The sequence below is a fragment of the Artemia franciscana genome, chromosome 13 (genome assembly GCF_032884065.1).
Source record: "Artemia franciscana chromosome 13, ASM3288406v1, whole genome shotgun sequence".
In the NCBI taxonomy this organism is placed as follows: domain Eukaryota; kingdom Metazoa; phylum Arthropoda; class Branchiopoda; order Anostraca; family Artemiidae; genus Artemia; species Artemia franciscana.
The window spans coordinates 40093289-40165377 of NC_088875.1; the positions used below are offsets into that span (position 1 = coordinate 40093289).

General features: G+C 34.6%; 1 protein-coding gene across 1 annotated transcript; it reads left to right on the forward strand.

The window, feature by feature from the left end:
* The first annotated feature begins 11191 nt into the window (after positions 1–11191).
* LOC136034924 (omega-amidase NIT2-like) lies at positions 11192–42497 on the forward strand. Its single transcript, XM_065716433.1, has 7 exons — positions 11192–11257; positions 22949–23095; positions 26350–26534; positions 28729–28896; position 31487; positions 36955–37049; positions 42258–42497. Exons 1-7 carry the CDS (start codon positions 11224–11226, stop codon positions 42408–42410), a joined length of 783 nt encoding a protein of 260 aa, XP_065572505.1. The 5' UTR covers positions 11192–11223; the 3' UTR covers positions 42411–42497.
* The last annotated feature ends 29592 nt before the right edge of the window (positions 42498–72089 follow it).

Below are 72089 nucleotides of genomic sequence, written 5' to 3' on the forward strand. Positions count from 1 at the left end.
ATCAAAAATAGAACTAAGTCATTATTTTGAATTAGTTGATGATACGATATAATTATACAGACATCTTCATTCTCTGTTTTACCATGCTCTAGTTGTTCAATTTGTTTTCTTTTTTTGCTATAATTTAACAGGTTCTTTACCAACAATAATATTTTCTACTCGAATTTGGCAATTTTAGTTTTTCTTAAAATGCCCGTTTAATTTTATTTGAAGAGGACATAAATAAATTGTGTATTCAAAAGGCAGCTTTTTTTTACTGATTTCAAATTTATCAAGAAGACACAAGAACGATAATTTTGGATGATATCGGATAGTTGTTTGTAGGATTAATCGATATCGCATCCTTTATTTTTATTTTCTTATTTTTTAATCAAAGTCATCTGTCTTTTATGAAGTAATAGTTTAACATGCTCTCGTTCATTCACTTTTTTATGTGTTACTCACACTTTAAATTTTTTTTATGAATTAAAACAGGTTTTAATTTTTTGTTTTTGAAATTTTGATGGATAAATTATATACTCTTCTATTTATTAGAGAATTATTTTTATAGATAAATTCTAAAATAAAGATTTTGTAATACTCTTTTCAAAAAACTTCATAGGCTTGATGTTTACTTCAACCTTCCATTCATATTTTTTCTAAATGCTTCATTTGGATCTTTTCAAGTATATTTATTACAGCCTTTTCGAAATTGTCTAAATGTTCAGATAACTGCAAAAAGAGCACCAGGTATACCCATAAAGTTGAACTGCATCCGTCCCATTTTTTAGTTTTTCAACATTTTTGTTTCTTCTATTATTGCATTAATATATTATTTTTTACTATTAAGGTATTTTTACTAATTGTCCTTTGTCATCAATTCTAGTCAATATATTTTCAGGTGAATTCCAAAGTTCTGATCACATTTCGAGTGAGTAAATTCACGTATATTATCGGTCATATGGTCATGGTCTAAATGGAAATTCTTATCTACTATTTCATTTTCACAAATATGAACGCTTTTATTAGCTGTATTATTCTAATTGTATCTTACTTGTTCTTATTTGTAACCATGATCGCTCTGTTTAGTTTCATATTCTTTGACTATTTCTGTACACACTTCTGTAATGATAGTTACACAATGCCCACTAGCAGCTTCACAATAATATTCGTAATGTTTATTTTGTGTTGTATCAATACATTTACAAACTCGGAATCCATAAGCAAATGGATTTTTTGGTGCTACTTTAATTGTCTTTTACCTTTCTTTTGATTGAATTCTTCATTATACGATTCTGTTATGCTGAAAATCAGTTATAATACTGTAAGGCAATTTTATTTGTTTAGCTATATTTCTAAATTCAATTTAATATCCTGTTTTTTGCATAATGATGTTAGGATCTTCAAAAAAAAATTTCATCATGTTAAAAAAAAAATTCTCTTCTGTGAAATGTCTTCCACAGTAAGTGCAAAGATACATTTTTTATTTATGTGTAGTGATTTGAGTTCTCAATAATCTGCTTTAAATTTTAAGTCAAAACATAATGATTATCACAATAACGTAAATTAATCACATGTGTAGCTGATTTTCCATTGATATTAGTTTTAGGAATATGAGCCATAGCCACTTCATTTTCACTTATTTCAAATTAGCAAATTTGAATATTATATTTGTCTTCAAATTTATAAATATCTTGAATATCTATTGGGAAATTAGTAATCTATTTAAAGTTGAATTCATTTTCAAGTTTTTGATAGTTTTATAGTCTGTCTAAATGGTTTTGAGTTGATTAAGATAAGCGAGTATTGAACCAAGAAAGCATTGGTTATCATTATTTTTCATATTAATACAACCATTTTAATTTTTACAAAATCAGGCCATTCTTTATAAGCTTCTCCGACAAAATTTGGTAATCAGGTTATTCGAGAATCAATTCCATTGACTTTCAAATTGTAAGCCTGATCTGGGAGGTGTATTCTCTAAGACTAATATATTCCTGTAATTTCTATTAATATGGCTTTGTTTGATGTCACTATTTTTATCAAAAATCTAGGAGTAGCTATGATAATGAATAGTTTCGAATTCTTCACTATGGTCCTGAGAAAAAAAATATTACACGTGCTATAAATTGAAATCTTAACTATTTCTATCATTCATTCTATTTTTAAATATCTAACAACAGAGTCAAAAAGTGGTCCAAAATCAGTTCCAGTTGAATTCATTGAAATATTAACGGTAAGGGAATTTTCTCTAATCCATTGAATATTTGGATTATTATTTTGTTCTCTTCTTCAAACATATACTCGGGGATATCTGGAGTAAGCATCGGCACTGTTTCTGTTTTTGATAAAAACAGAAACAGAATAGAAACAGAAACAGGTCAAACAAAAACAGGTGACCTGTTTCTGTAATCTGTTCTGTTTTTCGAAAAAACAGAAAACAGCTGTTTCAACAGCTGTTTTTCCTGTGTTTCCCTTACTTCTTTTATTTCTAATAGGAAAGAAAACATCTTCTTGTTAAAGCCTTTTAGTTACATACAAAAGATGAGCAACTTCGTGTAATTCAACACACTAGCGCATTTTTAGGGGGGGGGGGAATTTGGCAAAATTTGTTATAAAATGCGTCCAATCGGGTGTAATTTCAAACAACCTTTTTAGGCCTAACGGCCGAATTGCATTTATTCTGAAATTCCTTGTCACTCATTTATTATAAGAGATTGTCGAAAAAAAATCGATTCTGACTCCAGAAGTCGAACGGATCCGTTACTTAGAAGAAAAGCATCACCTTAATTAGTTTAAAAACAAGAGGCAGGACAACGGAATGGAGAGGGGAGAGGAAAAAATAGCAAAACCTCTTACATTAATGAAATATAGTTTTATTTTGAATTTTCCCTTAACTTCTCCAAACATAGAATTCAGAAAACTTCACTGTAAGAGCCAACAGTAAGGCAAAGAAACAAAAAATTCGTCCCCTAAACCCTGCCTAAACCGGGCACGAATGTTTGTACATTTCTTTCGTTTTCTTGAAAGTAAACATAACTCATTGGCATTTTTTGGACCGATGATAATCTTTCCCACCTCCTACTCATCAGTGGAGGCCAAGAATTAACTTGCCCCCTTGGGAGTTGTGATTTCAGTTGGGAGGAAAGGTATGTTATGGGGATGAATGTTTGGTTACTTTACTCTAGTTTAGAATAAGCCAAATAATCATAAAATGAAATAAGTCGAAGGATATTATTCTGACTTTCAAGTGTTTGAACACGGTCTGGATTTTTCATAGCCTACAAAGAAAGCTTTGGAGCCTTTTCTTATCTGGCTGAAGGGATAGGAAGCTTCTTTAAAGTAACAATCGACCAGATTCTAACCCAATATCTAGACAGATTTGGAACTTCATTTGACTTACCGACAGCCCATTTCGCCTCCGCTCTACAAGATAAACGGGAATTCTCTCCTCGTAAGCTTTGACCACACTTTCGATGTTCAGTGCAGAGGTGGAATTTGCTCTTTGCACAGAGGGCATCAGTCCTGCTTTTTTCAAAAATCGGGAAAATTTATCATTGCCATCATTAAGGCTCTCAGGTTCCTGTACACATATCTCAACTGCACTGGGCACAAAGGAATCTTGTAAGCTGCTAAGTAAACATATGAGGGACTGTCTTGCTACCACTCTTTCTTCTAAAGTCATTCGCTCATATGTACAAGGATCAAGATAAGCTGCGCGCTGGTAGAGCTCCAACTTGAATCTAGGATTTGGCACAAAATACTTTTTAACTGCATAAGCAGCTAATCCTTCAGGCGATTCTCAAGCGGCCTCGTCGATCTCGCTTCACAGAAGCTCACCAATCCCTTGATCAGCATGTATGCTTTGCCTGAAATGGTGTAAGTGGACCCACTAGCCAGTTTGGTGGCCTCTTCAAAAGGTCTCAAACAACTTGTTGCACATTCTAAAAGTGACCAGTCTTGCTCAGTAAGTTCAAGTTCTCTAATTTTCGAAATTGCGAACATTTACATCATAAAATTTCTGTAGAGCAGATTTTCTGCGTAACCAGGAGCTAATCATCACGTAAGTGCTATTCCAACGCACTTTCATATTATGAGGGATGTGACCATTAAGTCCTATTTCTTTGCAAAGCCCTTTGCAAAGAGAGAGAGGTCGTGTTGAATATTTGACTTTTTTAGCAGCTTGAGTGTCCGAAGCAACTTTTTGAGTGCACCATTGAGTGAGACTGAGTCTTCAATTTCAGTAAAATCATTTGCACCAGTAGCCCATTCATCCCATTCAGTTTCTGTGTCGGAGTCGTACTCTTCCAAGTCATATACATCTGAAGCAGTGTCAACAATGTCTGAATCTATGATATCAGGAAGGTCATCTTCTGTCAGACCAATCTCTGAGGAACATTGCTCTCTACTAGTGCCTTGTTCGGGTTCGCCTTCATCATCTGAATCACATTCCGGTGTTTGCTCTACGTCAAATTCATTTCTCCCCAAAATTTGAGGCCATTTGTGACACTGAGGTGGAGGCAGTGGCCAAAGCAAGATGAACGTTCAATTCCACCAATTTGACAAGCTTTTACGACGCTCGAGCCAGAATCAGTTACAACACAGAACAATTTGTCTTCAAGTTCAAATTTCTTCAGGGCTACTATGATTGCTGCAAGTATATTTGCTGCTGTATGCCGAACCTTGAGACGCTTAAAGTGCAAGATGCAACTGTGAACTACCCATTTTCCACTGACTAGCTTGGGGTAATGTACTGTAACTGCCAAGTATCCTCCCCCTGTATATGACCAGCAGTCAAATGTTATAGATACCTTTCGTGCCTGATTCATATCCAATTTCAGTTTCAATAGTTTCTTTTTCTTTGCTTGAAACACATGCCTTTTTATGGTACGACCCGATGGAGGCAAAATACCACCTGCCAAGGAGTGTATCAGTCAACACATGGCTTGCACGTCAAAAATGGAAAGTGGTAACTTGTCTGCAAGTACTGTTCTTACACACTGTTTTGTCAATTTAAGTTGACTTGAGCGGTTGCGCAACATCAGAGAACAGATATCTCTAGTTCCTTTTCTAGAGAAAGAAAAATTGCTCTTTTGGTTCTTTGGCTGTTCTTCAGCTATCCCACATCCTGGCAATGAACCCTGTACTGTACGACAAACAACAGCTTCTGGGCCATTGGCAACATTATCCATGTCCTGCCGTGCTGGTGCAGTAGAGGCAGATGACTGTACTTTCACCTTAATCTTATGAACATTTTCCAGGTGATTGACAAAATTAGTTGAAGAACCTCCACTAGCCTTGATAGTCTTTTTGCAAACCTTGCAGGTGATACTGCATTTGTCTTTCACACCATAATTAGCCCAAACTGGCTTTTTCCTTATGATTTTAGCTAAAACTTCTACCTCTTCATCAGAGGAAATATCCATGACAATTTTGCAGTAGTACCTGAAAGTCATTTGAATCAGTTTTTTTTTTAAATTACAGACAGGCATTTGTCCTACAAGAATCCTGATACACCCAGTCAGGGTGACTAATTTTTGCATACAATGTAGTTATCGATAATGTTGTGATGATTCTTTTAAAAAAAAAAAAATTGAAAAAAAAAATCAATGTGATATTTGAATTCTGCATGTCCAACTGTGTGGTACTAGGGATAAAATAAGTCTGAGTTACAGCATAGTACAAAAAAGAAAAAAAGGAAGAAGTTAATTGGGCTTGTGCTGTATCTGGAATGAGCTGACTGATAACAATAGGGATGGAACCCTCACGCCTACAAAAGTTCAAATAGACTAGCATGGCTAGTCTAATTTAACTGTTCATAATTTTCACTTTTAGGATACTTGCTCCAGCGCACAAAATTAGACGAAGGAAGAACTAATTTTTGCATACAATGTAGTTATCGACAATGTTGTGATGATTCTTTTAAAAAAAAAAATTGAAAAAAAAATCAATGTGATATTTGAATTCTGCATGTCCAATTGTGTGGTACTAGGGATAAAATAAGTCTGAGTTACAGCATAGTACAAAAAAGAAAAAAAAGGAAGAGGTTAAATGGGCTTGAGCTGTATCTGGAATGAGCTGACTGATATCAATAAGTCTAGAACCCTCATGCATACAAAAGTTCAAATAGACTAGCATGGCTGGTCTAATTTAACTATTCATAATTTTTACCTTTAGGATGCTTGCTCCAGCACACAAAATTAGACGAAGGTTAGCAATGAAATCGAGCTTCTAGTTTAGATGTCGCTATGATTTCACCTGAATATCAAAGAAATTACTCTTCTTGTTGACAAAGGACGATTTCGGTATCATACCCGCTAGATAGCGCGGCATTAAAAAAAAACAGAAAACAGATAAAAAAAACAGAAACGGAAAAAAACAGATGAAAAAAAAACAGAACAGAAACAGAAACAGGTCAAACAAAAACAGGTAGCCTGTTTCTGTTTTCAGTTCTGTTTTTTGTAAAAACAGAAACGGAAACAGGTAAGAAAAAACAGAAACAGAAACAGAAAACAGAAACAGTGCCGATGCTTACTATTGACCAGATGGACTGTGCCTCACGGATGCTATTAAAAGTGAGGGGGAGATGACTATATATTGTTTAATTCCCTTTCGCACAGGAATTGACTCTTAGAAATAACAAACTGCCACCAGTAACTATCTTATTTCTAACATGAAGCTTTTGGTAAATACTTCTAAAACATACGTTAATCGAATGGTCGAGACCTCGACTGCGAGCTATAGTAATCAATGGAAATCAAAACGTCTAGAGCTAAATCTAGGCCATGTTTCGAGGAGGACCAAAGAACTCTCAAAGGGGCATTTAAATAATGAAGAATTCAGGGGTGCTGAAACGATTATGTAAAATATACTGAAAGGAAATATACTGAATATACTGAAAGGAAATATACAGAATAAAATATACTAAATGAAAGGAAATGTACTGAATATACTGAAATATACTGAAAGTACGGAAAGGAAAATTTAAAAGATATGAAAAGTGCTGTTTATTATGTCTATTGGGGTCTAAAAACTGCAGTTGGCCATGTGAATATGGTTCAAAATGACTTTCAGGGGTCTGTGATAGGTGTGCCGCTAAATTGATTTTGTGATGAATTTGTCCAGCTGTTTTGAAGCTAAGAACATTGCAAATATTTATGGTTCAATCATTGCTTATATTGAATAAAGATAAAGCAAAACATGAGTTCCAGTTTCGTATTTGTTTTGTGAAGCTTTTCAGAGAGTAAGCGATGTCCTATAACAGGCCAAACAAACTTATTTGGAAATTGTTAATGCAGGAATGCAATTCTACCAAGCAGGTAGCAGCCCCTAAGTAAACCATCTTTGTTTGCTACTTTGCCTATGGGACAGTGTAGGACTCCACAGTGAACATATACAGAGTTGAAGGGCCCCAATGACTTGCAAAAAAGACTTCCACAGCTCATTTCATCTATGTAGGTTTTTACTGGCTTTTATGCCGTAATTTGTTGGCATTGAAGATTGTGATGGTGCTGTTCTTCTAATATGATATTATTCGGTACTTATGTATATAATGGTACACACTCAACAAGTGAAGCTAGGTCAATCCTAATGAAATATACCAAAATATGATATATAATACTTTAGAAACATTTGGGCTATATATTTACACATTAGAAGAGGGGCAAAGTATAGCAGGTCTGCATGCAAGATGTGTTAGCTAAAATTATTCTGCGCATTATGAAGTAAGAATTGTTGTTTAAATTCACGCTGTCCAAATAATTTACCCCCACCCCACCCCCTAATTTGTAACCTTTCTTCCACCTTTCACTTTTTTTCCACCGAGCGTAAGCCAATTGGCTCTTTATACAGACGGATGAAACCGGTTTGTTCTCGAGTGTGTACCATTACGTACACAAATGCCATTTTTTTTCTTCTGCTCTTCCATTTTTGAATCGTTGTGATGTCCTTTAAACAGCACAGTTCTTTATTCTTCACTGTCTTTTTTGACACTCTTGATACTTGCTTAGCGTGTCTGCTAATCCTACAATGCTTTGTTCTTCACTTTCATCTTTGACAAGTTCTGATTCCTGCTATTGCTTGTAATTCTTGCTGCTGATTATCTTCTAACTGCATATTTCCATGTTCTCGTGGTCGTATATCTTCTAACTATAAATTTCTCTTTTCTTCATTTTTATTTTGGTTCGTTCTGATCCTGATTGTCGCATGTCTTGTGACCACGTATTTTGTTTTCTTCATTTTTGTTTTTGAGTCGTTGTGATTCTCGCTTCTCGCATTAACTTTATATTTCTATGTTCTTCAATTTCGTTTTTGATTTGTTCTAATTGTCGGTTTCACTAATACTTTAATGGCATATCTCTTTGATCTTTATTGTCGTTTATCATTGCTTCAGACATTTTTTCAGTGCCTTTTGCTTTAGTTGCATGGATTGGTCTTATCACTTTTGATGGTGTAGGTTGTTCATTACCACCCGACGTACATTTAAATTTCTCTGGTCGTTCATTTGATCTTGTCTCACTTATATTTCATAGGTCCTTTAGCTGATCCTGTCTCATTTGGTTCTTCCATTGTTCATTTTGAGCTTACGGTTTTGTCCTCATTTGTTCTTTTTTGTGCTCATTTTGTGCTAATGTTAATTTACATTTGTATTCACTAGATATTATGAAACTACTGAAAATGCATTTGAAATTTACATCACCGAATACGGGCACAAGAATTTACATATTTCTAAATTTTGTTTCTACAAATGCTCCTAAAACGGTTTTAAAATCATCACAACAACACAGAAAGGAGTGAATGATGTATGAGAGCGTGTAAATAAATACAACTGTGTTGTTAGTTTTGTATTCATTAAGCTAAAATGTTTTTGTTGTTGTTTAAATAACAGCTGAAGCAGTATTTATAGAGAAAGGTTGAATATTAAATTAGAATGAATTATATAACTTTCTTAAATGTTTTGTAGCTTTTAGATATACTGTGTATATTATTTGTGTAAAAGAAAGTTATAATGATGGAAAAGTTTTTTTTTTCTTCTTTTATTTTTCTTAAATAATGATGATTACTCTTTTCTTTAATGGTTATTATTATTCGTTATTCTCCTTTTTGGGAATAAAGGGGTTTTCTTTTTTGTCTCAAAGACATGACAGACCACCATTTGGAAAAGATTTGAAATGGTAAGAAATGCCACCATGAAAAGGGTTTCTTGTGCCGGGGCGACGTTTTTTATTGCAGGAAAGGCAAGTTTTTTATGGTATAGGGTAGTTTGAAGTGCGTCCAGTTCGGCAGCTATTTAACCTTTTAAGAAGGAGTGTAGATGACGCCTAAGGTTTAAAGTAATTTTTTTTTAACATTGTCATCACTGAGAGGAGTGGAGGTGAACTTAGAAAAAAAGAACTTAAGGAAACATTCCAATTGTAGCCTACGGAAATGGTTTGAGCTTTAATGTCAATCTTTACAAAACAAACTTATTTAAGATTTAATTTAATTTCATTATTATTTAATTTAAGATTAAGGCATACTGTTTATCACATTCAGAGATTAGCTCTCCAATTGGTAAAACAGCTGAAATATTGTATATTTCGGAATATTTACGGTTCAATTTCACCTTAGAATGTTTAGATAAGAATGTGGAGTTCAATGACTCTCTTCTCGAAACATTTGTGTTTTCTGTCTTTTTCTCAGTCACTGGGGCTTGATGGGGGGGGGGGGAGGATGTACGGTGCCAGAACCCCTTAGCATGTCTCATTCCAGATAGTTCGCCAAATTTCTGATGTTTTGATAATTTTATACCGCCCGGAACATCATTTAATTTTGACCTAGAAATCTAATTTATACTTCGATAGACTTATGGAATGTTAGGATACATTAGGAGGCTATACCAATTCAAAATGAAATTTCTTCTATTGCAGAGATTTAGCAAGTGCTAATTCGGGCCAATTAGGTTTTCGTTGGTTTACAAGTTCCACAATTTCCTGATTGGGTGAAAGGTTCCAAGGAAAAATCTGAATGGCTCAAAATAGCGCTAGGTAAATCTTGGTATTAGTAAAATCTCATTGTGAATGGGCCTTAAATGCATCTTTGCCGAACTCCTCTCTGCTCGCTAGGACCTTCAGCCTTAGCAGATGGCCATATCTTTGCACTGCCCAATTTGGCTATAGTAACGTCTTACTGAAGCATACGAAAAGCATTTAATGCGAATGCTTTTTTTACGATGTCACAGACCCATTGCATGTGAAAAAAAAAATTATATGTATATTGTACTCTCTTAGATAGAGGACAGTTTGCAGAAAATTTCAAGTTTCTAGCTTAAGGAAGCCGAAAACTTTGAGGAAAATCTTCTCCGATTTAAGCTTCCGGCCAACCGTCTAGGGCTAAACGAAAAGCAGGTCGTCCGTGGTCGGGGTGGAGGGATGTCGTAAGCAAAGATTTAAAGGGAATGGGAACTTCCTGGGAGGATGTGAAGAGGCTGACTTTGAGTAGAGTGGGATGAAGGAGGAGAGTGCGTAGATGTGTTGGCCTCAGGCGGGTCGGTTCTGTGGTGAGCTGTTAGTAGTAGTAATAGATGTAAGCTTCCAGGTTCCTGGTTTCTTTTTTTTCAAGAAGTACTTGTCACGCTCCAATAAAAAAAAGAAATGCACATATTTTATGAGCTACGAAAAAATGCGCTTCTTTCATGCATCTTGTTTGCCCCTTTAGGGCAAACAACACCAGAACGAACCCTTCGTACAGAACGAACCCTAGCCAATAGTAAGTGAAAATTTAAAACCGCGTTATCAAAAATTATCAATAAAGGAAGCTGTTCTCTCCTAAAACAAGTAGTGAAACAAAACAGAATTGTAAAATATATTGATACAAAACCGGATTAGAAAAACTTGACCCAAAACGTGATTGTAAAAATTTTCGCAAATTTATCATCATGTTATTGCATCATTAGATTATAGCATGAACAAGTGACGGTAATTCAAGTTTACAATCTGTTTTTATGTATATATATATATATATATATATATATATATATATATATATATATATATATATATATATATATATATATATATATATATATATATGTGTGTAGATTGTTAGGAAAATGTCATAAATTTCCCAATTATTTTGTAAATATTGTAATTTATCTTCAACTTTATTATACCTCTTATCCTTGTAAATCTAAATAAAACTAAACAAGCGCAAAGCTTTTTCACATTCAGTTTCAATTCACCAGAAAGTCGCAAGGTCATTTTGTGAATGTGTGACCAGCCTGGGAAATGCTCCTCAAACAGTAAGTTTTAATACAGCAATAGGAGATTTAAATTGGCCATATTTTTACTCTTTTTGATTAATACAAAGTTTAAGAAATATAACTGAGGGGTCATCTGCTTTCCCAAATAATATATAGGCTACCAGACGGAGTGCGTCACATATGGTGGAAACACTATGTGGGGGTGCTAAGCTTACCTTGCATTGTACGATGAGAGGTAGCGTGTGGGAAAATCCAGCGCTCTGAGATGAACACCTGGTGATGGAGAGGCCGACACCCCTTAGTCTAGTACAAGCCAGAGCCGGATTTAGGTTTTTTTGGGGGGGATGTATATTTTGTCACCCCGTGTCACACTGTCTGTACTGTAAATATCACAATCTGAATGTATTTCCTGGGGGGATAATGGTATGCATTTGTTACATATAAATTATTTGTTAAAAGTTTTATCAACTAACTGTTTATTTCCGCTTCTTAGAAAGATACATAACATCACATATTGGAAAAGGAATGGGCTCTAACAAATATAACCAAAGACCTAAGTCTAGTTAAATGGCTGTGGATTTAGCCTAGGCTAATAGACTGTGATTAAATAAATAAAAAACAAGTTTTTTTAACTGAAAGTAAGGAGTGACATTAAAACCTAAAATGAACAGAAATTACTCCGTATATGAAAGGGGCTGTTCCCTCCTCAACGCCCCGCTCTTTACGCTAAAGTATGACTTTCTCTCAACTCTACTTTTTAAAATGGTAAAAAACTTTAGCGTAAAGAGCGGGTGTTTAGAAGGGAACAGCCCCTTTCATATACGGAGTAATTTCCGTTTATTTTAAGTTTTCATGTCGCTCCTTACTTTCAGTTAAAAAAATTTGTTTATTTTTATTTAATTTGAGAACATTTTGAATTAATGCATGTTTTGATTTTGGCTCTCCGCACATGAATAATTAAGACGAAATTTGTATATTAAATTTTTTTTCGGCTTAATGGCTTTCTCATAGTTTTGATCGGACAATATTAAGAAACAAGGAACGGGGGAGGAGGCTTAATAGCCATCCAGTTTTTCGGTTACTTACAAAGGCAGCTAGAACTTTTTTATTTTTTACGATAATTTTTATTTGTAAAAAATATACATAATTTACGAATTAACTTACGTAACGAAATTTTATATTCGTATGTTTTATTACGTATATGAGGGGGTTCTCCTCCTCGTCAATACCTCGCTCTTTACGCTAAAGCTTGAATTTTGTCCTTCTTCCGTAAGAATGATCCCTGAATCACAAAGATCGTAGAATAAATAGTTGAAATTACTAAAAATACTTTAGCGCAAAGAGCGAGGTATTAGGAGGAGGTAAACCCTATATGTGTAATTATTTCTGTTCTTTTTAACTTTAAATGCTGCTCCTTACTTTTAGCTGAAAAAACTTTTAATATTTATTTTTTCATTGTTTTTTTTTAATTTTTCTAGAAAATCCTCCGCCCCCTTCATGGAAATTCTTTTCCCCATGAAAAATTCCTCCATGAAAAGATACACTCACGTAATTCCCTCATCTCGACCTCTCCTCCCTCCGCCCCCCCCAACAAAAAATCCCTCTGAAAAAGTCTGTACACTTCCCAATAACCATTACCGTACGTAAACACTGGTCAAAGTTTGTAACTTGCAGCCCCTCCCACTGGGACTGTGGGGGAGTAAGTCGTCTTCAAAGGCATAGTTATCAGGTTTTTCACTATGCTGAATAAAATAGCTATCTCAGAATTTTGATCCACGGACTTTGGAGAAAAAGAGTGTTTGAGGAGGCCTAGGGGCCTTCCAATTTTTCGGTCACTTAAGACTGGCACTAGAACATTTAATTTCCGTTAGAATGAACCCTCTCGTGACATTCTAGGACCATTGGGTGACAAGATCACCCCTGGGAAAAAAAAAACAAAAAAACGAATAAATATGTATCCGTGATCTGTCTTATGGCAAAAAATACACGACAGGGGCTCGAAACTTCTACACCATGGTTTTCTGATACGTTGAACCTAATAGTTTGATTTCGTTAAGATTGTGAGACTTTGAAGGGGTTTTCTTCCTATTTTCTAAAATAAGGCAAATTTTAACGGGCTCGTAACTTTTGATGAGTAAAAGTAAACTTGATGAAACTTTTATGTTTAAAATGAGCTTTAAAATTCGATTCTTTTGATGTAACTATTGGCATCAAAATTCCGTTTTTTAGAGTTTGGTTACTATTGAGCCAGGTCACTCCTTATTTACAGTTCGTTACCACGAACTGTTTGAAAACACAAAATTCCACACTTTTGCAGATGGGAGCCTGAATAGGGTTCTCGTATCCACTGAATCTGATAATGTGATTTCAAAGATTTTTAAGATTCCTTGACTTTTGGGGGAGTCAAAACTGTACCAAAAACTCTTTGAAACAGATGAAACATGTGATAGGTGGTGTATGTGCAATGAATGACAACATCTGCAGACCACATCAGTAATTCGGTCAGAAGTTGTGTCCAAAAGTGTTCTTTGTTTTTGTTAAAATGTAGGGTAGCAATTATTTTCGTCAAAATTGTTTCGGGTACATAGTAAACAAAAATATAAAAAAAGGAAAAATAAGGTAAGCCTAAAGTGACCCGGCTCAATAGTAACCGAAACTCTAAAAAATGGGATTTTGATACCAATAGCTACATAAAAAGAATTGCATTTTAATGCTGATTTTAAATATATAAATTTCATAAAGATTAGTCTTATCCATCAAAAGTTACGAGCCTGAGAAAATTTGCCTCATTTTAGAAAATATTGGGAAATAACCCCTAAAAGCCATACGATCTGAACAAAAATCACACCATCAGATTCAACGTATCAGAGAACCTTATTGTAGAAGTTTCAAGCTCCTATGTAAGTGCTCATTGTTTACACGCAGATTTTATCACTGGGAAAAGGGGAAGTTTTTGATTCCGAGTGTGTCCAAAAAGGTTAGGGGTTATAAGGTAAAAATTCAGGGAATATTGACGGACATGTTGAACTTTATCAAAAGACACTAGAATCAAGTCGATATGAAAAGCTTGAAGGCAAGGGCTAATTAGAATAAAATCAAGACAATTTGTGTCTGAGAGGCAAAGCTGGTCTAACTCTTTAAAGTTGAATAAAAACGATCATCTTCCCTTATGGATGATAGTCTCTCATCCTAGAAAATTGAAATAGATAAGTAATGGTAACTCGGGTAGTAAGGTAATTCAATCAGTAAGGGTAATTCAGGTAGTCTATCCTGTAGAGAAATATACACAGTGGGATCATCTCCTGTCTCAACCATTAGACAAAGCCGGACCGGAATGCTGCTCCATCGGAGAATGTATAAACCAAGAGAAATATAAGTGACATTAAACTTTTTCATGGGTAGGCACGCATAAAATTCATGGGTAGGCACGCAAAAAATATTTTTTTTGTGATTAAATTAAAAAGACAAAAGAACTGAAAAATTAAATTTCAGGAAATCCGCAGCTTGACTATTTGTTACGTGATAAATTTAATATTGAATAATATTTCTGCTTTTATGAAAAAGTACTTTTCATTTTATTTCAAAGAAATATAAATATTTTGTGACGGAATGATTATGGCTGTTGATTTTAATATTTTCTCCGTCCCAGGCTTCCTTGTCAATTCGCGACAAAAATTCGAACAGCCTCTTTAAGTATTTATTCCTAGAATTTTTAAGGAGGGGGTACCACATTTTAGATCAGTCATATATTTGTCATAAAATAAATTAAAAGATCATAATATTTTTTTTAATGGCAAGAACTCACTAAAAAGAATCACGAAATAGTTAGAATAGGGGGCGGGTGCATTGGCACATTCCTCGGCATCACTACCGAATCTCAAATGAAGCACCGTGTCACGGAACCTGCGTGTAACTGATTCCCCATGAAACTGAACCATTGTGTAACTGAACCCTCAGGTAACTGAAGGCCTTTGCAACTGAACGCCATTATAACTGAACCCTCGTCTAGCTCAACCCCTGTTTAACTGAACATTCGTGCACCTGAACCGCCGTGCAACTTAACCCATATACAACTCAAAATTCCGCTTAATTGTGCCCTCATGCAACTAAACCCTGTAAAACTTAACCCTCGTGTAACTCAACCCCCATTCGAATCAACCTTCGCTCAACTGAATATCCATACAGCTGAACCAAATTCAGCTCAATCCTAATTCAACTCAACCGCCCTTTAGCCCAAATCTGTTGACACAACCTCCCTTAAAATCAACCACAAGTAGCTCAACCCTCCTCAAAAGAGTAATATAACTACAAAATGCAATTCAGTCGGTTTTGTAAGAGGTGACAATAGTTGAATCGAATGAAATGATCTTCTCATGCCCATTGCCTGCCTGTTCACACTTGAGGGTAATAGTTGCAGAAATCGATGTATCATAGCACAAAGAAAGCCCGTTGTAGACAATTTCTTAACAACACACCAAAAAACACTTTCATTAGAAAATCTTGCCGTTAATGCTGATTCAGGAATGGTTGCTATTATTTATGCTATTATTCAGGAATGGTTGCTATTATTTAAATTAATGAAAAAAAGAATACTGCATTGAACTATACAGTCCCTAACGAAGGTGCTAATATTCCTTTAGGTACAAATTTAGAGCTGGGGTGACTCTGGCGAAGCTTACATTGTCACGCCACTGACCCTCGTCCCAAACAAAATTAAATTAATAGTAAAAGTTTATTTCGTAAAAGTTTTCTAAGAACTTTTGAAAAGAGCTGGAAACACTGATAAGTCTCCCTTTTTCTGTTTTATTTTTCCAGTACCGATAGGGCACTAGACTATAATAGAGATGTTTAATGTTATTGGGGGTCTATTATTCATGTTTAAACGCTTTTTATACGTTTCATATACCATCATAGAATGACTTATGGCACCAAAATCCAATTTTAGTGTCATTTCTGGAAAGTAAAGGCTTGAAACCATGGAGGGACTGCCGCTGCAATCCCCAAGGTTGAAAATCCTCATGCAGGCTTTTAAATTCCCCTTCTTGAATACTCCCCTACCCAGTCGGCTTTGCAAGTGGAAAACAAAAAAAAAGAAATCTGAAAAAAACTAGCAATTCATTGCACTAGCCGGTCATTAAAACCTAGCAGGGGCACTGGAGCCTTTTAATATTCTTGGAATTACTGTTTATTTCCCACACCACAAAAAGGTGTGCATTAAGTGGTGACTGGCTTGATAACATACTTCACTCGAAATTTTTGAATTAAAAGGCGATTGGTTCACTATTCAAATCTGCTTACAACCATCCTATTCGCTACCGTCACAACAATCTTTCAGAATTTTTTCAACATAAATTTTTTTTAGCCTGTACAGTATTGATTTCTTCCCAATACCTTTCAATTTTTCTTCAAATTTATCTGACTTTTTTGTGTATTCCTAGACAGGAGGCTACATCCTGTTAAAATTAAAAATCCAAACAGAGTAAAAGCTATTTCTAATCTTAAATCTGATGCCAAAATTCAACGAAACTTCCTCATCCCCATTCGCTCGTTAAAAAAAATGATTTTAATATTTGACCCAAATCATCTATATTAAATTAAATCTCTGTCAGTATTTAAAATCACCCTCTGAAATTATTTACTAAGTTTCCATAAAGTTATTCTTATTCGAATTCAAAAAAAGAAATATTTTATAAACCACCTAAGTATACCTTTATATGTATAATCTACCTATATACCCATAGCAGTAGTATTAGTAGCAGTGGCAGAAGGAGTAGTAGTAGTAGAAGTGGTAATAGTTGTAGTCGTAGTAGTAGCAGTAAAAGAATTTACGGTACTTTTGTGTTATAGCGCTGACCACTCAAGTTGTTCATCCATTGACGTAGTGTAAACCGGTTTCTGTGTTTAGTTTCTGTCAGTTTAGCGTGAGACAAGACAAAGAAATGTGACAGAATAGATAGGAAATATATAATTTGGGCTATAGATTTTTACATTAGGAGGTGAAGTATTTGGACAGTATGAAATTAGAAAACAATTTTTACTTTATAATATTCAGACTAACTCTGCCTAACACATTTTACAAGCAGACCCACTGTACTTCGCCCCCCCCCCCTATTAGCCTAATATATACCACAGATTTCTTTCTAAAGTATTATTTTTGTAATCATAATTAGATATATTTCATTTGGATAACGTAACTTCACTTCTTGAGTGGTCGTTGCTATGACTGAAAGTACTGAATTAAGTTTTCAAACTCATGCTTATAGTAATTTATACTCGTTTTGATTTTATTCTCTCTAAAGTTACCTTTCGGCTAAGTTCGTTTTTATTAACGTTTTTCGCATGTGTTAGCTAATAACAATTTAATTGAAATAACAGTTCCAGTAATAACTCATTACAAAACAAACCATTTAAAGATAAAGGAGCTCATTCTCTTAACTATTTTGACGAAATTCTCGTACTGTTTACTATCTATTCATATAAGTGAAGCTTTGAACCAACTGTACAATAAGAATTAATTGAAGATATAAAATGATTATTCTTCTACTAAACAAATGGTTTAAAAATATTAATGTAGTTACCCTTGTGCTGGTGTAGGGGAAACGACGAGGCTTTCCAATCTGGAGCACTCTGTTTCAAACCCACAAAGCACAACATTTTTGAATAATAATTTTTTTTTTATTTAATTTGAAATTTTTATAGTGTCTAGTAGCATTGAATATCTAATAGTATTGAAAGTTTCAAGTTTCAATAATATTATGATTAATATTCCAAAGGATGATATTTTGACCTTTACTTAAAAGGGTCCTTGCTATTACAGAGAAAGAACAGTTGTGGTTGGACACACTTTTTCAATTAAATATTCCCTCATTGTATATTTATTCTAATTTATACAAGTTACCCATGGTTTACAATATTTACATAAGGTCTTTTTTGAAACACAAATTATTGAGAACAGATCCCGCCTCCTTTTGAGCTATGTAGCATTCTTATTGCCTCTCTTTTCCTTATAATTATTCTGCCTTTTCTTATTTTCCTGCTTATTGTGCCTTCTTTCTTTACAAGACAATTAGACAAGATTACAAATCTATACGTGAATTACTTTAAATCTAAGATAAATAAGAAAATTTAACGGTGTTCTATTTAAACATTGTTAGTAATGCTCACCTTATTCACGTCAATGTTTAATTAATAAAGGATCTTTGTTACCTTCATGCGCTATTAAGACAAGCCACTACGACAATTAAGACGGTGTTTTAGCTGTTAGAAAATTATTATTCGCCTTTTTCACTGACATTGAGTCGTTTAAGTGTTAAATGTGAAATAAAAAAAATTAAATAAAGCGTAAGTATGGCTGTTATTTCAACTAATAAAATCTTAACTGAAAACGTTTCATTGAGTCAGTAGGCAAGCATGCTGGAATCTATTCCACGGAGGGGTGGTTTAGTGGAACCTCCAAAATTATACGAATTAATGAGGAACTCGGGAAATCTTGCAGGGGCATCAATCGGGAGTTAGGATATGAAAAACAGCACTTTTGGTAGTATAATTAGGAAAAAACATCCCATCCCTGATTTTGAAAATTAATTTTTTGAGTATCAAAAAATAAAACGAAAAAACCTTTATCTGCTTACATTTTTGGGAATTGGTGCCCCTTGAAAAATTCTTAAAATTATTAACAGGGGAACCCACCAATATACCTAACTAACTGGGGAGCAAACAACCGTTGAAACCTCACCCCTCCCGCTGCATTGATCTGTCATTCTAATGAAAAAATAAGCCCTTAAAGTAAAACAGGAGGAAAAGGCCAGAGGCTGCTAAAAATGTGTAATTATTCTTAACAAAACACTCGGTTATTGTAGTCTAGGTAATCCTAAGCGTTAATTTAGTTATTTTTTCGGGGAGTTTGTTTGTTGTAACTTTATTCTCTAGCTTGTTTCGCCATCGCTCTTTGCGTACCGCCCTCGGTGCTTTCCTATCTTGCCCTCTAGATCCGGTCTTGGTACAAACCTACTTGCTATGCTTTAATTTTAGACCTGGATACTCCGGTGCTTATTGTTTTCAGTTTTATTAGACTTAACATAATAAAACACAAAAAGATTAGGATTATTTTAAAAAAACTTGATGTTTTCTTGCGGGGCCCTAAGTGCTATTTTAGGCGATAGCCCTTCGACCCACGCCAAGACGTTGGTGCTCTTGTTAGTGAGACAAGAAATAGAACGCGTGGGGGCTCCCAGTAACTGATGGTTAATGACAAATTATTAAGTAATATTGAAAACAGCTATTTTGTAAAAATTGTAATTGTTTTTTATAGTCATTTAGAAGATTTTGATGTTGCTCTTTGGGAGGGATGTTATTGTGTTGCGGAGCAACACTACTGCTTTCGTAGTTTTTTTTTTTTTTTCACCGTGATCAGCGACCTGTAGCTCCGAAGTGGTAAGAGTTAAAAATTTGAGATTTTTCAGAGGGAAGGGAAACGTGAAACAGAGTAAAAAAATTCCAGAGAAGTTCCTAAAATTTCTAAAAGTTTTCCATAAAAAAAAATAAAACCGTTTTTTTCTTAGAAACTCTGCGTTCGATGTTTGGCGTCAAGTTAAGACGACCCTAGCTTCGGAAATAAACTTGTTAGAAATACAGTTATGCTGAACTCATGTAGAACTTTCATTTGTCTCTTCGAGAACCGGAGCACAAAATTCCGTAGCTCTTACAGATTTCCCGGAAATAATTCCGGAAAAGTCCATCTCGTTCCGATTTTTTTGGAATTTTCTGAAATTTTCGATTTTGATGTTTCTTATATTTTTATCGAGTAGTGCTATGAAAAGTATGCAAGAAGAAGTGAAGTGTTCTATATACCAAGTTGCTTCGTTCTCTAAGAAATAATTTCCGAAGTTTCGACGTTCTAAAGGTAACTTCTGTTCTGGACGAGCTAGAATTTTTTTTCCAACGCGGTTCGACAGGTCTCGATCTCCTAACAACTGGAGCATACAATATTTTCCCCGAAATAAAATTCCTTCTTTGGGTTTTTCTATTTGGAAGTTTTGTCATGCCCTCGGGGCAATTTAAATTTTTTGGTGAATTTGGTTTGTTTTATATTTTCCTAGCTTAGACCATCAAAAGTTAAGCAGAAAACTATAAGACGTTATTTCCGTATCTCTTTCAGATTTCCCGGAAATAATTCCCGAAATGTGCGTCTCGAAACATAATACTTCGATTTGGCGTCAAGTTAAGACGGCCCTAGTTTCGGAAGTAAACGTTTTAGAGATAAAATAATTATGAACTCATATAGAACTTTTATTGATGTTTTCGAGAACTGAAGCATGAAATTCCGTAGCTCTTACAGATTTCCCGGAAATAATTCCAGAAAAGTTAATCTCGTTCCGATTTTTCTCGTTTATTTCTGGACCAGCTAAACATTTTACCAAACCCAGTTTAGTAGGAGATCGAAATAAAACCATATCAAAGATGCTTCAAGATAACAATCGAAGCCGCATTAGAAAAATGTCCTCTGAGGGACATAATGGAGACTGTTGCTCCGCAACTGTGTCCCGTAGGGCACAGTTGCACGTGTTGCTCCGCAACTGTGCCCTAAGGAACAGGGCACAGTTGCTGCAACACTTCCCGTTGCACAGGCAACGGAGGTCTAGTTAAAACTAAGGATTACAAATCCGTAATGAAAGTATTACGTAATCCCAACATAACAAAAAATTTTATGTTATGCAACATGACATGAATTGTACAAGAGGTGAATCCAACTGAAAACTGGCTTATGCTTTTTCAAATTTTGTTAACCTGCAGTCCCATGTTGAACAAGGTTTTTTTCAGACATTCGAGATACCAGGTCTACATTATTTTTTATATCAAACTTTTATGTCAAATCGGTTTTGACATCATAACCTGTGCTTCCATTATCCCCGAATTTTTCGAAATTTCCCCAATTTTTTCCAGTAGGAAGTTTCAAAATCTCTACGAAAAAATAACGCAAGGGAAATTAATAACTTGTATTGCGTGTCCCATTTTTATTTTGGATGAATTAAAAGAAACCCCCGGAAAATCCTGGGAAAGCACAAGCATTTACGATAATTTTGATTGTTTTCTACTATTTCCAAATTTCTCCGAAAGAAACTTTGCTGCCTAGGAATATCCTTGAAAAATAACGTCAGCGAAGTTAACAATTCATACAATGTCCTAATTTTTTTGGAGAAATTAGGGAAACCCAGGAATAATTTGTGAATAGTTGAAGTATTGCTCATAATTTTGATTTTTTTTCTGTTTTGGTGCGCAAGAAAAAAAAAGTATATAAAGCTTGAAAATTCGAAAATAAGTGAAACTAGCCGATCGGGCATACTCAGTTAAAGAAGGTGGTTTTCAGTTTTACAGAAAACAAAGTCACCACCTATTTTCCCAAAAATCTTAGAAAAACATTTTAAATTATCCGTTTTTATGCCGGAGATATTGTATCACCTTAAAATCTCTTGCTAACTGTCCAGGCAAAATTGATTCTCACTTCAGTCGGGTCTTTTGTTTCTGAGTCACTGCTGTTCGGTATTTAGAGTCAGGTCAGTAGCTCAGTAATTTCGGAACTTGGAGGTATCTGAAGTTAGCACAGTGGTTTCTAGTTTTGGTACCCAAGTGATGCCATTAAATTAATTCTAACAATATTTTTTTATTCTAACAATCTTTTAATTTGGATCCAAGTAGTGGCCTAAATTTGCGAAAATGCAGGGGGGGGAGAGTTTTTTTTTTAAATGAAGATACAAAAAGGTATTTTCTGAAATTTTGAAAGGAGCGCTGAAGATTTTTGTGAAAAATCAGAATGTAAAAAATGTAGTTTTTAAAATTTAAGGAGGAGGTGGACAGAATTATGAACCGTCTCTCCCCCCCCCAATTAATGTGACTAATCCGAATGGTGAAGTATCCTGGAAATTGACTCTGCAATTTTCTTTGGTTAGAACAATCATGGTTGCTGTGTAGTAGACATAGATATTTTATTCTTATGACTTTTCACTTTTGGATCCTGAGGAGGGGTGGCGGGTTGTTTGGAGGCGTTCTATCAGTAAATATTAGCTTCCAGGTTCCTTCCATATGCATCATGGACTGTGTTTTCCCAGCTAAACTCTTTAGTTGTATCTGATAAAATTTGACCTATCGAATTGGACTAAATGTTTCAACTCACCTTCAGCTATTGCCCGCCTGATCATAAGAATTCTATTGATAGACGTAAAACTGCGGTACAAAGCTGAAGAATAATTTTTCACATCTAATGACTTGCCAAACCTTCAGTATTGAGGAATTGATTAAATCAGGTCCTTTTCCCCTATATCTCTCAGTATTTGAATAAAAACCGATTTAGGAAGCATTTGATGTTCAACATAGTCTTTTTATGGATTTGTTTTTTTTCTTATCATATTGTTGATGTAATTACATTTGTGACAGGTCTGCGGTAATGTATGCTATTTTGGTTGACACAGATTCATTGATGACAAAGTTTTACCACTCACTTTACAAACTACCGCGAATATAATTTTAATCCTGTTAACCGTTTCCAAGGAATTCAAGAGTGTCTGCATAATTGTAAATAGACTTTATTTATGTTTCCATCGTAATCCCACATCACTATCCTCTAGGGTTTCCAAGTAATACCACAAGAATGCAACCCTGTCTCACACCAAAATCTAGTGTTAAAGTTCCCTTTTCGGTTTTTTCCAACAGATTTTACCACGTATTATTTTCTAGGTTTCAAATTTGCTGCTATACAGATTGGTGCTGGCACAGACAAAGCATTGAATTTACAACGAGCTGCATCTCTTGTTGCAAAGGCTGCCAAGGATGGTGCTAAAGTAGTCTCGCTTCCAGAATACTTTAATTCCCCTTATGGCACAGGTATTCATTTTCTTAAGAAAATTTTGCTATCCCTTTCACCAGCACAGGGGAACGCTGTTAGCTTACTTGTCATAAGGATTCCAAGAAACTTCGTAATAATGAGTAGTCAATTGAGATGGGTGCTACTTAAAAAGTATGGATTATTGGATATCGAGCTATGGAAAATACCGTTACTTTGAATCGACATATGCTTGATATAGGTTAACATTAAGATAAAATTTATAACCGACAAATGTTAAATATTTCCAAATATGAATTAAACCATATTCTTAAACCGTAATCACATTATGTGGCACTGGCGATCTTATCAGATGTCAGTTGTCCAACTTTATATACGAAATATCGAGAATCAGGATTTCTCAATGAAAGTACCCAAAAGAAGATTTTTCAATATCTAAAGTGGTAGAGGAGGGAAAAATTAATGAACTACTTACCTCTCTACCATACTAGGGGAACAAATTTAATATAATTATAATAGTCACTGTATCTAATTCATGACGACCAAGAATGAAGGTTTTACTTTTCCTGATAATTTGTTTAATTTTAAAGACTTCTTGGGATTCGTCATTTGTTTGTTAAAATTGCTGTTTACTTTTCCATGTATGCTTTCTTATTAATAGCTTTAGGAACAAAAATAAAGAGCGATATCAAAACCTAAAATGACAAGAAGTAAAGTCATGTAATAAGTCAAAAAATTATGTGAGTGACTAAATTAAACCCAAATCGAAGATGAATCGAACGGAAAAAGTAACTCCGACTTAAAATAAAATTAAATTAAGTCGATAAGATTGAGGTTGCAGCCCCGTTCAAACTCGTGCAAGGCTGTAGTGTTACTAGCGCTTACGGTAAGCAAAATGCGTTTCAAGGAATTTTGTTTCTTTTCCGCAACATAAATAAAAATCATTTAAATGCTAATATTCTCATATTTTTTTTTCTTTCGATTCTGTTTCAGCTGTGAAACTCCAAGAAGCGTAAAAAACTAAGCTCTTAAAAGATCAGTTGGCTATTTTGAAGTAATCTGGTTTTTTGAAGCAAGATTTTAAATTGACGAACCAATAATGATTCCCAATTGATTTCTTTCACTTTTGAATTAAACATATCTGAAGGAAGAACAAAATGAAAACGTCTAATGCAGCTATGGGTCTAAGCCTAATACAGGTGCCTATAAGTCATAAAAGTCTATAAGTCTACAAGATGCCTACTAGTCTAAAACAGCTAAATGGGCTGTTTAAAATATTGTGAGCACTAACAAAAATTCCCCAAAAAAGAATAAAAAAGAACTTTGAGCAGCCTTTAATTGTTTTAATTCTATAGTGATGAAAGATAAGCTTTTCCAATTAGTCTTTAAACATTTTTATAGCCCTTATCTTGGGTGCATCATAGTTTTGAGCTATTTTGAATTACATTTATAAGAATCTGCTGAATTGAAAAAAAACTTGTCTTCCAACTCTTTCAAGCCGAATAAAACGGATAACTGAAATGAAGATTCTAGGCATACATCGATACCTCCCCAAAATCTAGGAGTGTGCATTTAAGTGAGTATGATTGTAAGGGCTGTTTTTCCCGAGGCACAATATGTATTACAAGACATGTTATTAAGACAAAATATGTATATATCTATGGGATTTGAAAAAGATGGGTTAAAAGACCACTCTTGGATCAAATTCTCAGTTGTGAGATAATTTTGATTTCAACAAGGTACAAAATGTTTGTCTTACTACTAAATTGATGCATAAAGAATCATTCCTTAAATCGGTTATCCAGAAACCTTGGCTCTTTTCCCCGATTGTGGGGATCCTCGGGTCATGTGGGTCCTACCTGTCACCCAATCTTGTTTTACTATTAAAAAGGGAACAAGAACTCCGCATTTCTGGTGAAATGAGTCCTATTCCAGCTTCCAAATATCCTTCATTCTGATGAAAAACTCAACGGCCATAACAAGTAAAGGTTGTTTGAACGAAAGCCCAGATTCTAAAACCAGTTATTATTTTAAAATGTATGCACCAACAGTTTGCTGGAGAACAACCACATTGTTTGCATGATTTTATGTTGTCTGACGAAGCTTGCTTCAAATTTCGTGGTTATTTGAACAGGTATAATTACGGCTACCCGATTTATAAAAATCCACCTGTATCAATAATTACCGAAATAAGCCATTCTTGCCTTATAGTTGGATGTATCATCGAGTAAAGGTATTAATAGGCCTGTGAATGTGTAGAGGAACCTAATCATGCTTTGCGAAGCGGTTGTGTGACAAATGCAAGCAAAAATAAGATGGCGTTCCACAATGTCATACTTTGAGAGTTAAATACCTAAAAGCCTGGTTCAAATGTATGTTTTGAGCCTAAAATTTGGACAGGGACAGATGGCACATTAATTTATGCTTAATGAATGCTCAATATTTTTATTCTTACGATGCATATAATTAATATTTTAATGTGTAATAAATAACATTTCATAATGTATATATTCTTTTTAATTTATAATAAATAAATTATAGCAAATTTAAAATAAATTATTTATAGTAGTAATAAATAAGTAGTAATAAATAATAAGTAATAAATGAGTAGCAATAACATATTTTCTATTAATATTGTGATTAATATTGAATATTTTATACTTATGATTAGTTAGTTATCAACTAAAATAATTCACAGTGCGTAACAGCACTTTACGCAGTTTTTCAACAGCACTGCTTTGGAAAAAAGGGCCGATAATGAATGACCATCAAGCTCAACTGATATGAAACCAATGGGTTTAGTTTATTAGGACGTTTTAAGAAACAAGTTCTGTGAAATAAATCCAGTACTTTAGTTAAAGATTACGATCATAACATATCAATCAGAATTGCTGGAAATCAAGATTTAGGTTGTACTGTACATTGGAGCATCTTGTCTTACTCTATATAGTTAGTAACTGTTCGTAACTCTAAGTCAATAATACTCAGAGAACATTCTTGTGACATATTTTACGACGGTAACCATAAGGGAGTATTCCTCCATTATTAATCAGTCAATCCGTTGTCGGTGTTCTAAACAGAACATATTTTTCTTTTCTGTTTTATACCTGCCCTCCTACAGCTAGTTTTAAAATGAACTGCTTGTGTATGCATTATAAATTTACTGTGAACCTACTTTCAAGCCAACGTATATGCGATGAGACTGAAAAAAATGTTTTGAAGACACGTTGCTATTTACTAAGTTTAAGCTAATGTGTAGACAATGATTATTTAACTGTTACTTTTCTGATTTTAGAATATTTCAAATTATATGCCGAGAAAGTACCCGATGGGGAGAGTTGTAGAAGTCTGGCGAGTATGGCACGCCAGAATCAAATATACCTAATTGGAGGGTCTATCCCGGAGGCTGATGGAGACAATTTATATAATACTTGTACAATCTGGGGACCGACTGGAGATATAATCGGAAAACATAGAAAGGTATCCATCAGTAATAATATGAACTTTCAAGTGATTTAAAAGTTATTCTTTTAAACTGAAATCACTGACTTGACGTCTTGTTTTAGTCAAATTTTGCAGCCATTAAATCACATGTGCTTGGTCTTGGTAATTTAATTTCTACTGCATAAAACTAATAAAACGATATACTAAAAGTTGCAGTGGGAATATACTCCGTGAGGGCAACCTTCATATCGAAAAACAAAATTGAAAGCGGCCAAAATTCTGCAGATCTGTCGACTCTTGAATCTGAAAAGTAATGATTTTGCTAAATTTGTTGTTTCATATATTCCGTTATTTATTAATTGTGACCATTTTATTTATTCATCTTGATATTGTGGAATTTGATAGTGGAATAGCTTTTAATTAATTTGCTTCTTCAGAACCTATCAGGTGATTCTGTAAATAGAAAGGTTGGAGTATTAAAGTCTTATTCTGGCATTCTTTGAGAATTCAAGGTTTTAATGTGCCATAATGAGTGAGTTTCACTCCATCCCGCAATGGCTTGTTTGATGAAGTGGAGTTCTTCAATTCAAATTTTTCAAAAAAGGCCAAAATATCAAGAGGCCGAAATAAAATTAAAAGATTGCCAACTTACACAGCATAGATTTTGAAAAAAAAAACATTTCGTGGCTAAGCATACAGTGAGATAAATTAGTACAGTGAGATAAAATAATTGGCCAGATGCAAATAACACATTGTATTCTGTAACAGATTTTCCATTATTACGCATAAACAATTAGTCAGAAGTTAGAATTTCATCCAATAATTTTGCGTAAATAAGAGCACGAGGCTAAACGGTTAATTAGTTATCACTGGAGGAGTTGACATTTATTTACCACAACTATGCATGCCCCGCGCCGGCCCGCCCTCCCAACACAACTGGGAATATATTAATATGCAAAGGCTCTGAACAATGCTTATTACATAGACGAAGAGGAAGGGGGTTACAGAGTAAATGAACTTTATTTTACCTATTTAATGGGTAGTCGCGCTAAAGTATAGAGAACCGATGTTTGCAAGTCTTACTTAACAATTCACTTGAAACCTTATTCACATATGTTCAGCATTGCATTGTTGGTCACTAATTTTTACGTAGAGGGAAGGCCAGTCAATCTTTTTTGGTGCATTTGTATGGGGAATGAGTGAATGTTTGGTTAAAGTGTTAACATTGATTTTTGGAACTTTACAACTTCCCACCAGAGCTCCGTCAGATCATTCCAGGCGGTGGGTAATAATCCCCTTAAATCTACTCCACTTTAAGGAGTTTATTTGGACTAGGCGTTCAATATGGATATTGGAGCTGTCTTTTGTGACGCATTTTGAAGGTAGAATGTAAGATTGGAATTGCATGCTTACAAGCGAAAAAAACATGTTTTCCAAGGGAAAGTAAAGCGTAGTGTTAAAACTCAAAATGAACAGGAATCATCCCGAATATGAGACGGTCTGCCGCTCCCCTCATTTTAAGCTAAATTTTAATTTTTATTTTATTAAGAACATATTAGAATGTAGCAAATATAAACCAGTTTGCAATTTTAGGTGTTTTCATTGCTGAATTATTGTAATGTATCCTGAATGTGTGCGGAAGTGATTTACATTCTGACCAAATGCGAAAAAAAAGGCCCGGCTGTGGTCGAATACAGTACAGCGCAAATACGAGCTCCATCCTGAGAGGGTACGCAACGAGTAAAATCCTAGTGCGCACATGTGATGTCAGGTACACTTATTCGACGTCAATATACTGGGAAAGATTTATTTTCAAGAATCCAATAACCATAATTAGAAAAACAGATTTTGTGTATGTTTGTTTGTTTGTTTTTTATAAGATTCTTAACGAGGTTTCACCTGTTTTAAACCTAAACTTACGGTGCCGGGTACTTTTAGGAATCTGATATGCCGCTATTGTTTTTCCTTGTTTAGTCACGAGGCTGTAAATGATTAAAGTATGCGTGTTACTGGAATGTAAAAACGTTCATTGGGAGATAAAGCTAATTGATGAGCCACCGTGGAGCAATGAAAAATTTCGTAAAACTCTCTCATATGATTTGGACGAACTCGATTATAATTCATGAATTGTTTCCTAATTTTTGGTGTTATGTTTATGCGTAGTTACAGGTTTTATTTTGGTTTCATTTCTGGGACTGTTGAAGTTTATGATGTATACATGTGATTCTAGGTTCATTTATTCGACGTCAGTATACCAGGAAAGATTCATTTTCAAGAATCTGAAGCATTAACCCCAGGATGTTCATACACGACCTTTGACACTCCATTTTGTAAGATCGGTGTTGGCATCTGCTATGACATCTGCTTTGCAGAGCTGGCAGGAGTGTACGCCCAGAAGGTAAGAGCTTTAAGCTTATCTGTGTTTCCTTTTAATACCGATTATTTTGCTAGTTAAATGCAAAAAAAGTGATGCCTCACGCAAGAAAGGATGAGAAATTAAGAAATTCCAGTAATTTTGAAACATTGCAGAATCGAATAGATAAGAGGAGAGAGTACGGAGGAGAGAGAAAGAACGGGGAGAATAGAAGTAAGAAACCAAAAATTTACCCACAATTTTAAGAATCCTCAACAGCGACAGCGTGTTCCATAAGATACGATGCCCCATGGTCAGTCATTGAGCAGGAGGCCAGGGCCTAGGCGTAGGCTGAAATTAGAGGTAGTAGGACCCTATTTGAGACTACTACTCTTAAGAGCATCATGCTCAAGGTTTGCACCAAACATAAAACAAGACTTTACTCGCTGTAAAAACGAGCTAAGTCCTGAATTGTGTGAAAATAGCTGAATGGGTTAATTGGCAAAAAGCCAACTTACTCAGTGCAATCATGAGTCAAGTCCTGGCCCCCTTGAAAAATGACCACAGTTAAGGTGGTGGAATTCAGTGAAGACTCACGAAAATGGTGTAAGCCTTTGCTCAGTTCATTTCATTTCAGTTCGCTTTATTTACAAATCAAATACATTCAACTAATATGCAAGTACCCGCCCAAAAAAGATACATAAAAGCGCTTGCGACTGGGCGGGTACATAAAGCTTATTTTCTAACTAATAATTCCCCACAAACGAAAAAAAGAAAAAACAATAACTAATAAGAACCAATCTCTCATCAACTCATCAATAATAATAACTAATCTCATAATAATAAACAGAAAAGAGAGAAAAAAGAAAAAAAATAAATAAACAAAAGAACTTTGAACCTTAGCCTAGCAAATAGCTTTTCAATTTATTTTTAAATAATCCCAGGTGCTCAACTACCCAAAGCTCTCTGGAACAGAGCTCCACAACGTTGAATTGCGTTTTAAAACGTTGAATTGCTCCAAGGCCATGGGCAATCTTTGTTGTAACAACCTCACTGTGACATTTCCACGGAACATTACAATCAATGTAAAAACCTAAATAACGGATTTCCTGAACCTGAACTATATGCTTATTATCAAACAGAATTCTACCATTAATATCATTGGGCTTGCCTACTCTAGAATATAAAATGAAATTAGTCTTAGCAACGTTAACTGATAACAAACTTAATCTAGTAAAAACATGGAAATTTTGCAAAACACCATTCACTTTCAAGACAATACTATCCAAACAATGACTAAAAAATTGAACTCAGTGTCATCAGCAAATGTGGCACACCACATAGAACTTCATAAGAGGAAAAAAACACATCATCAATCATCACTTTGATATACCTCCCGCGTAATTAATTTTCAAACCACTTCAGACATACCCTTTTAATGCCCAAGCATTCTAATCTCGGCAATAAAACTCTAAAATTTACTGTGTCAAATGCTCTCTTAAAATCAAAAATTACTGTTAGGGGGATCTCACCTTTTTAAAGCAATTATTTATAAAATCAATAAGATGAATGGCAGCATGACTAGTTGAATGACCCCCTCTAAACCCGAAATGGGTGTCACTGAGTAGGCCATGTTTTGTGAGATAGTCATATAGACGACGATGAATCACTTTTTCTAAAATTTTTAAAAATAGAGGCAGCATCGAAATCGGTCTCCAATTACTAGAATCTGACATGGCACCCCCTTTATAAAGTGGAATAACTTTAGCTTGCTTCGATACTTCTGGGAAGGTCCCTGTTTCGAGAGAAAGGTTGATAATATGTAGAATACATGGTAGTATATACGTCATAATAGATTTAAGTTCTGAAATTCACGCAATATACCCTAGGAGAATTCGATTTTGTTTTTCACTATCTCAATTACTTCATCATTTGTCCACTGTCACATCTTGCACTCTCTTGAACAGACAATCCAATTTGAAAATAAAACTGACCAAAATGGTTCGCAACTGTATTTTTATCACTCACAGAACTTTTGCTTATATCAAGGCAAGGCGACTGACTGTTTTTCTGATTTCCCATGAACTCATTGATAACTTGCCTTGTAGCTCTTGTAACTCCCTTATTATCCGAAACCTCTCCTCAAAGTACTTCTTCTTTGCTTGCCTTCTCGTACTTTTCACCTTATTTCTCATTACCTTGAATTCTGTAAAGTCTGTGTCATCCTGTCTATTGAGATATTGCTCATATAACAAGTTTCTGTTGTTTATCATCTCTATTATTTCTTTCGTAATCCATGGCTTGTGGGGATTGTCCTTCTTTTGCTTTACAAGTTGCAAGGGACATGTTTTCTCGTCAATCGGTTAAAAAATTGACTGAGCTGGTCATAAGCTATAGAAGAATCGTCTGAAATATCAAGGACAAAGTCCCGCTTAATGTACCTCAACTACATAGCAATGTTATTCAAATTCTGTGTTTTTACTTCAAATGTCACTATTTTCTTTGACTGGATACGTCTATTTCTGAGACACATCACATTAGCAGTTACTGGGAGATGATCCGAGCCTGGATCTATGATCGCCTCAGAACAGCTTTGACTCAAATAACTATGTCCCACGAAAACATTATCAATTAGGGTTGAAGAATGACTAGAAATTCGGCTAGGTACACAAGTTAAAGGGTAAAGATCATTCGAAACCATATAAATGAAAAAAAAATCCAAATTATCACCTAAAAGTTCTTAAAGATTAAAGTTAAAATCCCCCATACAAAAAATCCATTCTTGTAGACTAAACCAGCCTCATCAACTCATCAAAGCCTGAGACAAACTCATCCAAGAGAGCACTGGACGGCTTATAAATTTCTTTCAATTTCCAATTCTAAACAAAAACTTTCAAACTTACCTTCTATCCATACACCCAAATCATCCCTCACTCTATGCCTCTTATTCTTCTTAATCAAAGTCCCTGGTCTCCTCGGTTCATAGCTGATCAATTCCTCACCTCAAAATTATATCATGGAAAATAATAAGCAGAGAGAGATTGGTCGGCACTCAAAAAAGTTTCACAAACACCCATAATATCAAATTATGAAGAGGATTTCTAAATTAACTGCAGAACATCTAAATACTCTGTAGTTAGGTGGCAATTCCACGAGCAAAGACACAGCGAAAGTGATTTTTTTCCCGTGGTAAAAGTAAACAAAAATAATAGAGCATAAATGCTAAAGCAACTAAATAAAACCAAACAAACAACTTTTATTAAAAGCTATAGGGTGTCAACAAGCGAAGGGATGCGTATTGGGTGGATATCACCTTGTTCACGTTTGTAAATACGGCCACAATCAGTCCAGACATTCCTTACACCGTATCTGTATCTCGTACCTTAGAGAATCACTTTTTTCATTTTCGTCAGATATTCAGTGACGAATACACCCAATTTTGCCAGTTTTGTTTTTGCTTTAAAAATAGTGAAGTTAATTTAACTAAAACTGGCGAAACAGGTGTCCGAATATTCGCCGTGGCGTTTGGAAGTCTAAAACAGTTCACTGACAACACCTGTTCTTTCTGAATAATTACACCCATTTTCTTTGCTATATCCAGGACAGTAGTAACAAGGTCAGCTCCGGGGTCCTGTTTCATTAAAAAAAAACAAAAAACAAGGAATCAAGCAAACGCTCCTGTTCGCAATCGTCAAAATGTTCCTCAAGAGTAGCAACCTGTAGCTCTAGTGACTGAATTTGGCTATTCTTAGTTGAAAACAATTTTCCAACTTTTTCAGACTTTCCATTATATTCTAGCGTGATTGAGTCATAAATTTCCGGAACATTCAGTCCAGGGTTTAGAGTGGCTTGCTGAGGGGAGCCTCCTACTCCAGCCATGAAAGCAATTTTTTCTTGAACTTTTTTCTCAATTTCTTTAGCTAGGCCAGCATTAAGGTTTACTGCTTCGCTTTGTGCTAAAGTAAGGTGATTTCGAAGCTCAGATGTTTTCTCGAAGCAGTTAAATCAATACCCAGGCTTTTTGTAACTTGATTTTTCAGAAACTGAAAATAAATATCTGAAGTAGATTCACACTCGCGGAAAAGCATGATTTACGCCCTTGGCTGTACTTTTCGAAGCTTTCGGATAATTGTTTTCATAAGAAAGAAGATTCCCTTCCATCACAGTCTGTAAGTCATGGGATCCGTAGCAAAAACCAACGAATTCAGGTGTAGACTTTTCTTGGTTTGTAATACTAATAATCCGCAATGGCCAGAGGGGATATCCCTTAAATTGAGCTTTCGCCAAATCTCCCTTCTGAAATTGTACCACAATGAAAAATAATGTTCAGTAAATCTAAAGTTTACTTATTCTTAGTGGAAAATGCTGAATTCAAATTATCCAAATCCAATCAAATTTATCTACACTCAAAAATAGTCACTAGTATAAAAAACAGTCACTGCTCAGTTAAAAACGAGTTAAGTTCAAGGTATGGGTTAATCAGCACAAAATTGCCTATATCTTGACCCAGTGCGAAAACGAGCTAATTTCCTAACTTGGTTCAAAAATAAGTCTAAACTAAGTTCTAAATCGCAGAATTCAATGACGAGGGATAATGTGCCGAGTCTTCACGTGCGCAAAACGAGTTAAGACAAACCAGTGGAGTTCGGTGAATAAATTGATAAACAGGAAATGAGACCCTGTCCTCTTTCCACTAACTATTCATCAGAAATGTAGATGTTTTTTCTGTGATAATCTTAAACGCTTGCACCTATGGAAACGACAAATATGATTTTCAGAGCCGCTGTCCTTCTCTTACCTCCGGGGAAAAATGCTTTGGCTTGCTACAAAATTATGCTGAAGAACTTTGGTCCAAGAAAAAAGACGAGTCAGATTCTTACAGGTGTATACTGCTTTTAACCTCACGTACTTTCAATACAAAAATAACCGCATCCGATTGAAATTTTGTTGGTGGACTTCTACAGTGAAAGGATATTCCTAAGGTTTTTTATTTGAGGTTGAGGTTGTGGCGTTTTTGATGGTTAGCTGGTTTTGGCTGAGGCGCTAACCTGGCTTCAGTTTCACCAGTTGGGGATTTCATGAACTATAAAACTTTGAAGCATGTTAGCACCTGGTCTGCATTAGTTTAATAATTATTGGGAAAGTCTATTTGACTGTAAGTACCTGCCTATAAGATTTTTGAATATCAACATATTCAATCCTTTTGTTACTTCCGTCGACCTAGTCAAATTCACCAACATATTTCACATTCCAACTTTTGATTCCTCACCTCCCACCCAAAGCAATTCCTTAGTAGCCTATGTGTATCCTTGTGATCAAATGTTCTTGGCCTTTTGCTGTGTGACTAGAAGCACGAAGAGGGACCTTGACCTTACCCCCCCCCCCTTCTATACCAACAATGCCGTTACTTGATTGGTATCTTTTCATTTATTAAATTTTGTTTTACCCGACAACTTATTTTTGTAGAAGGAGAGATAGATATTGAATCGAATCTTAGGATAAGGTAATTGCATATCATATTATCTGCTAAAGAAGATTATTTTTTAATTTATTTGTTTTAAATGATTGCAAAAAACCAAGATAATTAGCCATTATGCTCTTGTGGTGAAAATAAACAAGAGATTCCAGCATAAGATGAACAACAATATAAAAACAAATATAATGCGAGAGAACCCAAGCATGCTTTTTCAACTTTCAAACTTTACCTTAACATGATAGCTCTGTTCTATTCACAGGCAGAGATGTGGCCGTAGCTTCAGCCTCGTAAACATATTCACAAGCATAAACACTCGTACAGAAAATAGAATTTACAAAAAAAGCAAAGGTGAACAGGCATTGAAAATAATCAATAATTATCATTAGAATATTGAATCCTCTGTATATTCATTTTTTCATTTTTGTTTATAAGATACTTAAAGTGGTTTTAATCAACAAAACCTTTAATTGATTCCTAAATTTCTGGCACTAGGTACTCTCAAGTGTATCTGGCTACGCTGCTATTCTCTTTCCTCGTTCCATCACAAGCTTGTAAATTATTAAAGCATACGTGTAAGTGGAATGTAAAAATATCCATGGAGTTAACTGATGAGCTAACGGGGAGCGATAAAAGATTTCTCCAATCACCCCTGACCTCTCTGTGCTTATAAGACCTGGTTAAGCTCGATTATAATTCTGGAGTTGCTTCCTAATTTTTGGAGTTATCCAGGGCCAGAAAAAGGGTGTTTGGAGCGATTCGGTCCAATCGGGCCCCACGTTTGAAAAGGCCCTGCGCCACCATGAATATGGATAATTGGCTTTCGAAACTGTGAAATATTCTTAACAGTTCCAGTAATCTTTGCCTCTGAGAGGGATCGTTTTCCAGGCTAAAACCAGTAGAAAAATATGTAATCAACAATAAATCGTATAGTTTAGTAATCGTGTTGACCGAAAGTGAAAACACAAGAAAAATATATTTTAAAACCGTTTTAAAAGCATCTGCAGAACAACATTTTTAAATATGTGAATTCATGGTGCCCATATTCAATGATGTAAATTCCAAAAGGCATTTTCAGCAGTTTCATAACATCTAGGGTACTAAAACGTTAATTACCATTAGCCCAAAATGAATTTACAAAAAAGAACAAAAGAGGACAATACCGTAAGCTCAAAATGAACAAACTAGAACATCACATGTGACAAGATCAAAAGAACGACCTAAAAAATGTAAATGTACGGTGGGTGATAATGAACAACCTAGACCATCAGAAGTGACAAGACTAATCCATGCAACTAAAGCAAAAGGCACTGAAAAAATGTCTAAAGCAATGATAAACGAAAATAAAGATCGAAGAGATATGTAGTTAAAATATTAGTGAAACCGACAGCTAGAACAACCCAAAAAAGAAATTGAAGAACACTGAAATATACAGTTAAAAAATAAGTAGCAGCCAAATCACATCGACTCAAAAATGAAAGTAAAGAAAAAAAATTTGCAAGACATGCGACAGTGAGGATCAGAACTAATCAAAATGACAATGAAGAACAGAGAAATATTTGCTTAGATCAGCAGCGGGAATCACAACGGCAGGAATCAGAACTTGTCAAAGATGAAAGTGAAGATCAAAGAATTGAAGGATAAGTAGATACGCTAAAGCAAGTATCAAGAGTGTCGAAAATGACGATGAGGAAAAAAGAACTGTGCTGTTAAATGACAGCATGAAGCAGAACGAGTCAAAAATGGAAGAGCAGATGAACAAAAAGGTATTTGTGCTCATAATGGTACACATTCAAGAACAAACCGGTTTCATCTGTCTGTATTGAGAGACAATTAGCTTACACTTGGTGGAAAAAAAGTGCCAGGTGACAGTATACATTATATAATGGGGCAATTTATTTGCAAATTAGGGGATGGGGGTAAAATATTTGCTAATTGTGCTTTTTAGATCCCAATAGAGATGTTAAAGAACACCTTTCACATCTTTTAAATTATTAGATCAAGTCGTAACCTGACAAATCTCTAGGAAGAAATATTGTGAGACACAAACAGCTATGCTAAAGGTTATATTTATTCCATATATATATATATATATATATATATATATATATATATATATATATATATATATATATATATATATATATATATATATATATATATATATATATATATATATATATATATATATATATATATATATATATATATATATATATATATATATATATATATATATATATATATATATATATATATATATATATATATATATATATATATATATATGTTTGTTTATTTAAATAATGGATTTAAATTTTGTTTAAAAATCTAAAATATAGAGGGGGCCATGCAAAAATGTTTTTAATCGCGAAACACACCTGGTCGATCCGACCCTGCTGCTATCTTTATGTGTAGTCGTCAAAATTTTAAAGCTGTTCAAACAGTGTGTATGCTATTTTTTTCTCAGAAAATTGGAGGTAACGTTACGGAGTACCACAAACTTCAGTGAGCTAAAATTTTAGATGATGCAATACTAGTAATTTATGAAGACTGATCATTTAGAAACAGCCTAAACGGTCAAAAATTTCGAAGCAGAAACACTGTCTTAAAAAATACTGTATTTACAGGCTGCAAGGTACTGGTATACCCAGGAGCTTTTAGTATGATAACTGGACCCACACATTGGGAGCTTCACCTTCGATCTCATGCTGTCGACAATCAGGTAAATTTGACAAATTTTAAAAAATTCTATAACTGAAGTATAGTAAAAGATCCGTAAGGTATAGCTAAATATCCATATGGTTGAAGCATAGGCATTTTACGTAGAACACCCAGATTTTTAGGAATAATCACAGTTTTAACTATAAACTTGTAAAAAAAGAAGTTTTTCTTATCAAACAGTTCGTGGTAACGAACAGTAGTACGGAGCGACCCGGCTCAATAGTAACCAAAACTCAAAAACAGGGAATTCTGATACCAATAGCTACATCAAAAGAATCGTATTTTAATACTGATTTTAAATTTATAAGTTTCATCAAGTTTAGTCTTACCCATCAAAAGTTACGAGCCTGAGAAAATTTGCCTTACTTTAGAAAAATAGGAGGAAACACCCCCTAAAAGTCATAGAATCTTAATAAAAATCACACCATCAGATTCAGCATATCAGAAAACCCTAATGTAGAAGTTTCAAGCTCTCATTTACAAAAATGTGGAATTTTGTATTTTTTCCAGATGGCAGATCACGAATGCGCGTTTATTTTTTTGTTTGTTTTTTTGTTTGTTTTTTTCAGGGGCTTCGCAGGGGTCCTAGAATGTTGCAAGAGGGCTCATTCTAACGAAAATGAAAAGTTCTGCTGCCCTTTGTAAGTGACCGAAAAATTGGAGGACCCCTAGGCCCCCTTCCCACGCTAATTATTTTCCCAAAGTCAACGGATAAAAATTCTGAGATAGCCATTTTATTTAGCGTAGTCGAAAAACCTAATAACTATGTCTCTGGGGACGACTTACTTCCCCACAGTCCCCGTTGGAGGGTCTACAAGTTACAAACTTTGACCAGTGCTTATTGGGAAGTGTACTGACGTTTTCAGGGGGATTTTTGTTCGGTTGGGGGGAGGGGTTGAGAAGAGGGTTATATGCTGGGAGAAATTTCCATCGAGGAATTTGTCATGGGGGAAGAAAATTTCCATGAAGGGAGTGCAGGATTTTCTAGCATTATTAAAAAAAAACAAGGAAAAAATGAAAGTTTTTTCAGCTGGAAGTAAAGAGCAGCATTAAAACTTAAAACGAACAGAAATTATTACCCACATAGGGGGCTCACATCCTAATACCTCGCTCTTTACACTAAAGTATTTTTAGTAGTTTCAACTATTTATTCTACGGCTTTTGTGATTCAGGGGTTATTCTTAATGAATTGGGACAAAATTTAAGCTTTGATGTAAAGAGCGAGGTACTGACTTGAGGGCGAACCCCCTCATATATGTAACAAAAACATGAGAATACAAAAGTTCGTTACGTAAGCTAATTTATAAGTTACGTATATCTTTTACTAATAAAAACATTCATAAGAAATTAAAAGTTCTAGTTGTCTTTTTAAGCAACCAAAAAGTTAAAGAACAACTAGGCTTCCTCCCCCGCTCTTTTTTTCTCAAAATCATTCGATCAAAATAATGAGAAATTAATTTAGCCAAAAAATAAATAAATATACAAATTTCGTTTTAATTATTCCTCTGCGGAGAGCCAAAATCAAAACATGCATTGATTCAAAAGCGTTCAGAAATTAAATAAAAAAAAAACAAGTTGTTTTAACTGAAAGTAAGGAGTGACTTTAAAACTTAAAACGAACAGAAATTACTTCGTATATGAAAGGGCTTGCTTCTTCATCAACGCCCCGCTCTTTACACTAAAGTTTTTTACTGTTTTAAAAAGAAGAGTTGAGAGAAAGTCAAACCTTAGAGTAAAGAGCGGGGCGTTGATCAGGAAGCAGCCCCTTTCATATACGAAGTAATTTCTGTTCGTTTTGAGTTTTAAAGTCGCTCCTTCTTTCAGTTAAAAAAAAACTTGTTTTTTTATTTAAGTGGAAGTAAAGAGTTAAGTTGAAACTTCAAGTGAAAAAAAAATTATTACGTCGTTGAAAACACAGGGCTTATATACAAAACTAGCTCAAATAAACTTGCTTATGAGATTTTCCAGTATCTTTAGAATTAAACAAAACTAATACTTTCCCAAAAATATAAATTTACCCCAAAAACAGGAAGTTTGCTTAAAAGCTGGAAAAAAATAGGATTCAAATTTATAAGGCTCATAGTAGTCAATCACCGGTCATGATATCAATTACCTCTGACATCTAATTATGATTCACTAAAAAAAAACTCAAGTAAGCTCAGTTTTAAGGAAAGCTTTAAGATTGAAACTTAAGAAAAGATTATTTTTTCATGTTTTCGAATGAAAAAGTTTATGTTCAGTATTGTTTCACTTAAGAGGACATACACTATGGATATACTATTAAACTAGAGTGGCAAATCGACGAGGCTGTTGCATTGTAAAAATTTGGAGCTTGTACTGTAATAGCTTTTGCAATAGAAAAACTTGGATGTTGGTTTTGATTGTCATTTCGTCCATATTTTGCCAAAATGAAAAGAATCGTAACAAAGAAAACTAAAATAATCACAGCCAGTTTTTCTGTCGAGTCCTCTGCTCAACTACCCTCGGTGCAGAATTGAGAATATAAAATAGAGATGAAAGTTCAAAGGGAAAGTATAACATGACAAATTTTAGAGACAATTCCAAGATAAAAGATCTCCTCTCCAAGCGATGGTGAAAAGTCACATGAAAAAAAAACGATATCGAATGATTATTTAATCGTCCAAATCGGAATTCGTTTTATTTTAGGTAAATGATTCTTCAATCTTTTCAATTGGAATTTGTTTTATGTTAGGTGAATGATTATTCAATCGTTCAAATCTAAATTGGTTTATTTTAGGTAAGTGACTATTCAATCGTTCCAATTGGAATATATTTTAGGTTAGGTGAATCATTATTCAATCGTCCAAATCGGAATTCGTTTTACGTTAGGTGGATGATTATTCCAATTCCAATCTTGCTAGGCTTTTTTGTACTCTAATCGTTCAGACTTCAAACTAACCTTGATATAATACCAGAGAAGCTTATCAAGTTCTATTTGCAATGAATTTGTTAATCGCAACCTTTCGTATTTTTCTTCTTTTTTTCGCTAAAGTACGTTTTGCGACCAAATTAGTGTTTGAGAAAGCCTAACAAAATGAATTCTCATTTGAAAGATTTATTAGCCATTCAATATCGAATTTTCAACTACGCCATTCAACTACTCAGTTGCACCACAACCTAGGTATATACATGCACGTTTGTTTCAGAAATGAGATATATTCACAAACGGATGTGCTGTGGCCACCAGAGTGAACTATTGATTAATTTCCTGATAGAATATCAAAGTACAGCAAAGGTATATAAATTTTTCATTTTGCACGCGCGAAGGAAGAACCACGTAGAAATGCGCTACACATGTGTCTCATCTATATATATATATTATATATATATATATATATATATATATATATATATATATATATATATATATATATATATATATATATATATATATATATGTATATATATATATATATATATATATATATATATATATATATATATATATATATATATATATATATATATATATATATATATATATATATATATATATATATATATAATGAAAAGAGAAATCACCAATGCTACAGCACAAACACAAAAAAAAAAAAAAAAAGAGACAGAAGGTGAAAAGGAAGACTGTTTTCCTAAATTAGTGATTAATATAGACCAGCACTTGAATGAGGCCTTAACCCTACTCATCCATACAATCACATAGGTCAAACAGCATAGCCACACACAATCAACCATAAAGAATAATCCATGGACAGGCAGTCATGTCGTCAATAAGTATAAGTCGTCATTTACCAAACAATAGAAAAAATAATATAGACAAATAATTCAGATGCAGCACCCAACATAAGGGCTCATCAGGAGAATACACTGGCCTATATAGGGTTTCGCCACTCTAAATTCTCTACCCAGCACAGTGTTGTGGCTACCACAGAATATCCATGGCATCCCCGCGTCAGGTATCACCCCCAAAATACATGCCTATGAAAAAAAAACCAGCAAATGTAAAACAACCAAGTAAAACCAAAACAAGCTTATCCTGTTAATATATCCCTCCCTTTAGCAACAATAGGTAAACTAAATATTATAAATTTTACCAAATCACAAATATTAACACATTGCAAAAAACCTGAATGAACTAAACAATTATAGAATTCATCTTTACCATGTGGCTAATTTTTTAAAAAATCCGCTCAATTAGAAACACAATTCAAAATAAATGGCGCTGTGACAACATTTCTCGAACCTCCGAAATTAAGTAAAAATTTCTTTAAGTATTTCTAGATAATTCTTTTGATATTTATTTAAAAGTTCGTTATAATGAAAACTAAATTTTTTAAATTGCCAAGTTAATTTATTTGCAGAAAAAGATTTTACATCTATTTTTAAAATCAATATAATTACTACAAATCCTTGCATAACGAAGTAACTGTGAGAAAAACGCTGAATATGTGATATTTGAGTGTATATTACTTTCAGGGAATGGGAAACTAATCACTTCAAAATCATATATATATATATATATATATATATATATATATATATATATATATATATATATATATATATATATATATATATATATATATATATATATATATATATATATATATATAAGGTATGTTTGTTTTTAAGGTATGTCATTGCATATTGTCCTGCAGACTTTTATTCTTGTTTTTAATCCAAACCCTGGATTGAGGATAGTTGAACGCAGATTTCAACCAAAATATTTGTATAGTATCCTTTTTCATTACTGGCCGTGTATATCTTCTTTTTTTCTTCATCTTGTCATGTTTAGCCAGTATAGTCTCACAGATTAGTCATAATTTGTGCAAGTATGTACATGGTACACATGGTATCTGACATGATGAGTTCAAACTGGACAAATAAAAAGAATTAAACCCTAATGAAAAATAAAGAATAATCCGACAGTGATGGTACAAAGTTCTCTATTGTGTCTTTGTTTGGGGGGAGTATGTTTTATTTTGGCCCCAGGGCCAAATACTGGTTCTAACATGGAAATGCGATCTGACATGGCGAGTTCAAACGGGACGAATAAAAGGATGAAACCCTAATGAAAGAAAAAAACGATCCGACAGTGATGTTGTAAAGTTTTCTGTTGTTTTTTTGTTTGGAGTGGGAGTATATTTTGTTTTGGTCCCAGGGCCAAACACTGGTTCTAAGTACTACTTTATGATATATGATCACTAACACATTTTTTCTCTTATTTTAGATTTACGTGGTGGGAGCTGCACCTGCCAGGGTCGCGACTGCAAGTTACGTTGCTTGGGGTCATTCCAGTGTTGTTGACCCATGGGGTACAGTTCTTATTGAAACTGATGAAAAAGAGGTAATCGTTCAGGCTGATATTGGTAAGAATTTATAGAGTGAGATAATAATGTAGAAAGAGGGGAAGGGGAACGTTAAAGAGTTGTCTGCGTAAATAACCCCTTGTTTAAAATACTAAAAATGGGCATCCCCAAAAACTTGGTGTTAACCCCAATGAATGAACATCCTTTAGGCTAGTCAAACTTCAGTCACAAGTTGGCTAACATCAGAAGATACCAGTTGAGGTGCGCTCCTTTTTGTTCTATTAGTGGGGTTTGCGCTGCAGATATCCCTATTAAAGTATTCAGTTTTAATTATCTTATCAATAAGAAATATCAATCAAAATATATGAGGAAATAAATTCTTAGATTAATTGCAAAACTCTGCACACAATCCAATCAACTTTTTATTTGGCTAAATTTCTATTTGGCTTTTTATTTTTATTTGGCTAAGGTTTATTATGTCCTGTCCATTTTCAATCCAACTCCCGACTAGAATTAAGATAACTTAATTAGTTTATAAACACGGGACATATATTAGTAATACAAGGGGTCATTCTTTTCTTAGTTTGGCGATGGGTAAAATCATCATTAGTCATGATTGTAAACCGGAATGCACCCAGTGCTGTCACATTCTAGTTTGGACCTAAAGCTACGTTTAGGTCATTAGTAGCCGTTAAAAATGTAAGCACGAAGAGAAGTTGTATCGGATTAGGCTATACAAAAATCAAATTGAATGGACTCAAGAATTTGACGTAGAGAAGATAATTTTTACAGATGATATCTAAGGATGGAAATTTATCATCAAATACATCATTATACAATTATCATTATGCTGTCAAATATTTTGACATCAGACAGGACTAGAAATTTTGCTAAATTTAGGGTGTATTCTAGAGCTCAATATCATCTATGTTAATTTATTTTTGCTATTGACTTCGTTGCAAGACAACGGCAAACAAAAATTATAGGCAGTATGTATTACATTATGTATTTATGCATTACAAGCATTTCGGGGTTAAATTTTAGCTGCTATTCTAATCTGAAGGTACAGACAAATAATCAATGGCCCTTAATGATAATTGACCTCTGGAAAATAGCCATAGCTAACAAATTGTTATTTCAGAGTGAAAAATAGGCCAGAGAAAAATTGAATTACTTTGAGGAGATGGAAGGTATGAAGAAAAATGTTTATTACTACGTGAATCAAACTGGTTCATTACTGATGAAACAATTTTCTCTCCTATTTTAGCAAAATAAGTATTCAAAATATCAGCCACTTTTTCCGATTTATTAGTAGTCGATCCATCTTCTAAACTAATAACTTCAGGAAACTTAGACTTCCTTTCTTTATTTATAAAAGAATTAATTAAAGACCGCGTTTTGCGAGGAGGATTTTGAGCTTCTTCGAAAGACTCGTTGTAATACATTATTTTCGACAATCGTATCAGTGTGGTTAATTTATTATATCAGTTGGATTCTTTAAATGCTTTTTAAATATCTGATTTTTTTTTCTTAACTGATATCAAAATTCCGGGCGTTATCCATGGCCTTATAGGAAATTTTTCTGTGCAAATTTTAATCTTAACAATTGGGCAACTAGAATCAAGGCAGCAATTGAAATTTCTTAGAAAATTATCAGTTGCCATATCTGTATCCTCCGTGGATATTACCTCCTGCCAATCCAATAGTTCAAGGCTTTCATTCAGGTGCTTTAATGTTATTTTATTTATTAACCGTCCCTGACGTTCCTTACTTAACTGCGGTATTTTATAAGTAAAAGCTAAATCTGAAATCAGCAGGAAATGATCCGATATATCACTTAAAACAGCAAAATTCACTTGAATTGGTAAAGATGTAAAAATATTATCAATGAGAGAAGCAGAACTGGGTGAAATTCTTGTAGGTATCAGGCAAGTAAGAAGCAGATACGCAGAAAAGTAAGAAGAAAATAACTCCATAGAAGATACATTTGAAGCTTCTAGAAGGTCAATATTGAAATCTCCGGAAAGGATTACATCTTTACTTTGAAAATGGGGTTGATGCAAAAAATCATGGAGTTTAGAGAGGAAAGATTTCACTGGAGAAGAAGGCGGTTGGTATAATACGCAAAAAAAAAAAATTCCAAGACTAATTTCAGTCACCATTACTTCAAAAAGCATTTCCTCATGAGAACCTTCCAGATTTGCAATGCGTCGAAAAGAGATACCTTCTTTAACTAATATTGCTAAACCACCTTGGCGCCTAGTCATACGGTTTTTAAAAATAAATTGATATCCAGGAAAAACAACCTGAGGATTCAGGTCTGTAAGGAAAGTTTCACAGAATCCAACGACATAACAAGATAGTTTATGAATTACATCGACAAGATCATCCTGTGAACTAAAAAAAAACCTACAATTTAAAAATCCTTTTCTCACAACACCGGTACTGGGAAGATCAGAAACTTCGGAAGGTAATTTATATTTACAATTTGGAAAATTAATTAGACAACCGTCATTTATCTTATTTCCTGCACATTTATCATGGCTCTGGAATATAAAAAAAGCAAAAGAGTTAGACTCAAGGTATCTCATTTATACAGCTAAAGTAGCAAATGAAAAAATCCATTCAATTTATAGTTCATAACTGTGTTTCATTAACCTGTAAGATTTTGATTGGATTTGGGGGTTGGGTGACCTCTTTTTCGTATTGTTACAAGTATTTATATTTTTCATTTTTGACAGATCCCCATTTATACAGCGATTGTGGCAGAGGAAAGTGCCAATAGAAACAATTATTGCAGTTTTTTCTAAAGTTACAGTCAAGTGCGGTAGTGTTTGTTTTAAAAATGTGAGTTCTTGTTTCTTTTATATTTGATTGTTTATATTTTTAGTTTGGTTTAGTTGTCGTGGCATTTTTAAAATGTCTTAAAAATAGTCTTAAATTGTTGTAATTTTCTCCCTTTTTGTTTTTTTTTTTCCCGTTGAGAAAGGCTCCCGGAGGTGGGGCCGAAATATTCGGAGTATTTTTATTTTTTGTTAGTTAAAGTGTAGTTATTATTTTATTTTGTTGTCACTGCTTTATTTAAAAAAATTAAACCCGTTTTTTCTTCAATTATTTGTTTCGTATCCCCAATACAATTATCTTCCAATGTACAAAATCAGAATTATGATCCCAACTAGCAGAAACTTTCGCAAAATGCATCCTGTCTGAGTCTTAAAGTAGCAAAAACAACTGAACCAGTGAGAACTCGAAAATAATGAAAGAAAAAGAAACTGATTGAAAATAAATATAAACAAGAGAGAGAAATGGAACATATTCATTGTAAAAGGAAATGCGGATACTGAAAAATTATTAAACTCAATTACATCAAGCTGTAGAGGGACAAAAAATTGCACAAGAAAAAATACAATCGTATGAACAGAGAAACATAATATGTTGTAAAATTATAAAAGTAATCTCACCAAACGAAATGTCACTTTTAATCACCGTAACGAGTCAATCTTAACCCACTGTGAAGACGGAGACTTTTTACATTCTAGCGATAATTTGCTCCCTTTTTGTTTAATACACGTATAATGAACCGAACCCGAATCACGCATGTCCTTTCCCTTAGACAATAGCTCATTCCATAGAAAATTTAGCTTTGATGGGAGATCACTGCAAATACGAATTCCACTACCCTTTAACTTATTTACCTCACTGAGAATCGACTGAATGCTACGATCCGTGTCTAGCGATATAAGAACAGGGGTCGGTCGAACACTGGTTTTCCTACTAGTAATGTTTGAACTGCTATTTCTCTTAAGGCGATAACACTTGGTAAGAGAAATGTCCTCGGTAACTTGCAATTTGTCAGAAAGAAGAGACATTACATTGCTAGTCACTGATTGATTATACTTTTCAGCAGGCAGACCTTGAACAATCAAATTTAATCTCCTTTCTCTTACTTCGAAGTCCAAAAGCCTACTCTCAAAATCGTTATTCCGCAATTTTTCTTCCTTTAGATCATTTCGAAGCTTTTTTGCTTCATCTTGTAGATTAGCATTTTCTGCTGATATTTGCCTAGCTTCGTCTTGAAGAGCAACTTTTGAGACCAAAAAACTTTTCTGTTCTGCTAATATTTTAGCCAGTGACGCCTGAAGCCGTTTCCTTCCTTCATCAAACTTTGCTTGAGTGACCGCCATAATAAATGCTATAATCCGCACGTAGAAGTCTATACTTGCATCAAATTACGCAATAAAAAAAGTCCAAAACAATATCAAGTTTAATCCTTTTAGCTTGAAAAGTAATCCGATTATAGGAGTTCACTCTTTAATAGCTAGTGAATGACTGAACAAATAATGGATTTAATTTTTTTAGAAATGCTGAATATTTTATCATTGGAAATTGTATTGAATGAATAAGTATAATGACTGCTTTTAAAAAATATATTAGACTTATCAGATGACTGTAGCAGAAGCACAGCTACTAATGTGTTTTGGTATGAAGATAAAACCAAATTTGTTGCTTCTTTTAAAACTGACAATGAGTGTGAAAGTATTTTTTCAGCTGTTGCAGCAGGCTTTAGACCCATTACAATAAAACGAGATAATCTTTTAACAGTGTTTTATTTTAAAACGTGCTAATTTTTAAATAATAAATCTTATAATAACAAGCGATGAGCTTATTATGGCCTTGCTTGTGGTAGCTATTTAAAAAGATTTTCAACCTTTAACTTATTATTTTTTCTTAGTGAAATCAGGAAAATGTAAAATCAATGTCTATGTGCTACCAAATTGGTACTGAGAATAATTCAAAAGCTCCAACAGAAAACACAAAATATGGAAGCAATAAGAAACGAGATCAAATATTGCAGTTTTTGTGTTAAATTTGTATTCTACAGTTGAAGTGACTTCAATTGGGGGGGGGGGGGGTTACCCGCCTTTCTTTTTTTCGCATAATATTTAAGATAAAAGCAATCTTTTCATGGTAGTATCTTCAAAAAAGGGCTTGTTTTTTTTCATTTGGTCCAGGTATTTAATTTTTTCAGTTTTTTGATTAAAAACCATTTGGTTACAAATTTTTACAGGGAAACAAAACCTCGCAATCCCAAGTTTTGCAAATGTCAATCATTAGATTGAGTTTGCTAGTTTTTTTGTTTACCCCAGCTTCTGTGATTAACCTGAATACGGTTGTAAAAGAGTGGGGTGTTTAGGAGGGGACAGCACCTTTCATATAAGAAATGATTTCTGTTCGTTTTAAGTTTTAATGTTGTTCCTTACTTTCAGTGAAAAATTTTTTTTGTTAATTTATTTTTTTAATGTCTTTAAATTTATGCTGATGTTGAATTTGGCTCGCCAAACATGAATAATTAAAATGAGCTTTGCATTTTAATTTTACCATTTTTTAACTAATTACAACTTAAGTTTGATTGCCAGCATTCATTTCGTTCGGAGCTAGTGCGCGCTGGTGGATGATATTGCTTATTTAGGATATTTGTTCTGTTTGAATTGTTTGAACACTTGCCAGTAAGTCTCTGTTTAATGGATTTTTTATTTGGTTATTATCCAATCTAGGGGAGATATTAAATAATTTTATGATGTCTCTCACGAAGTTGTACTTTGATCAGAAACACACTGAGCTTATGACGAAGATTCTTAGCCTGGAAAAGGGGATTGAGGCTTTGCGAAATGAGAATTCGGAACTCAAAGAAGAAAATACGGTTCTCAAAACCGAAATAGTAAATCTAAAAAAGTCTTGTCTTCAAGTTGAACTTGTTTCGAAAAGACAGAATATTCTACTTCACGGAATACCTGCTGTTCAAGACTCAGAAAATGCTACTCGTGAGTTTCTCTCTGAATTAGCAGTCAGTAAAGCAAATTCAATGCCCTTCGTCAAGTGCTATCGTTTGAATGGAAATAAACCATCAGGCTCTAATACTTGGGCAACGTCTAGGACTACACTAAAAGCCGAGCCAGTTTTTGTGACTTTGGCTAATTTAGCAGATAAAGACACTATTACGAAAAATTGTGGTAGGCTGAAGGGATCTGGAAAAAGTATCACTTCCGATCTCCCGCGTAGAAAAGAACGGCTATCTTTCGGCTATAATCTGTGTACATCATCTGACACTTCAACTAGAGTTGCTGAAACCCGAGTAATAACGAAAGGGATTAGTGTATGGATTGAAGCGAAAGTCTTCAAAGAGTAAGACTTGGTTGCAAATACAGGACTCGTGTTTTGATCCCTTTAAACTATCTAGCAATGCGACCTCTGTGGTTCCCTCCCCCGCTGTGATAGTCGGAGGTGATGAGTAATATTTGTGATTTGTTTATTTTTTTTTAGTGATTTGTTTGATGTTTGTTAGTTGTTGTTTTTTTTTCGTAAGTTATGATATATAAATTTTTCTCCTGGATTGGGAGATTTAGTTATGTTTTTGTTGTTTTTCACTTTGTATACAAGTGTTTTTCTTATTCAAGTTTTCTGTTTTTGGCCTTTATTTTTTCTGTTTCAGTTTCTTTTTTCTCAAAAAATGAGTTCATCATTCTGTTTGCCTATTTGCTGTCCACATGTCATTGTTATGAAGATGCCAAGCTGGGTGGTGGGTGGCGCATGATGGATCACAGTTTGTATGTTTTTTAATTTTTCTGACTCTAGTTTGGGTGACATCTCCTCCTTGGGTGAGCGACTATTTCATCTTCAAAATAACCCAATTGATGTTCTTAGTTTGATAAATAATTCAGTAGGTCAGTCTAACAAATCACAATCAAATCCCCATTTTTCAGTTAGTAGTAAATACGTATCGGATTTATATCGAGTATCCAAACGAGATGGTAGATTATCTATACTTCAGCTTAATGTTCAGGGTCTTTGCTCTTCGTTTGATGAGTTGAAAAAAATAGTGCGTAGTGGCCACCCTGACTTCATTGGTCTTTGTGAGACTTTCCTTCATTCAAAAAACGAATCTCTATTGCATATCCCTGGGTACAAGATGGAATATTTGAATCGAAGTAGGATGGCTAAAGATGGCCTTGCTGTTTATGTTTCGGGATATCTTCCGTACTCTGTTAGACATGACCTGTCAAGAAATGAAGAAGGAATTTTTGAATCCATATTTATTGAGATTAAAACCCAAGCTAAAACTTTGATTGTTGGTAATATATACCGGTCTCTTAGTGGGTCTGTTTCCTCTTTCCTTCAGATTCTTGATGAGATCTTGGAAATAATCCAACTACATTCATGTGAACTTATAATTATGGGCGACTTCAACCATAATTTGTGTGACCGGAGGTCATCCTCGTCCTTGGATTTTCTTTCGACAATGCTCACTTGTGGAACACTACCTTCTGCATGCATTCCAACTCGCATAACTAACACTACCGCTTCTTTGCTTGATAATATTTTTTATATTTGACCTTGGTGCGAAATTTTATATTGATGAGTGATATCTCAGACTATTTTCCTGTTTTTTCCATGTATGATTTTTCCGATTCGTTGCCAAGGAGGAGCCAAGAAGCTGGGTTTTCTTCTTTAAAATTTAATGATCAGGGCTTGCATATTCTTAGGTCATGGTTGGCAGGTCGTTCGTGGAGTATTTCTGAAAATTTATCTGACATAGATTCTTTGTTTAATTCGGTTTATGATTGTTTGAAAGAAGTTATCTTTGATACATGTAATGCACCCCATTCGAATCCAGCATCGAAAAGAACAACCCCTTTGAATCTTTGGATGACCCCTGGACTCCTTAAGAGTTGTAGGAAGAAAAATTATCTTTGGAAGGCTTACAGGTGCTGTAAGCCATTTTCGCTTGATTCTCGGCTTCAACTTTTCAAAGCTTATAGAAGAGTTTACAATTCGCTTTGCCGAAGGGCTAAATCGTTATTTTATCATAGAAAATTCTCCGCGTGCGGTAAAGACATTAGGAAGACATGGCAAGTAATCAATTCTGTTATTAGGCCATATTTTTTGCCTCCTTCTGTCCCTTCAAGTGTTGTGATTGACGGGAAAAATGTAGAGGGTGAGCTAAAAGTTCAAGATGCGTTTACTTCCTATTTTGCTAATATCGGCAAAACTACAGCCTCTTCTGTAAGTCCTTCTTCTTCTCTACCTAATTTTAGGTATTATCTAGGACCACCTTGTCCTAATCAATGGCATTGGAACCTATCTCTGAAACTGAAATAGCCAGAATTGTCAATTGTTTGAGGGGTTCTTCATCCTCTGGCCCAGACCGTGTTCCGACTAAGGTTGTCAAGTTCATTCTTCCTGTCATTGTGTGTGCCCTCACGAGACTTGTCAATCTTTCTTTTGAAAATGGCGTCTTCCCAAGTGCTCTAAAGCGTGCTCGTGTTAACAATCTTTTTTTAAAGTTGGATCAAGGAATGATCCTGTAAATTATCGTCCCATATCTCTTTTATCAGTGTTTAGTAAAATTTTTGAAAAAGCTATGCTTTCTCGACTTCTTGATTTTCTTAATTCTAAACACTTTTTTCATGATTTTCAGTTTGGTTTTAGGGCAAAACATTCAACTGAGCATGCATGTGCAACTCTCTTGAATTGTTTAAATTCACTTCTTGACTCTGGTTTGATACCTGCTGCTCTTTTTCTCGATGTTCGAAAAGCGTTTGACTCATTAACACACAAAAATCTTCTTCTAGAAATGTCCCATATCGGTATAAGAGGGAATGCTTATTCATGGTTTCTATCATATTTATTTGGTTGAGTCATCTCGGTTCATCCGGACTTTTCTAATTCTTCTGGAATAGAGTTTGGAGCTCCACAAGAATCTGTCATTGGGCCGATACTCTTTTTAATCTACGTCAATGACCTTATTAATGCGGTTAAAAATTTAAAACCTACCATTGGCTGTCGTCTTTGTCAACCAGTATCTGTCACTAGCTGTGACAAGAGTTTGTCCTTACCGGATACACTTATTGCTTTTGCTGATGACAGTACTCTTGGCACGACTGGTAGAACTGAGTCTGATCTTTGTTCAAGGATGATAGCCCTTTTTGAAACAGTTATCCAGTGGTTTGATGTAAATTATCTTGCCTTAAATGTCGAAAAGTCATGTTTTCTCATTTTTTCCAGAGTGTCAAAGGCTTGCCCTGATTTAAATTAAATAAATGTATCAAGAGGTTATCTAAGTAGGCCTAAGGATCGTTACGTTCGAATCCTAGGCACCTTGCTTGACAAAAATCTTTCGTTCAAGCATCATATTGACCTGATGAAAATGAGAGTCTCCAGGAGTCTCGGAATCCTTAGAAAGCTCAGATATATATTTCCAGGGTCAATTCTTAGACTCTTGTTGTGCAGCCTAGTTCAGTCTTATGTTTCATATTGTTCTGTTATTTGGATTTCAACTTTTCCCTCGTCTCTGAAGCCACTTTCAAAATTTTATGATAAAGCAAGGACTCCTATTCAGGAAACTAACCGATTTTCACTTAAACCCTTGCTTGATTTGAAATTTCTCTATTTTCTTTCTTGTCCTCCTTTCGTTTTTTTACAGTTGCACCGCCATATTCCTGCTGTCCTATGTAATAATATATCTTTTGTTACTGATCAATCGACTTATCATCTCCACACTTCCAACAATTTTCTGGTTCTTCACACACCGTCAGTGAGGTCTGACTTCAGCCCTCTGACAGCTTGCAACAGGATCTGGAACACGCTCCCAGAGTTCATACGAAGCTGCCACTCGTTTGGTATGTTCAAAAATTACGTTAGAGAATTTCTAGCTGGTAAATAATTTTGTTTGTTTGTTGTTTTTTTTTTTTGTTTTTTTGTCTCTTTATTTTTTATTCTGGTTTCCATTGGAGTTGATGTCTCTGAATTGAGTTGGATAGTTAAAATAGTTGGTGAAATCATGTGCTACCCCCTGCCTAGCTTGTCATTTTTTGGAGATTATTAAGGTGAGCGACTCAATTTTGTTTTTTCGTTTTGTTTATATTTTTTTGTTGTTGGTATTTTTTTCTCCCCTGCTCTTTCCCGGCCGTGGAGCCTTATGGGGGAGATTGTCTTGAAGAAATTTTTTGTTTATGGATTTTAATGTTAAATAAAGAACTCAGAACTCAAATTTTTGTTCTAGTTGTTTAAGAATGACACCTGAATCAAAAAGGCTGTTTAACTAGAGTGATGAACTCATCTAAAAGTTAAAAAAGAAACTTTAGCGTTAATGCGAGATATTGAGGAGAGGCAACCCATTTCATATTTAGTTTCTGTTCGTTTTAAGTTTTAATGTTGCTTTTCACTTCAAGTAAATTCTTGTTTTTTATTTAATCGCTGATCGTTTTTTGAATAATGGTGGGAAATCTGGCTCCCGCTCCATGGAGAATTCCTTTCCCCCACGATGAATTCCTCCATGGAAAGATTTTTCCACGCAACTTTAATTCGCGATATTTGCGGAACCATTTTTAAAAGACATAGTAACAAAACGGCCAAAGAGGTCGAAACTATTCTTATCAAAATGAAAGTCATAAGTTGAGCACTTTTCAAATGACTGTTTTAAGTTTTAATGATGTTCCTTACTTTAAGTTGAAAAAAGCAGAAGACATACAATATCTTTGGTTTATTATCATATAAAAATCAAAGTTATGAAGCTTCTTAAGGTAAAATTAAATGCTAAGATTGCTGGAAAATAACACAGACAAATTATTTCTTATATTGACCTTTATTTAACAAAATTCAAAATTATTTATCGTAAAGAGTAAAATATAGAAGAGGGGGCAAAATTCCTCATAAACGTAATATGAGAAGGTTCACCCCCTCGTTAGTACCTCGCTCTTTACGCTAAAATTTGAATTTTTTCCAATTATTTAAAATTGATACCTGGATCCTGGCACGTACGCAGGGGGGAAGGCTTCGGGCCTGGGCCCCCCTGAAATTTTGTGAAATACTTTAATTTCTGCATGGTTTCTTGGGATTTCAGGCAGAAAAGTAGTAAACCTATTAAGAATCATGTGTGAAACCTTTTTTTGTGATTTTACAGCATAGAATTATCCGGTCAAGTCACTGCCCGATTATTAATCTATTTTCTGTCTAACTTTTTACCTTCTTTGAAGTAGGGGAGAGTGGGGCTGGTGTAAACTTTGAAAGTAGGTTAGATACATAATTTAAGTCTCAAGTTCTGTGAAACTCCCGCTTCCTAGATGACTACATTAATAAAATACATTCTGAGTATTTGCTGTAACTGACAGATTAAACTAGGTCAGTTTCTGTCACATGCTTCGATGTTTATTCCCTTGATTTATTGAATAGAAGCCACCGTTTTAGAGTACTTTATTCAGTTCTTATTCTGTGTCTGTTCTCGTCGTATGTACATTTACTGTATTATATGTGTAAATAAACATTTTTATACTCGACACACAAACTTTATAAAAGTGAGAGACGCTTGACATCCTCTACCGGTCGAACCCCAGATTGTAGGCCAACGCTACCATAAGACTCTAAAGAAGAGAGTATAGAGAAAGTTACAATTTACAGAGAGTGAAATAGGAGAAAACCCTTACAAAGAAGTAGTAGAGAGAGTACTTTACAGAGTGGTGCAGCGGTTTTCGCCGGAGAGGATAGAATTCTTAACATCCTCTGGATTTCGGTCTGAGGTTATGTCATGAGTTTGTTTATCTTCCAATTTTGGTGGACTTCGCCATTGTCAGCTGTGGTTGTGGCATGGAGACTGTCCGCTGAGAGATGTTATTGGTGCGTGCTGGTCGTCGTTTGACTTTGAAAATCAGAGCTGTTGCTGTTTTTGTCGTTGGAGATTCCAGGTTCCAGTTCCGGTTCCAGTTCCAGCGTCGGTTCCAGTTTTCAGCATCGGTTCCATGTTCCAGTTTCGCCGTTCCAGTTATAGCATCGGTTCCAGGTTCCAGTTTCGCCGTTCAAGTTCCAGGTTTCCACTCCCGAATCCAGTTTTAGAGAAGTGAAGAACGTCGAAGGACAATTTATGATTGTAATTCATGCATTTAAGTTCGCACGCTAGCAGGAAATCTGTTAGGAGTGCTTAGTAAAAATTGTGCCTTGTGTTTACAGGTTTAACTATTAATTTCTTTTAGTTATGAGCGCAATCCCAATTTTAGATGCTTCTGATCCTGAATTTGATAGAGATATTGCTTCATTATTTTTATGTGATATAAAAATTAAAGGTTTAAAGGCCCCTTTGAATTTCGATGCTTCAAGTTGTGATTATAATTCAACTTCAGTCATAAAATTTTTGACAAGTGTGGGTAATTTGATAGTAAAAGAAAGTGCCAGGGTAAATATTGGAGATATTTCGGGGGACAATATAACCGATATACTTATCGCGAGTAACAGCAAAAAGGGTAATATGAATCAAACAGTAATTGGGTCAGTAATGAATCCCCTATTTAAAACGCACTTCTTGAAGAAAAGCAGGAATTTTATCAGCAACCGTAGATGCTGAATTTGGACAGGACAGATTAAAAGACTCCGTCAGAACTCGACTGACGTAAAAGGTGACCAGGGGAGAGGCAGATTTTTTGTATAGGATTTAAGGGTTAGATTAGTATTTTAGACAACCATTTCAGTGGAAAAAAATGTGATGAAGTATTTATTATATGGCACTGAGTTAGAGAGGTGCAGTTTCGAGTGAGATGAGGCTGGTCAAGGGGTGAACTACGGTTGACCGAAGGACTAGATGACTGATAATTTATTAGGCATTGACGTAGTAAGGCGTTGTGTCGAGAGAGATAAGGCTGGTGAAGGGGCGGACTGCGGTCTACCGAGGGATCAGGAATATTTGGAAAGGGCTGACATGGTGGAAAGGAGTTCTACACTTGGGATATATGCCAACAGGTCGGAGAAGAGTTCTGCACCTGGAGAGTTAAGGGCTGACATGGTGGAAAGGAGTTCCACACAAGTGATATGTGCCAACAGGGTGGAAAAAATCCTTACCGGGGGAGTTGAGGGTTGAAATACGGGAGAGTGGGGTCGCTTCGGGCGCAGGGTGAATCTGGACAAGCGCTTCTCTTCCTACAGCACCGTCTGCTAATCAAGAAAAAGACACTGTAGACCTTCCATCTATCATTCTACTTGCGTATTTAGTTTTGTTACCCCACGTGCAGTCGTTTTGGAAATATTTGAAAAAAACTGAGAAAACCAAACTAAGGCATCCTGTATCTTGTTTACTTTGAGATGTAATTCAGCCTATATTAACAAACATTTAGCTTTCTTAATGCATGACACGTTTAACTTAGACTTTGTTAAGTTGTTTCGCTTTTGGTTTTTGGCACCATCTGTAAGTTCTGAGGCGTAGGTGAGGTTTCAGACTTCTTCTTTCAGGTGGGGTTTATTCAGACAACTACAGTGGAGTGCATTCGGACATTGTCCGAACCAACCCCACCCTCCCCTAATATGCGATTTTACTGTTCTTTTTTTTGTAAGGAGAGTTTGCTTTCCACAGCAAAATCGAATTATCCTTGATATTAGGGCGTTTATCCCCCGTTTTCAGGATAAAGTACAGCTTTTAATGGACCAATTTTGGAAATTATCGTTTTTGATTAAAATCAACTTTTTCACAATAGAAGAACTACCCCCTACAGCACCTATATTGCACTGTTAACCCTAAAATTTCCCTTTCAGTGGGACATAATAAATTAATCACTGGTTCTAAATCGCTATGAACATAACTTGAGCGTAAAACGTACTTTTGAGGCTTCATTCTTGCTGCCCCATCCACAAAAAGAAACACCGAACTCTTTTTCTAGTTCCTTTTTCTGGCTGAAAACGATTGGAGAACAGATCGACCAACAATAAATGTGCCTTAGAATCACCGTAAAGTGAATATTCTAGGATCTATATGTTGTCACCAAATATGCTTAACTTTTCTTTCTTTAGATTTTCTATTACTGTTGCCATCGATAGTTCGTTACAGGTCGTTACCAAATGTGAAAATGCCGAAAAAACAGCACAGTTTTGTCGAACTTTGGAGCAAAAAAAGATGAATTAGTAATTTGGAATCAGAAGGAGATGGCAATGGCGAAGTGAATAATTTCGTCGGTAATGAGCCTTCGTCTCCAGCTCACAAAAACGTACTCTTTGGAACCGAATATCAGCTCAGCAAATATCAGCAAATGCTGAAGTAATGAAAGCCGAAATAAATATTAACATTGAGCTTGACATAGGAAGTTTCTTTGACAGAAGAGGCTCGCTTTCCGATGAAACAATGTACAATTTGCTCAAAAAGCCTTTTAAACCGAACAGTAACTATCCATTCCCAGTTCAAGTCATAGGAAAAAAACAAGGAAATTTCAGATTAGCTGGATGGATAAGTATATGTGCCTAGTTTTTTCGGCATTAAATAATGGATGTTTCTGTAAATATTGTACTGTGTATGCTTCTGACCAAGCTGGACGAGGTTTTCATCAAAAATAAGGTCAGCTTGTTTTAGAGCCATATGTCAACTGGAAAAATACGCTGGAAAACTTTTCCAAACATCAGTCTAACTCTTACCATAGAGAAGCTGTTATTTGGGGAGAATATTTTCTAGCGAAACTGAGCAGGCAAAAAACCTCTATCGTGGAAGTTCTGAATACGCAGAAAAGAAAAGAAAAAGAGAGAAACAGAAAACGGCTCCGTCTTATCACTGAAACAGTACTGATGTGTGGAAGACAGGGTATAGCCCTGCTTGGTCATGAAGACACTGGGAAATTCACCTTTGCTAAGCCTGGACCTTGCTACGCTATCGGATGAAGGACGAGCCAGTTATGAAAGATATTTTTGAGAGAGGTGCAGGCAATGCTCAGTATTTCAGCCAAAGAATCCAGAATGAATTAATTGATATTTGTGGGCCGCTAATAACCAAAAAAATACTTGACCAAGTTAAATCTGCCGATTTTTTTACCATTCTTACAAACGAGACTACAAATATGTCAGTGCAGGAACAAATGGCCTCTAGGGCTTCGATTTGTAGACAGTGACACGCTGTAGATTAGGGAAGAGTTCATCGAGTTCGCTGTTGTTGAGGACTTGCGCGGTGAAAGCCTAAGTCGAATTGAGAAACTGGGTCTCGACATGAAACTCTACAAGGGACAAGGTTATGATGGAGCTCCGATCATGAGTGGATATTTGTCAGGGGCCCAGGCTTTTATTTCGAGCAAATATCCGCTTGCCAACTACGTTCACTGTATCGCTCACTCCTTAAACTTGGTCCTGACGGACTCGAGCAAAATGGCTGAAATCAAGCACTGTATGATGGTTATTCGTGAAACAGTTAATTTCTTCCACTTTAGTGCAAAGCGAAGCGCTATCCTAAAAACTTATACTGCATTTAATCTTAAAGGCTTGTGCGAAACTAGGTGGGTCGAAAGACATGATGCTATTCAGATCTCAAAACAGTGAATTGTGCCTATCTTTAAGGCCCTAGAGGAGATAGAGACGGACGGGGACTCGGTAACGTTGTCGAAAGCCAGAAGTCTGCTGAACAACATCTTGAGCTTGGACTACATAGTGACCCTCATTGTGATGAATTTTTTTCTTGGGTATACATTGAATATATCTAAGCTGCTGCAGTCTGAAAACATAGATATGGTTATGTCCATTCAGTGCGTCGAAAGTGTAACAGAAATGTTCAAAGAAATCCGAAATAATGCCGAGGGAAGGTTTCATCAGCTGTTTCTGGAAGCAACTAGGGTATGCAGAGAACTAGAAATTACTCTTGTTCTGCCACGAAAGAAGAACCTTGTCAAAATCCGACACTGATTGTATCACTATCTGAAATGTGAAAATCATTTAATACAATTCCAAGGGTGAAGCTATTAACCAATAAATTCTTACAAATCAGTATTTTAAGTGATGATATTAAAAGATTAAATGACATTTATCAATCACCTGATAATATGTTAACTAGAGTCGATGGTGAAGGATCATTCTTAAAAAAACTTCAAAAATATCAAAAGTATATCTAAATGTGGAAAATAAAAGAAATGAAAATGTTTCAAACACAGAAAAGAGTGCAGATTCAGTTAATCTTTCAACGTTAAACGATATCAAACAAGAAATTATTAAAGAGCAAATCCCAAACAATCTGAAATTCCGAGAACATATTAGCAAGTAAACAAAAACTTTTCAATCACCGAACAATATATTGCCTAGAGCTGATGACAAAGGACTGTTAGTAAAAAAATCTTTAAAAGTAACAACAGAAGATATTAATGGTGAAAATAGAAGAATTAGAAATGTTTTACACCCAAAAATGGTGCAGATGCAGCCAATTGTTCAATGTTATTTTTATGCTCGAAGGGCTTCATCCAGTGATCTGATTGTACACACAATTTCGAAGATGTTATAGTAAATTTACTTGAAAAGATCCCCATGAAGCATTTCAAAAGAGAATGAAAGGAAGGTTGAAGTAATATAAATAACACTTAATTTGCATCTATTAAAATAATTGACCAAGAAATTAAAGGGTTTACAATTTATTTTTTATATTTCAAAAACAACAAATTAAATTCTATGCAAAACAAAACTGTAATATGCGAGTAACACATAAAAAAGTGAATGAACGAGAACCTGTTAAACTACTACTTCATAAAAGACAGATGGCTAGGATTGAAAAATATAAAAACAAAAATAAAGGACGTAATATTGATTTATCCTGCATAAAACTACTTCAAAATCAACCAATATTATCGTTTTTATCTCTTCTCAATATATTTGAAAACATTAGAAAAAAACTGACTTGAATGCATAATTCATTTATATCCTCTTCAAAAAGTAAAAATAAACAGATGTTTTAAGAAAAATGAAAATTACCAAAATCAAATAGAAAATATTATTGTTGGTAAAGAGCCTGTAATGGTAATGGCTTAAAAGAAACAAATGGAACCAATTGAGCAGGGAGGATAAGGAAAAATAATGTCTATATAATTGTATCATAATATCAACTGATTCAAAATGGTGGCTTACTTTTATTTTTATTACCATTAGCCGCTGCAATAGGTAATACTGCTCTAAGAAGTGATGCTGTTGCATTAGGTACATATGCTGGAAAGAAAATTGTTGATAAAATTGCTGATTCTTGATATGCTAAAAGTGAAGGTTTAACATTACCGGGGACTTTACCGGGTCAAGGTTTAAAATTTATTGGTACCCACAAATTTACTGGATCTGGATAGGAAGTGGTTTTTGAAGATCCTAAAAAACAGATAGACTCAAGAAACGGTAGACTGAAGAAAATACAAGTAGAGGTGGTTAAAGTACCTAAACAGCGTAGAAGATCCAGAAAAATTGTTGAAGCGGAGATTTCACAATTCAAAGAATGCTCGCTTTCAAGAAACGGGAAACGTCATAAAAAATTAAAAATCACATGATACAGTTGATAAACGGGAAATTCCTTATTTGAAGGATTTTTTCTCGAGATAACTTACTTAGTAAAAACAAGCGAAAAGAATGTGGTGTAACCAATTATGACTGCATGGGAACGCCTGATACACATGGGACTGGTTATTTCAATGCTCCCAAGTACTCATTTGTAAAAAAATTATGATACCTTTGGAATACAACCTTAAAATGAAATTATCAACTACTTAAAGATTTCAAATAAAAAAAAATTTTAGGATTCTACTCAAGTCCGAAATTTCAATGATGCGAATTGTGGTCATCTGTGTGCTGATTATAAAAAAAAGATTCAAAGGAATGGATCCGCAAAAATTTATTTAAAGTTTGTTTTCAAATATAAATGGAAGATGTATTAAAAAAGATTATTTGTTTATCGTAGATATTCTGAATACTATGGATATGTTTCTTAATGGCTTCTTAATATTCAAATTTAGATTGATTACTTTAGGGTTATCTGTTTTCGCTTGTTACCCCTTGTTTCTCTCAGTCTTGGGACAGTTCTGATAGAAACACTTGGAAAATATCCAAGAATAGCAGAAAAAAGCCTGTGTGTAAAACTGCTTTTTCACTATTGAGAATCGCTTGCTATGTACTAAATTGGGAGAATTGACTAATAGAAAATCTTTAAACTAAAAAATGAATCGCGAAAAACACTACAGTCCTCGTGTAAAATATTTGAAACAGGTAAAATTAAATAGTTCTAAATATTGCAAAAAATTTGCTAAGTCTAAAAATAATGTTAAAAATAATTTAGGAAATTAAAAAAATTCGAAACTGCTTCTCTGGGTTGTTATCCATTTTTTTATGTTTGCTATTTTTCATCAGCCTGGGTTCAGAAGAAACCCCGTAGGGTTTTTTCTTTTGAGCAAACCTGACTGGTTCTATTCTTTGATCTGGGGCCAGATCGTATTGAAATCATCAAATAATACACGATTTAATAGTAAGACTATTGGCCACATCTTATTTAAATCACCAGCTGCTACGCAAGGTAACAGCGAGAGTCGAACTGTAGGATCGAAACCCACTCTGCCTCACCGGTCTGTAAGGACAGTTTTTTCAATCTTTTTGTGTTTCATTTGACATATTTTTTTCATTTGACTACCTTTGACATATTTTTTTTTTTTTTTTTTTTTTTTTTTTTTTTTTTTTTTTGTGTTTGTGTTTGTGCTGTAGCATTGGTGATTTCTCTTTTCATGATATAGAATCATTAAAAATGTAGAATGCTCCCAACATTGAACCCGAGACCTTCCTCTACCGAGTCAAACGCTCTATTATTTGCGCTATCGGAGACTTGTTATAACTTAGACGGAAAAACTTTGTTGCATAAATTATTTCCGATTCAGAAAATGTGTTGTAACAACTAACAAATGCAGAAACTTTTAAGCGAAATGAAAATTGAAAATAAATATAATTAAACTTTTCGGAATAAAATTAGATATTGGAATGGAATATATATATAAAGCAATGAAAATGTTACAACTAAAAATATGGAAAGAAAATCGATTTTTTGATTGAAACTGTCAATTTTATTCACGTTTATGACCCTCTGCAGCCTTTTTTCCATATTGATACTGGTTGATTAGTCCATGTTGTCTTTTGTTAGTTTAAATTTTGTTTTTCTTCGCTGTTTATCGTATTTGTTTTTGTTTATTTATTTATAGTACTCCGTACTTTGTGTTTTTTCTACTTTACGGGTAATAAAGTTCATTCATTCATTCATTCATTCATTCAATATCACCATTGATTTTGAAGGTGAAATGGTTCATCAATTTATACCTAAGCGCTATAATTCTGACACAGCTGAATTTGAAACAGAATTACAAAATTAGATAAAGCTATGATTTTAAGGGCTATTGAAAGAAAAATTAAGATAATGTAAATTATTTAGATATCGATCGAACAGTTGAATATTAGATAAAAAACAAGCATGGGAAATCATAAAATATGTGGTCTGTAATATATTACTAATAATACTATATTTTATAATTCTAATAATCTGTACTATGGCGTAAAAAATTAGAAAAACCGTATCTTTTTATTATTTCCCTAGAACTATTTTTTTATCACATCACCTTTTTGACAGTAAAAGTCATGATTTAAAGCGTTTGAAAATGTAGATTGTTTATTTAGAAATCGTGTCAATTGACTTGGAAAGGTGGTAAATTGATTGGAGTTGATAATTAGGTCAGAAATCCCCTTTTCTATACTACTAGCATTCAATAAGTAGCTAGTCAACTCGTGTAAAAATGTTTCAAAAATACTTAACACCTAAGCTCGGTAGTATGGAACAAATGAAGATGGAAAGTTCAAGCTACTTGTCTACCTTTAACAATTTAAATTTGCCGGACGCTATCTATCAGGAGAGACACGCCCTTAAATTTCAAAAGCGATTAATAGTTGTTGACAGTTGGAGATCATCACAGTCAGTATCAATTTAATTCTAACCCATCACAAAAACTGGGCAGAAAGCACAGAAAAAGACAGAATAAAAAAAGGAAGTCAACAGAAATGAAAACACACATAGATAGCTACAAACTCAAAAGTTGAAGGGCAAAAGCTTGATAACTCAAAGGTTGAAGAGCATCCTTGAAAAGAGCAGGAAAGGCTTAGTAGGTCGTCCGCAATAGTAACTAAGGAACACCAACCCCTTTGAAGATAAGTTTACAATTCAACTTATCCTGAAAACTGGTAACACAATTATTAATCAAAACTAGAGAAGTCAGAGCTCCTTAGGGTACACCTTTTAGATTTAGAAATAGTCGACTACCACCTTTAATTCCAGCCTTCAGATTTCTATACATATATCTTAAACAAGTAATTACGGAAGCATCAGTATCTTTCAAAAGGACCTCAAGCAAAACCTACAAAAATATACACGAGTTCAAAGCTCTTGCAGCATTGAGTGTACATAAGACCAAGAAAGCACATCTTTCTTCAATATCCTTCAGCACATTTTTAAGCAGAAAGAAAGCATATTATCAACCTGAGCCACGCTGGTACCCAAACTGACGAAAAGGGTTTGGACAATTTTTTTCAATATCTTTTATCAAAAAGACTTAAAAATCTTGAAAGTAGTACATGAGACTTTAATAGGGTGATAAGAACTGCACAAAAAGCGTCTTTTCGGCGCTTTTTAAGTATGGAAGTTATTTGTCCAACACAAAATTGCAAAGGGATTATACCACAAACAAGAATCATCTGAAACAGTAGTGTTAAGTGATTAAAGAACCTGCAACTTGCAGGTGCATTGCTGAAAAGAAATCAAGACCATAGAAAGATTCTTTTTTAATTTCGGAATCAAAGAGTGAACAGGACTTAGCGACACAACCAGGAAAGATTTCTACTTATTTGAAAGAACAAGGTCAAGCTGTTTTTCAAAACACTCCTCTATGTTTTGTTGAGAGCACTGAGCTCCCTCAAGAAATATCCAACCCATATTTTTCAGGCAAACTAGCACTCTGGCCTTTGGTAGGCTTACTGTAATTCTAGAGTTTGGAGGGATCTTTAGTAATTCGGATTAAAATTTTCTGGATCAGTATTAAATTTTGGTTTTTCAGTTCATTGTTAAATTTCCGTTTCGGTCGGAGCCTTAAGTCATTAACTAGGCCATCTCTAGGGCAACTACAGTCATTCCAAATAGAAAGCCATAGCTTGGTCGAATTACACACATTCACTAAATCTCTGGGTTTTTTTTTACCAATCTTCTAGCTGAGGTATTTTAGGGACACGTCGATGAGGAGTGGTGCTTATTTCAGCACATTGCCAAATAGTTAGTGAGCTCAACTGAGATGTTCTTTCTTGTTTGTGGCTGCACAGCACCATCACATAAAAGATTGAAAAGCTATTTGATTTTGCTCAGCATCTCTTCACAGACTTTACTGGAAGACTCACTTCACTCATTGCTCCGATCTCGGTAGGAAAACCAATTGGATTCTGTAATTTGAGCAATAGGTGGGGATAAGTAAAAGCAAATAGAGATAGGTAGGGGGTCAGAGTAGAACCCTTTTAAATCTTTGACCTCGTGACTACCAAATGAAGGAACAACATGGTCTAACTTAAAAGTTGAGGAAATCGGCCCAATGCATAAAAAGTTATCATTCATAGGCAATGCAGAATAGTTGGGAGGGACGCTGCCCCAAAAGATTTGTGATTGAAGGGACATTGTGTTTGCTATATCTACATTAAAATCTCCGCCGATGATTACAGATTTAGAGGCAACTTTCTAAAGAAACCTACCTAAAAGCTTGCAGGCAGACGTAAATTGAGAATCAGACAGTTTGTTTTTATAATTTTTAGGTAGATAAACGTTAATTACTACATGATTTTCAAGCTTAGCGGTAATAAAGTAATCAGTCTCTGCTAATAGCTTGCAAGGGAATCGTGGTAGGATAGCGAAATATAGATGATATTTTGGTCTTAAATTGTAAGGATTTCATTGATATTTCTAAAAATATATATCCATCAGAGCTTATTCTTGAGCCTAGTCATGGCGCTGGTCATGAAGATCATTTCTTAGATTTAAATATTAATATTTGTGATAATAATAAATTAAGTTTTAAAATGTATAATAAAACGGATGATTTTGATTTTGAAGTGATTAGTTTCCCATTCCCTGAAAGTAATATACACTCAAATATCACATATTCAGCGTTTTTCTCAGAGTTACTTCGTTATGCAAGGATTTGTAGTAATTATATTGATTTTAAAAATAGATGAAAAATCTTAAGCCAAAAATTGATATCAAGAGGTTTTTCTGCAAATAAATTAACTTGGCAATTTAAAAAATTTACTTTTCATTATAACGAACTTTTAAATAAATATCAAAAGAATTATCTAGAAATACTTAGAGAAATTTTTAAGTAATTTCGGAGGTTCGAGAAATGTTGTCACAGCGCCATTTATTTTGAATTGTGTTTCTAATTGAGCGGATTTTCTAAAAAATTAGCCACATGGTAAAGATGAATTCTATAATTGTTTAGTTCATTCAGGTTTTTTGCAATGTGTTAATATTTGTGATTTGGTAAAATTTATAATATTTAGTTTACCTATTGTTGCTAAAGGGAGGGATATATTAACAGGATAAGCTTGTTTTTGGTTTTACTTGGTTGTTTTACATTTGCTGTTTTTTTTTCATAGGCATGTATTTTGGGGGTGATACCTGACGCGGGGATGCCATGGATATTCTGTGGTAGCCACAACACTGTGCTGGGTAGATAATTTAGAGAGGCGAAACCCTATATAGGCCAGTGTATTCTCCTGATGAGCCCTTATGTTGGGTGTTGCCTCTGAATTATTTGTCTATATTATTTTTTCTATTGTTTGGTAAATGACAACTTATACTTATTGACGACATGACTGCCTGTCCATGGATTATTCTTTATGGTTGATTGTGTGTGGCTATGCTGTTTGACCAAATGTCATTTAATCTTTTAATATCATCGCTTAAAATACTGATTTGTAAGAATTTATTGGTTACCAACTTCACCCTTGAAATCGTATTAAATGATTTTCACATTTCGTAAAGTGATACAATCAGTGTCTTATTTTGCATCACCTTAATTAATATAGCACTTACCTTGTAAACCGAGATTACCATCATCATTCAGTAATCTGCTTTTGTTCCGGATAAACTTCCGATATTTACTTTCTAAGCTTCCAAACTTATTCATTTATTATACACATATTTTATTAAGGGAATATCTAAGTTCTTTCTTTACTTGAAATATTCATCATTTGCTTTTAAATCAATAAGTAAAAATCCGTGATTCATCGTTCCTTGATTGAAGAAGTTGATAAATTTTCTTTCTTCAAGTCAGATGCATGGTCTAATCCTATTCTGTCAATATCTTTCTAATTACAACGCTTAAAAAATGCAAAATAGTTACAGTTTAATTGTTTAAGCATAGGTGTATCAAACTAGCTCAGAAAATATATACTATTGATGTATTCAATTTTTTACCACTCACGAATAAATCTTCAATTTTTTTGGATGTTTTTCTGTTGCAAAATCGTCAAATATAATTAAATTTTGACACTTGGAATCTAAGTCATCTAAAACACTGATATCGATTTAACCATTACTCGCAACTAAAAGATCTATGTCAGTTTTTTCTTCAAAAAACTTTCTTCCATTCACTGGCTCAAAATATTGAGTAAGTCATTTTGCTCAGCATAGTCAAAATATCTAATAACTATGTATTTAATGACGACTTAAACCCTTAAAGTCCTTGGAGAAGGGTTGCAAGTTATGAACTTTGCCCATTGTTCAAGTTCAAGTTCAAGTTCCTTTTATTACCAATATCCATCCATTTATAAACAAAAAATATCCCAAAGGGCTCAATGGCCCGTTATTTGGGAAAAAAAAACAACAAAACAAAACATAAATAACTATTAATTACATTCACACTTAAAATATATTTAGAGTCTACTCACCAATCCTCACCCGAGTACAACCGGTCTCCGCACCACCTACTTACAAAAAATAAATAAAAAAAAAATATATATATACATCGAGGATCCAACACTCACACCACCCAAATCTAAATAAATAAATTCAATCTAAATAATTAAATAAATAACATACATATTACATATAACCCAGTATTGGTTATTGGAAAATATTCAGACGTTTTCAGGGCGATTTTTTCTAGTGTGGGGGGGGGGTCGGGGGAGAGGGTTACGTGGGATGATCTTTCCATTGAACAATTTTTCATGGGAGAAGAGAAATTTCGTGAAGGGGGCAGTGGATTTCCCAGCATTATTTAAAAAAATAATCAGAAATTAAATAGAAAAACATGTTGTTCCAACTGAAAGTAAGGAGCAGCATTAAATCTTGAAACTAACATTAATTATTACGCATATGTGGGGGCTTGTACCCTTCTCAATGCTTCGCTCTTGACGCTAAAGAGCTATTTATTCTAATTAAACGGTCTTTGTGATTCAGGAAGGCACGTACGCAGGAATCTTTTTGGAGAGGGGGTCCAAAACCTTCAAAACAGCAAATATAAAGTAACACTTTTTTATTTAGTAAATAAATAAAGGCAAAAAACACGTATGTCGGAAAATACAGATTAACTTTATCTATACTTTAAATCGTAACCTTCGAGCAGTGCTAATAGCAAATTTCTCCAAAATTTCATCGACTGATACGAGAACATCTCTTTGGACATTCAAGAGTGCCAAGCCATTCAGTCAATCTTCACTTATCCGACTGCGAAGACACGTTTTAATCCTTTTCATCGAAGAAGATGACCTCTCAGTACATGCTGTAGACGTGGGAATTTCACAAAAGATGCTCAGTAACTTGTGAATATTCGGAAATATTCCAGGTTCGCACTCAGCCAAGCTCTGCACTGCTGTCTTCGGGAAAAGACTGGGTACTACTTTCAGCCACTTAGCTCGCTATAGTTCAAGCTCAGCCATCACAGCGGAGTCTGAACTCGTTAGATCTGAGGCATATAATTTGATGAGTTCTTTAAGGTCGCTGCTAGGCTGTTTCATAACAAAAGATGGCAGTATTCTGCTGAGGCCTTTCAGCGTGGCCTTGTGCTTTGTGAATCGAGATTCAAGTGATTTAATTAGCTGTTCTACAAATGGGAGGAAAATGAAGACGCGATAGTAAAATTCTATATGTTTTTCTGCCGGGATATCACTTGGGATTTTAACAAGGTTCCTCTTTCGTGGCATGACAAGAGTAATTTCTAGTTCTCTGCATAGACTTGTTGCTTCCAGAAACAGCTGATGAAACCTTCCCTCGGTACTATTTCGGATTTCTTTGAACATTTCTGTTACACTTTTGACGCACTGAATGCACATAACCATATCTATGTTCTCAGACTGCAGCAGCTTAGGTAGATTTAATATATACCCAAGACAAAAATCCATCACAATGAGGGTTACTATGTAGTCCAAGCTCAATATGTTGTTCAGCAGACTTCTGGCTTTCGACAACGTTACCGAGTCCCCGTCCGTCTCTATCTCCTCTAGGGCCTTAAAGATAGGCACAATTAACTGCTTGGAGATCTGAATAGCATCATGTATTTCAACCCACCTAGTTTCGCACAAGCCTTTAAGATTAAGTGCAGTATAAGTTTTTAGGATAGCACTTAAGTGCACTAAAGTGGAAGAAATTAACTGTTTCACGAATTACCATTATACAGTGCTTGATTTCAGCTATTTTGCTCGAGTCCGTTAGAACCAAGTTTAAGGAGTGGGCGATACAGTGAACGTACTTGACGAGCGGATATTTGCTCGAAATAACAGCCTGGGCCCCTGACAAATGTCCACTCATGTTTGGAGCTCCATTATAACCTTGTCCCCTGCAGAGTCTCATGTCGAGACCAAGTTTCTTAATTCGACTTAGGATAAACCGACCAGGGTTTTCACCGCGCAAGTCCTCAACAACAGCGAACTCGATGAACTCTTCCCTAATCTAGAGCGTTTCGCTGTCCACAAATCGAAGCCCTAGAGGCCATTTGTTCCTGCCTTGACATATCTGTAGTCTCGTTTGCAAGAATGATAAAAAAATCGGCAGATTTAACTTGGTCAAGTTTTTTTTTTGAATATTAGCTGCCCACAAATATCAATTAAGTCATTCTGGTTTCTTTGGCTGCAATATTGAGCATTGCTGCACTTCTCTCAAAGATATCTTTCATAACGGGCTCGTCCTTCATTCGATAGCATAGCAAGGTCTAGGCTCAGCAAACGTGAATTTCCCAGAGTCTTCATCACCACGCAGAGAAATACCCTGTCTTCCACACGTCAGTACTGTTTCAGCGATAAGACGGAGCCATTTTATGTTTGTCTCTTTTTCTTTTCTTTTCTGCGTATTCAGAACTTCCACGATAGTGGTTTTCTGCCTGCTCAGTGTCGCCAGAAAATATTCTTCCCAAATAACAGCTTCTCTATGGTAAGAGTTAGACTGATGTTTGGAAAAGTCTTCCAGTGTATTTTTCCAGTTAACATATGGCTCTAAAACAAGCTGGCGTTATTTTTGATGGAAACCTCGTCCGGCTAGGTCGGAAGCAAACAAAGTACAATATTTTAGACACATCCTTTTTTTTAATGACGAAAAAACTAAACAGACATACTTATCCATCCAGCTAATCTGAAACTTCCTTGTTTTCGTTCCTTTTAAAAAGCTTTTTGAGCAAATTATACATGGTTTCATTGGAAAGCGAGCCTCTTCTATCAAAGAAACTTCCTATGTCAAGCTCAATTTCTATATTTATTTCAGCTTTCATTACTTCAGCATTTGCTGATATTTGCTGAGCTGAAGTCATTCACTAGCTATTAAAGAGTGAACTCCTATAATTGGATTACTTTTTCAAGCTAAAAGGATTAAATTTGATATTGTTTTGGACTTTTTTATTGCGTAATTTGATGCAAGTATAGACTTCTACGTGCGGATTATAGCATTTATTATGGCGGTCACTCAAGCAAAGTTTGATGAAGGAATGAAACGGCTTCAGGCGTCACTGGATAAAATATTAGCAGAACAGAGAAGTTTTTCGGTGTCAATAGTCGCTCTTCAAGACGAAGTAAGGCAAATATCAGCAGAAAATGCTAATCTACAAGATGAAGCAAAAAAGCTTCGAAATGATCTAGAGCAAGAAAAATTGCGGAATAACGATTTGGAGAGTAGGCTTTTGGACCTCGAAGTGAGAGAAAGGAGATTAAATTTGATTTTTCATGGTCTGCCTGCTGAAAAGCAATAATCAATCAGTGACTAGCAACGTAATGTCTCTTTTTTCTTACAAATTGCAAGTTACCGAGGATATTTCTCTTACCAAGTGTTATCGCCTTAAGAGAAATAGCAGTTCAAACATTACTAGTAGGAAAACTAGTGTTCGACCGGCCCCTGTTTTTATATCGCTAGACACGGATCGTAGCATTCAGTCGATTCTCAGTGAGGTAAATAAGTTGAAGGGTAGTGGAATTCGGATTTGCAGTGATCTCCCACCTATGGTAAATTTTCTACGGAATGAGCTATTATCTAAGGGAAAGGACATGTGTGATTCGGGTTCGGTTCATCTTACGCGTATTAAACAAAAAGGGAGCAAATTATCGCTAGAATGTAAAAAGTCTTCGTCTTCACAGTGGGTTAAGATTGACTAGATACGGTGATTAATAATGACTTTTGGTTTGGTGAGATTACTTTTATTATTTTACAATATGTAATGTTTCTCTGTTCATACGATCGTATTTTTTCTTGTGCAATTTTTTGTCCTTCTGTAGCTTGAAATAATTGAGTGCAATAATTTTTCAGTGTCCGCATTTCATCTTAAAGTGAATATGTTCCATTTATTTCTCTTGTTTCTATTTATTTTCAAGCAGTTTCTTTTTCTTTCATTATTTTCGAGTTCTCACTGGTTCAGTTGTGTTTGCTACTTTAAGACTCAGACAAGATGCATTTTGCGAAAGTTTCTGCTAGTTCGGATCATAATTCTGATTTTGTACATTGGATGATAATTCTATTGGAGATAGACTGAGATACCTTGAGTCTAACCCTTTTGATTTTTCCATATTCCAGAGTCATGATAAATTTGCAGGAAAAAAGATAAATGAAGGTGGGCTAATTAAAATTTTCCAAACTGTATATTTAAATTACCTTCCGAAGTTTCTGATTTTCCCAGTATCTGTGTTGTGAGAACAGGATCTTTAAATTGTAGTTGTTTTTTTTAGTTCACAGGATGATCTTGTCGATCTAGTTTATAATCTATCTTGTCATGTCGTTGGATTCTGTGAGACTTTTCTTACAGACCTGACTCCTCAGATTGTTTTTCCTGGATATTAATTTATTTTTAAAAACCGATTGACTAGGCGCCAAGGTGGATTAGCAATATTAGTTAAATTAGGTATCTCTTTTCGACGCATTGCAAATCTGGAAAGTTTTCATGAAGAAATGCTTTTTGAAGTAATGGTGACTGAAATTAGGCTTGGAAAAAAAATATTTTTTTTTGCGTAGTATACCGACCGCCTTCTTCTCCAGTCATGTCTTTCCTCTCTAAACTCCATGATTTTTTGCATGAACCCCATTTTCAAAGTAAAGATGTTATCCTTTCCGGAGATTTCGATATTGAACTTCTAGAAGCTTCAAATGAATCTTCTGTGGAGTTATTGTCTTCTTGCTTTTCTGCGTATCTGCTTCCTACTTGCCTGATACCTACAAGAATTTCACTTAGTTCTACTTCTCTCATTGATAATGTTTTTACATCTTTACCAATTCAAGCAAATTTTGCTGTTTTAAGTGATATATCGGATCATTTCCTGCTGGTTTCAAATTTAGCTTTTACTTATAAATTACCGCAGGTAAGTAAGGAACGTCAGGGACGGTTAATAAATAAAATAACATTAAAGCACCTGAATGAAAGTGTTGGACTATTGGATTGGCAGGAGGTAATATCCACGAAGAATACAGATATGGCAACTGATAATTTTCTAAGAAATTTCAATTGCTGCCTTGATTCTAGTTGCCCATTTGTTACGATTAAAATTTGCAGAGAAAAATTTCCCATAACGCCATGGATAACGTCTGGAATTTTGATCAGTTAAGAAAAAAAATCAGTTATTTAAAAAGTAGTTAAAGAATCCAACTGATATAGTAAATTAACCACACTGATACGATTGTCGAAACAATGTATTATAAAGAGTCTTTGGAAGAAGCTCAAAATTCTCCTCGCAAAACGTGGAAAGGAAGTCTGAGTTTTAATAAGTTATTAGTTTAGAAGATGGATCGACTACTAATAAATCGGAAAAAGTGGCTGATATTTTGAATACTTATTTTGATAAAATAGGAGAAAAAATTGTTTCATCAGTAATGAACCAGTTTGATTCACGCAGTAATAAACATTTTCTTCATACCTTCCATCTCCTCAAAGTAATTCAATTTTTCTCTGGCCTATTTTTCACTCTGGAATAACAAAAATAGTGTGTGATCTAAATCCAGGTAATTCAGCGGGAATTGACAGGTTTAGTTCTAAAATTGTTAAAGAAATATTTTCTGCAACAGTATTACCATTACAGCATATAATTAATCTTTCATTTAAAACTTGCATTTTTCCATCTTCTTTTAAAGAAGCGTGGATTGTTCCGCTTCACAAAGGTGACTCTCCTGAAAATCCATCAGATTACCGCCCTATTTCTATTTTGTCAGCATTTTCTAAAATATTTGAGAAGGCAATTTATAAGAGGTTTTATGACTTTCTTAAATCGTCTAATTTCTTCACAAATTCCCAGTTTGGTTTCCGGTATGGACACAATACTGAACATGCTATCGTTGCTCTCATCCAATATAATCACGAACGCTTAGATAGAGGTGAAATTCCTGCAACAATATATTTGGATTTTAAAAAAGCATTCGATACAATATCCCATTGTATTCTTTTTCGTAAATTATATAATTGTGGTATGCATGGACCGGCGTTGGA

What these genes read in the sequence shown, in the direction of transcription:
- LOC136034924 (XM_065716433.1), top strand. Translation starts at nt 11,224, where the DNA reads ATGTGTGACCAGCCTGGGAAATGCTCCTCAAACA. An exon ending in TAATTCCCCTTATGGCACAG is followed by an intron (nt 23,096 to 26,349) that starts GTATTCATTTTC and finishes TTCTGATTTTAG; the next exon opens with AATATTTCAAATTATATGCC. An exon ending in TAATCGGAAAACATAGAAAG is followed by an intron (nt 26,535 to 28,728) that starts GTATCCATCAGT and finishes ATGTGATTCTAG; the next exon opens with GTTCATTTATTCGACGTCAG.